The 72,089-nt window shown below is 38.3% G+C and overlaps 2 protein-coding genes and 1 pseudogene across 5 annotated transcripts; 2 read left to right on the top strand and 1 right to left on the bottom strand.

The window, feature by feature from the left end:
• Nucleotides 1-23,569: 23,569 nt before the first annotated feature.
• On the top strand, nt 23,570-26,406 carry LOC145109347 (amino acid transporter AVT6A-like). 2 transcript variants are annotated; one of them, XM_079046491.1, is made up of 6 exons: nt 23,570-23,950; nt 24,021-24,107; nt 24,214-24,692; nt 24,800-24,952; nt 25,048-25,717; nt 26,067-26,406. In XM_079046491.1, the coding sequence occupies exons 3-6, from the start codon at nt 24,260-24,262 to the stop codon at nt 26,206-26,208; spliced, it is 1,398 nt and encodes a 465-aa protein (XP_078902617.1). In that variant the 5' UTR covers nt 23,570-23,950; nt 24,021-24,107; nt 24,214-24,259; the 3' UTR covers nt 26,209-26,406. The 2 variants fall into 2 exon arrangements, with proteins under 2 accessions (XP_078902617.1, XP_078902616.1); XM_079046490.1 differs by lacking the exon at nt 24,021-24,107 and having other exon boundaries at nt 23,571-23,950.
• Nucleotides 26,407-26,800: 394 nt separating this feature from the next.
• LOC145106990 (beta-1,4-xylosyltransferase IRX14-like) lies at nt 26,801-31,201 on the top strand (annotated as a pseudogene).
• A 5,557-nt stretch (nt 31,202-36,758) lies between these two features.
• LOC145109346 (ARM repeat superfamily protein) lies at nt 36,759-47,661 on the bottom strand. Of its 3 annotated transcripts, none has more exons than XM_079046489.1 (16): nt 47,467-47,661; nt 47,195-47,362; nt 46,897-47,015; nt 46,647-46,823; nt 46,463-46,558; nt 46,271-46,388; nt 45,903-46,169; nt 45,724-45,825; nt 45,285-45,642; nt 45,103-45,216; nt 43,378-44,036; nt 43,111-43,307; nt 41,826-42,045; nt 41,614-41,733; nt 40,744-41,517; nt 36,759-39,993 (listed from the first exon to the last, which is right to left on the bottom strand). In XM_079046489.1, exons 2-16 carry the CDS (start codon nt 47,288-47,290, stop codon nt 36,958-36,960), a joined length of 6,453 nt encoding a protein of 2,150 aa, XP_078902615.1. In that variant the 5' UTR covers nt 47,291-47,362; nt 47,467-47,661; the 3' UTR covers nt 36,759-36,957. The 3 variants fall into 3 exon arrangements, with proteins under 3 accessions (XP_078902615.1, XP_078902614.1, XP_078902613.1); XM_079046488.1 differs by having other exon boundaries at nt 47,195-47,335; XM_079046487.1 differs by having other exon boundaries at nt 47,195-47,661.
• Between the last annotated feature and the right edge of the window lie 24,428 nt (nt 47,662-72,089).

The following is a 72,089-nucleotide window of genomic DNA, read 5'->3' as shown; positions in this document are numbered from 1 at the left end:
ACATCTCCCTGAACTGCTCCCACATCACTGCAGCTCTCTGCTCATCAGTATACGACCCTGTCATCAACCTCCACCGGTCCTTTGCCCCGGACCTCAGCAGGTTCAGGGCACGTCTGACCTTCTGGTCAGTAGGACATGAACATGTGAACAAACATCCATCCACGTCAGATAGACACCTCATGGCTATGATCAAGTCCTGAATCCCCTCAAAAGTCGGGGCTTCCTGTTATCGAAGTCCCGGTACTGGAAAGCCCGAATGGCCCCACTGTCTGCAGCTGCTACGGCTGCGGAAGCTGTAGCGGCAGCTGTCTTAGCGATGGCTGCATATCACTCATCAAAGTACTCCACCATGGCGGTCTTGATAGGCCCAAACATCTCCGACAACTGAGCCCGGAACAACGTAGCAACCTCATCATGCAGGATCTCCCCAATCCTGGCGTCCATATCATCTGGCCTCATCTGGCTGATAGTCTCGGGCACTGTTGGTGCACCCTGACTGCCCTGTCCTGATCTCGATCCGGATCCAGTCATGAATCGCCTCGTAACCACTATACTGAAAATATACCAGGAAGACATCAGATACTCCATATAACAATCGGGGAACCGAATCCCAACAAAGCCCTAGAGGTTGTGACTTCCTTGCTACGCGTATGGGTCTTGTGCTTTTAGTAGTACGGGCCCATGCTACCTTCCACACCTACCCATATTTGTCGCAAGTATCATTACAACACCCTAACAATACACATAAGCATAGGTGAGCGCTTAATCCTCACTTCCTAGAGGAAGGCTAAATATCTCATAACTGGCTGACTAACCTCACACAACTCATCCTACCACCAACTGCCACACGACCCTTCATTTGTGCTAGATAACTATTGCATGAATACAATCACATGCCTCACGGCTTAAACAATCTTAGACTAAAAGATTTAATCCTACAACGGTTGGAATCAGGCAAGAGTTGAGCAGCAGGACCAAATCCCTTACCCTAAGACCATTTAATCCATGTAGCATGTGACTTAGAGTATTCACTCAATAGTTAGTTCACACACGAAAGAGTCATACAACAATCAATGAGGTACTCTACACAAGATAGGGCATCAAAGATCAGGCAATTCTATCATATGATTCCTGAGGATCCCTATCTTGTCACTAGCATGTTGTACTAACATATCACAAAATCAAATAATTTGTAAGGTATTTTGGGGTCTACTTACTGGCTCCGGCTAATCGTACACTTGCATCCTCCTTTAGTATTTTGAAAACCATTTTAAAATCATTTTAAAAATCTTTTCCTTAGTTTGAGACTAGATTCACACGAGTGTTCCTCCATTTCGCTCAAACCAAGGCTCTAATACCAACTTGTAACATCCATAAAAATCATGCCAGTTTAAAACTTTTTAAAACATTCAAAACCAATAATTATTACAAATTGTTTTCAAAATAGTTCCATGTCAGAATATCCCAGAAATCAAATCATAAAAATATGAGGAGGTGCACAATCACGCCTTCGCCTTCCCGCGATCATCTGAAGTACCTGAAACAAAATCAACAACTGTAAGCCTGAAGCTTAGTGAGTTCCCCTAAAATACCAACATCATACAAACCATAACAATATCATACAAACAACATGTATAATGAGCCATCATCCTGACTGGACTGCCTTGCAGGGCCATCAGCCTATCTGGACCGCTCTTCGAGCCATTGGCACGTCTGGACCGCCTTGCAGGGCCTTCAGCCTATCTGGACCGCTCGTCGGGCCTTCGGCCTGACTAGTACGCCCTTACCGGGTCTACAGTCTATCCGGGTTGCCCTGGGTATGTTGGCACAAATCAGGACCGCCTCAACCCAACCTCCAATCAAACAATCATGTGCACATAAATATCATACGCTAGCTAGCATGTACAGATAGTCATACAGATCTAACAGATCACTATTCATAGCATCATCCTATATACCAGGATACCGATCTAACATATCACTAACATAGCATCATCCTATAACCAAGATACCGATCTAACATATCACTAACATATCATCATCCTATAACCAGGATACATATCTAACAGATCACTAACATAGCATAATCCTATAACCAGGATACAAATCCTAAAGGGTCGGCCTTGGTGTCGTAGACCCTGTTGATATAGTGAGAAGAACTCACCTCACAAGTAGTGTAGAATTGGACTGAAAGTCTCCGACCGCTGTCTCACCGAAAATCCCGAACTATCCAAAATAACGAATACTAAGTCAACAGTTGGTATATCAATCTTGACCAAGGGTCCCACATAGGGTAATTGTCCATTATTGCCATTTCTCTAATTTGGGCCAAGGCCCGATACCAAATCCATAATCTAAAAGTCCATATATCCAAAGCCCATTATTGGCCCAATTTTCCTAATTGGGACCAACTCCCTAATTGGGCCTTATTTTAAAATCCATTACCAAAACTGGCCCAAAACACAATTATTCAGAAAGTCCAGGAAGGCCCATGTCAAATCTGGCCCAAAAGTGGCCCAACCCCTAAGCCCAAATCGTCAAAAGCCCAACAGAGGGCGTACACGGGGCGTACTCCTCTGGTACGCTGGGCGTACTCCGCCTTGCGTAGACCACCATTAGGGTGGTTGACTCAGTACACTGGGCGTATAGAAATTACGCGGGGCGTACGCGATTTTTACCAAAACTCTAATAAGTGCTTAATGGCTTAAGCACTTAAGCCCAAACTCTAGATCCATCGACCAAATGTGCCTTAGAACCATAAAGTCTCGAACTTTAAGACTTTGGACGTCCAGAAAGCTCTTAGTACATGGTATTAACCCATTAATACCTTTCTACTACATGCATGGGACACTTTTAACCATTGGGACATCATTTTTATCACTTAGGACCCTTTCTAGGGTCTGAAAGGACAGCTTATTTTGTTCAAATCATAACATGCACCAACTTGGGACTTTTGGGACAAGAAATGGTTTCATAAAGCTAATATGGCAAGATCTACATCATACAAGCATAAAGGTGGGAGCTTTTTAGCTCCTGGAGCTTCTAGAGCACAAAGCAACCTCAGGTCTACAAGCTTGGCTTCCTTCTCCAACTTCTTGATGCAATACCTTCTTCTCCAACTACTCTAAACACACACTTTTAGCTCACACACTCAAGAAAGGGGTTAGGGTTTGGGGAAAACGGCTCAAAGCTATGGAGGCTGAGATGATGAAGGGTTTTGATCTCATAAGGACGTTTATATAGTACCCAAACCCTAAATATTAGGGTTTCCATCTGACGTGAGTACGCTCAGCGTACACAAGTGTATGCCCAACGTACTAGGGTGCGCCTAGTACGCTCATCATACCTTATGTACGCTTGGCGTACTCTTTTTGGCCTCAAAGTTGCAACTTTAGCCCTTAGGCTTCTCATGGCTTGACTCTTCCAACCCGAAGACTACAATGACAAAATTATAATAAAAGAGAGGATTCGGAAATACCTGCAAATCTCGGGATGTTACATTCCGAAGTCTCCATTTGATATTCGGAGCTTTCTTGTTTTGGCTGGTTATTATCAGATATTCATTCAGGATTTCTCCAAGATAGTTGTTCCCTTGACCCGACTGACCAAGAAGTTCGTGACTTTTCGTTGGGGGCCTGAGCAGCAGGCAACTTTTGAGACTCTTAGAGAGTGGTTGTGTGAGGCGCCGATTTTGACCCTGCCGGAGGGTGTTGATGACTTCCTGGTTTATTGTGATGCTTTGATCACATGTTTGGGGGCAGTTTTGATGCAGCGGGTTCGCGTGATCACTTACGCTTCGAGGCAGCTGAAGCCTCATGAGGCGAATTATCTGACGCATGATTTAGAGTTGGGGGCTGTGGTTTTTGCCCTCAAGATTTGGCGGCATTACCTCTATGGGGTCCGGTATACCATCTACACAAATCACAAGAGCTTGAGGTACTTGATGGATCAGCCGAATCTGAATATGAGGCAGAGTCAATGGATTGGATGTGGTGAAGGATTATGATTATGAGATCCTTTACTACCCGGGGAATGCCAATGTGGTGGCCGATGCTCTCAGCCGCAAGGCGGTCGTGGCTCCGATCAGAGACCTATGTTTGAGGATGACCGTGATTACTCCGTTGTTGGAGCGGATTTGTGAGGCACGGGTTGATGCTATGAAAGAAGAGCATCGAAAGAGCGAGTGTATTGTGTGTCAGGTGGCTTCCTTCGATTATGATAGACGTGGATTGTTGACTCTGCATCGGAGATTCTGGGTTCCGTATTGGGGTGGTGTGCGCCAAGTTCTAATGGAGGAGGCTCACAAGTCGAGATTCTCCGTTCATCCCGGGGAGACAAAGATGTATAGGGATCTTCGTCCTAATTATTGGTAGCCCTGCATGAACCGGGATGTGGCATGGTATGTGGAGCGGTGCTTGGCTTGTAGGAAAGTCACGGCCGAGCATCAGTGACCTCACGTCAAGATGCAGCCGTTGGAGATTCCCGTATGAAAATGGGAAGACATCACTATGGATTTTATCACGAAGCTTCCCAGGACTGCGCGCGGAGTGGATTCTATCTGGGTCATCGTGGATTATTTGACCAAGAGCACGCATTTCATTCCAATCCAAGAGAGTATTGTTGCAGAGAAGTTGGCCGAGATTTATGTTCGGGAGGTGGTGGCACGTCATGGGGTGCCGGTATCAGTGGTTTCGGACAGGGATGTTCGTTTTACTTCTAGATTTTGGAAGCAGTTTCATGATGAGATCGGCACTCGTCTCCATTTCAGTACAGCTTTTCATCCATAGACTGATGGTCAAAGTGAGCGGACTATTCAGACTCTTGAGGATATGTTGCATGCGTGCGTGTTGGATTTTAGTGAGAGTTGGGATACATATCTTCCGTTAGCGGAACTTTCATATAACAACAGTTATCACGCTAGCATTGATCGACCTCCTTTTGAGATGCTCTACGGGAGGAAATGCAGGACCCCGATTTGTTGGGGTGAGGTCGGTCAGCGAGTCATGGGAGGTACCAAGGTGGTACTCAAGACCACTAAGCTGATTCAGCAGGTTCGGAGCAGGCTTCAGACAGCTCAGAGTCGGCAGAAGAGTTATGTTGACAGACGCCGGTCAGACTTAGAGTTCCAGGTGGGAGATATGGTTCTCCTGAAGGTGTCACCTTGGAAAGGTGTCATCCGGTTCAGGAAGCGGGGAAAGTTGGGCCCCAAGTACATTGGTCCCTTCAGGGTTTTGGCTCGGGTGGGCCGGGTTGTATATCGTCTAGATCTTCCGATCGAGCTCAGTCAGATTCATATCACATTTCATGTCTCTCAGCTGCGAAAGTGTTTAGTGGATGATTCCGCAGTGGTACCATTGGAGGATATTCTGGTGGATGACCGCCTAAATTATATTAAGAGGCCGGTGGCGATTTTGGATCGAAGAACAAAGACCTTGAGGAACAAGGTAGTCGAGCTCGTGAAGGTGCAGTGGCAGAACCGCAAGGGATCATAGTGGACTTGGGACCCTGAGGAGGAGATGAGGGGCACTATCCAGAGTTGTTTGGGGCAGCGAACTTCAAGGACGAAGTCTGATCCAAGTGGGCGAGAATTGTAACACCCGATGGTTCCAAGGTACTATTTATTTAATTGTTTAATTCAGCTATGTTGCTTTGGGCTTAGTGATTTAGGCCTTCCATGTGTGGGCTTAGTCGAGGCCGTACACTGGGCGTAATCCTGGTGTACGCGGGGCGTAGTTAGTCTAAGTGGATCGCGGAGGCATGCACGCATACGTTGTGTACAAGGAGGTACGCACATCGTACGTGCTCAGACTCAAAACCCTAATTTTTAGGGTTCTAGCCCTATATAATGTCATTAAGTCTGAAGGGCGTACAAGCCTGTACACGCAGCATACAAGCCTTCGGGCCAGTACTCTTAGCGTACCAGCTGAGTACACCCAGCGTACTCAGTCTGATGGCATTTCGATGTTGGGCCTTAGGTATGAGCCTCGTTTTGGGCTTAGAAGGTTAGGGTTTAGTTGGTCCATCTGATGTTGGGAGTTTTTGGGCCAGGAACATTATTGTGTCTTGAGCTAAGGCCCATGTGAAGGGCTTTGGCCCAATTGGAAATTGGGCCATATTTTGGGCCTTGATAGATTGTTCGACTTCTGGGCCCATTAGACTATGGTTATGGGCTTCATTCTTAGACCAAGCTAGGGTAGGGGTAAAATGGTCTTTTACCCCAAGTAGGGATTTTTGGTTATGATGTAGATCTTAAATGTTAATTGGTTTTTATTTGGCAATTGATAGCTCGGGGAGTTGTAGGACCAGTAGTCAGGGATCATTCGTTTCATTCAGCTTTTCGAGGTGAGTTTTCATAACTTGGTTTAGCATGTCGAAGGCACCAATGCCGGCCCATGTTTATGCTATTTTAGTATGCTAGCTATCTGCGTAACTCTTGCATGTGTTATGAGTTTATTTTCTTACCGGGCCGGGGCCCGATGACCACTTGTATGCTATGTATCTTTGTGATTATTTCATGTGTATGAGATTATTTGATATATGTTATATGTATGTTGGGCGGGGCCCGATCTATTACCGAGTGGGGGTCGATGCCTGGCGGGGACCGATGCCGGACGAGGCCCGAAGACAGGGCGGGGACCATTATATGTTTATTGTATGTATGGTATGTGGTATTTTGGGGAACTCACTAAGCTTTGTGCTTACGGTTTTTAGTTTGTGTTTTAGGTACTTTCGGTTCCAAAGGGAAGGGCTCGGGATGACTGCATCGCATACACCATATGGAGTTTGTTTATGGGACATACTCTGAGTTTTATGATGTTTGGCATAATTATTCTATTGGGTTGTATGAACAATGTTTTGGAATACTGTTTTTACTTAAATTAAAAATTAAATTTTTGGTCATGTTTTTAAGGGTGTTTCATACAATGCATATTATCTAGGTTCCTTTAAAACATAAACAGACAATTTTTGTAGAAACAATTTTTGCAATTTTGTGTTCTTAACCTACTGTAATGATTTTGAAATTTTTGTTTTTAACCCAATCAAGAACACACACATTTAAGAATCCTACCTTTTTCCACACACGAACATCAAACACACACATACATGGATTTCCCCCAAAACTACTCAAAATCAAAAATGATGCATTGAACACACACAAACACATAATAACAACCATGAAATAGCTAAATCCAAATTTGCAACACCTTCAAGTGAATGTTTCTAAAAATCAAAAGTGTGCACGTATAGGAAACTTGAGTCACTACAATGGATTGGGAATTCAAAGATCAACCTACCAAGAAAATCTGAAAATTCGTTCTCACCTCATTCCTACACCAATGGCTAGTCTAGTATGAAAATCTTTGTGGAAGAGGAAGACAAACCTCACATATGTCATTGTAACGCCCGTAGATTCGGGCTATTTAATTTAGAGACGATAAACGTCAAAAATGACTTTTTAATAGAAGATTATTTAGAATGAATAATCTTAACCAAGTCATAGTATATGTTACAAGGGTTCCGTACATATAAAGTACACCGAAATCCGAGTTATAACGAAGAAGTTATGGCCCGTCGAAGTTTTACGGCAAAACCGGCACGGCACCGGGAGACGTAAATAGTGAATTTACGATAGAAGACTTTTTAGCCTTAGTGATCTAAACAAAAGTTGTAGTATACGTTAAACTGAGAACATACAAAAAAGAACGTCAAAATCCGACTTCGTATGAGGAAGTTATGATTTTTCTAAGATTTGGCATAGTAGTGCACAGCCCGAAATTCGAATTTTAGATCGATCGATTTTTGGCCAACGCAGCCTAAATGGGAATTGAAGATCTCATTAATAGTAGCGCAACGGTAAAAAGACAGACGAAAACGGACGTCGGATGAAGAAGTTATGAATTTTTAACGGACTTTTCCTGTCCTGACCTGTTAAAAATATAACTTTAAAAATAAAGTCAAAATTAGTTGACGGAGTCTAAACAAAAGTTGTATGGTATGGTCCCGCCTACACGTGGATATAAAGAACGTCAAAACGGAGTTCGTATGAACGAGTTATAAATTATAATAACATATTTACTTATTAAAATAAAGTATAAATCATATATACGTATACATATATATACAAATGTATATATCATTAGAAAGGTATCGACAATGCGGTCATTATAAGAATATTGTTGAGTACTTTCGACATTAGTTTAGTACAAATATCGTTAAATCTATTTAAAATAGTATTATGAAGGGGTGTTTAGTCGTTTATATAACTATAAGGTCATTAAGTAATTATGGATGGTAGTTTTTGTAAATTCAATTACTATAAATAAGAGCCTCTAGCTCTCATATTTCTTGTATCATTCTCTTGATTCAAGAGTCTTTCTCTTCTTATCCCCCGAGCATTTCGGTCCCTCGTGATTCGACTTTTCTTTCTGTAGTTTTAGTATAGTAAGCTGAGCGCTGAAGCGCTGCACGAATCTTTCCTAGAAAGATTCAGCGACGAAGTTCTGCCCCTGCAGAGCCCGACTCCTAGCTAAAACCGCCTTGTAAGTAAGTTATGCTTACCTTATTTTAAATATAACTTATATTTAAAATTAGTATTGTTATTATGAACTTATAATAAATATTTGGGCTATTATTATGACTTATATAAGTGTCGTTATAATATCTTTTTTAACTACTCGCGGTATGGGGAATCTGGTTTAAAGGGCCGCATAGGGTTGTTGGATTTCAGAAGTGCTATATGCCAAAATGGTCCTGCCCTCTAGTGTTTTATGTCTGGCCCCTGTCTGTACATAGTGGTTGGAAAATATTGTTTAAACGCTTATATAATAATAATAATAATAATGATGCTAAGACTAATAATTAGTCACGGTAAATATTAGACTAAAATCTAGTAGTAATAATACTAGGTTTCGTCGAAGGAAATTATATTGTTAAGAAGCGAAGCGCTGTCCGATTTTGGAATCATCACTTTAACAAGTGAGTGCATAGTTACTTTCATCTTACACATAGATATGAAGTATTTTATATAAATTACGTGCTATGTGTGCATATTATTTGAATACTTGCTTTCTATGCTGGATAAACGATTTTATACATGTTTTAAATAATTTAAACTGTATATGTTTTTTATATCTACGAATATGTTGGGTAAAACATGGGTAGATGAGTGATGAGAGATGAAAGATCATATGAGTGAACATTGGCAGCTATAAACTTAGTGCCTAACAAATAACATCGGCAGCTATGGACTTAGTGCCTATCGAATAAACATTGGTAGCTATGGACTTAGTACCTGTTAGATAAACGTTGGTGGCTATGGACTTAGTACCTATTAAATAAACGTTGGTAGCTATTGATTTAGTACCTATTAGCTGAACACTGGTAGCTATGGTTTTAGTACCCGATGAATAAACTTTAGCAGCTATGGAATTAGTGTTTTACGAACAAGCATTGGCAGCTATGGACTTAGTGTCTATCATATAAACCCTGGAAGCAATGGGCTTCGAAATGAACGAATGCAGAATAGATGATTTTTAGGGTAGATCCTTAAAAGTAAGGAAGATAATGGGGATGGGTAATTGGGTTGATTGTTTAATGTTTAAACATAATAATTAAATTATTGTGGGTTGAAAACCCTATGTACTCACCAGGTTTCCCAACCTGACCCACCCAAGCTTATTTGTATCACAGGTGTCGATATGAAGTTACATTACACTGAGAGATTAAAGAGATGTAGATCACTAATGTAAATGAATGTAAGTTATGTTTATGCTTATGTTTCTGTATTGATGTTGACATCCCAAATGTTTTAAAATGAACAAAAATACATTTCTTCGGAAATGCTTTGTTAACGTGTTTATCATGTTTTTCTGGGAACAAATTCCGCAACATTTTTTAGTAAAAGAGGTACTCTGATTTTTATAAAGCATAAACAAAATCGGTCTTTTCTGGCCGTGAAAATGGGGATGTCAGATTTGGTATCAGAGCATTAGTTTAAGCGAACTAGGAATAAGGATTTATTTCTAGACTTAAACTTAGAATGCTAAGCGATGATCGTGAGGAGTGTGTCTAATATATTTTAGGAAGTACGCCTGAATATACACAAGCACTAGCTTATTTAGGAAAATGCCTAACATGCTTTTATGTGCTAAATGATTTATGATATGCATTATATGATCGGATCTATGGTCTGTTGCCGACCGGATCTGGAAATTTTATGTGTTTAGATTTCTAAATGTTTAATTACGGTATTAGAACTGGCATGTAACTTTTCGGTGTAATAAGGAGGATTACACGTCTAAATCTTCTCTATCTATATTCTCGTCTCGATGCACTGAATGCATGCTTCCGTGAAAATAACTTCATGGTGAAGACTCATAGAGAATTAAGTAAATAGAGGAAATGAAAAGGCTTATGATAATGAATGACACCTATCGGAAGATATCGTAAGAGTGGTATCTTGCCATTAGAATATGTTAGGCAGAAAGTTTAGAGGAGTACGGTATGTCTGAAGTACACCTTCGATTGGCGGGATGATGGAACGATTGGTGTAATTTCTGAAGTTGTCCCATCGTATGGAGTTTCCACCACCAACCGAGTTAAAACAGAATTGATGGTTGAAGATACACATGGAGGAAGTCCTAGTAGAGTCTAAGGAAAATTTATGATTGTTTGGACACATTTTTATGTGTTAAAATTGTTTTTGTGGTAATAACTTGGAAAACTGCAAGACAATACTTGGGATGAGTATGAGTAGGTGTGAATGGTAGTAGAGGCCTATACTACCGGAAGCACAGGACTCGCACTTGGATCAGGGAAAGTCACAAGGTTACCAAGAAGCTAGTAATTGATTCCATTTTGTTCGTGTATGTCGTTACCATTGTTTCGGTAATGACTAAGACAGATGATTATTTCGACCCTAGTGGTCATATCAAATCGATTCCGACTAAAATGAGTATGTTACGTGGTTCAGAGAACCAAGATCAATGTAGCATCCAACTTAAGCCAAAAGATTGAAGTAAAAGATAAGCGAAGAAATCAATAGAAGTATTGCAATCGTTGTTGGAGTAAGAAGCTTGTAGCTAGAAATGTTACATACTAAAATGTGATCATATCACATTATAACATGAAGGTAGGTATATTCCATTCTGGAATTCGACTCTAAGAGACCTGAGTCTAAGCGTTGCATCATACGATGAGAGGTCATTACAACACGACCCATCAGTCTATCGTGGAAATCAAATAAACTTAACTTAAGTTTGTTAAGAAGAAGAAGGAGTCTCTGATAAAGAGCGAGGTTGTGACATGAAGGTCATGATTGAAAGTCTAACAAGACATAGAGAACGGGTGCAAGATCAAGCACCGCTTACAGTCAAGAAGATCACGAGTTAAATACGCATTTGAAGAAACATAGAAGTTACGAGTACTACCTAGGATGAAAAGATAACGTAGGGAGTCATTATACAACCCTGTTTCGTTGATGATTCCGGGACGTAATCATCCTAAGGGGGAGATAATTGTAACGCCCGTAGATTCGGCCTAGTTAATTTAGAGACGATAAACGTCAAAAATGACTTTTTAATAGAAGATTATTTAGAATGAATAATCTTAACCAAGTCATAGTATATGTTACAAGGGTTCCGTACATATAAAGTACGCCGAAATACGAGTTATAACGAAGAAGTTATGGCCCGTCGAAGTTTTACGGCAAAACCGGCACGGCACCCGGAGACGTAAATAGTGAATTTACGATAGAAGACTTTTTAGCCTTAGTGATCTAAACAAAAGTTGTATTATACGTTAAACTGAGAACATACAAAAAAAGAACGTCAAAATCCGACTTCGTATGAGGAAGTTATGATTTTTCTAAGATTTGGCATAGTAGTGCACAACCCAAAATTCGAATTTTAGATCGATCGATTTTTGGTCAACGCAATCTAAATGAGAATTGAAGATCTCATTAATAGTAGCGCAACGGTAAAAAGACAGACGAAAACGGATGTCGAATGAAGAAGTTATGAATTTTTAACGGACTTTTCCTGTCCCGGCCTATTAAAAATATAACTTTAAAAATAAAGTCAAAATTAGTTGACGGAGTCAAAACGAAAGTTGTAGTGTATGGTTCCGCCTACATGTGGATATAAAGAACGTCAAAAATGGAGTTCGTATGAACGAGTTATAAATTATAATAACATATTTACATATTAAAATAAGTATAAATCATATATACGTATACATATATATACAAATGTATATATCATTAGAAAGGTATCGACAATGCGGTCATTATAAGACTATTGTTGAGTACTTTCGACATTAGTTTAGTACAAATATCGTTAAATCTATTTAAAATAGTATTATGAAGGGGTGTTTAGTCGTTTATAAAACTATAAGGTCATTAAGTAATTATGGATGGTAGTTTTTGTAAATTCAATTACTATAAATAAGAGCCTCTAGCTCTCATATTTCTTGTATCATTCTCTTGATTCAATGTAACAACGTAAATTTCCAAAACAATTTTTCATTTTTAAAACATACTTTTATTCATAAGTTAATATCAAAACATAATGTATCCAATGTTATCATAACAAACATTTCCCAGAATCTCAAGATATAAACTCCATTAGTGTGTACGGATCATGCCGGCGCCTTCCCGCGATCCTTGCTAGTACCTGAAACACATAACACAACAACTGTAAGCATAAATGCTTAGTGAGTTCCCCAAAATACCACATACGCACATACGCCACTCAAGGCTATAAGACCTTCCGGTCACTGTGTCTCAGAGGACTTCCGTCCCACAACCCTGGTAGACCTTTCGGTCCTACCCGTAATGACCTTCCGGTCCATAACATCTTGACCTTCCGGTCCATATCATAATGACCTTCCGGTCCTTAGCATTCATAACATACATAACACATCCATATCATATAACAGCATACAACACATACATCTCATAGCATATAAGACCTTCCGGTCACACATAGGTACCACTCTAGGTACAGTATAGTGAGAAGACTCACCTCGTACGATGTCGGATAACCTCTCGTGCTCGATAACCCGACCTAGCCTCCTCCTATTAACATAATAACATTCCTGATCAATACCCTCTCATAGACTCATCTCTAAGGATTAGGTAGAAGGCCATTCTACCCCTCCCTGAACTCTCCTGAATCAGCTTGACCAAAACCCTAAGGTCAACTGAAGCCAACGGTCAAACTTTGACCCGACTCGTCCAGTGCACATGGGCGACTCGGCGAGTCCATGCGGGTCCTCTGAATCCTTCTAGCCTCACTTGGCACGTCGATTCATCCCTCCACTCGACGGGTTATACCTGTCAAGAATCGCGGGGCAACCCCGACTTGACTCGGCGAGTGCACTAATGGACTCGGCGAGTTCCTTCCATGGCAAAACTCAAATGACCTTCTGAGGTCAGATCTGCTTCTCTAAACTACAGATCTGACCTTCCCATGACCATTAACCACGTAAAGGTCGAATCTTGACTCACATGCAATGCACCCAAGGCTTCTTTTGGTGAAATAACTACTAAAATGGCCATCTAGGCTCATAACTTCAAAGGAATGGCATAAAGCAGAGTGATAGGGGCTCTCTGGACCTCTTAAGGTCCAGATCTAAGAATCATTTCACCTTGGGACCTCACACACTCCGTATTCAAGCTAAAATAAGGCATAAAGAAACCCTAGATTCAACTAAATCATCAAAATACGAGAATAAGCACAGATTGATACCTCCAACAGCTTCCTCTGATCAAATGGAAGTAGATTCAAGCTCCCCAACCCGCCTAGTTTGTCCTTCCTCCTTCCTTCTTGCTAAAACACACAAGAAATGGTGAACAATGGCCTCCTTTCTCACTCACAAGACTCACAGATGCTCTGGTACTCTCAAGGACGAAGGTAGCCACAATTAAAGGCCATAAGGTCCTTTAAATAGGGTGCAAGCCCGAGGATTTAGGGTTTCCACTTATAGCGCCTACTCAGCGAGTCTACTCTTGGACTCGTCGAGTAGTTCATTAAACTCACGTGGCCACCCCGCTCCTACTCGGCGAGTTATCGCACCAACTCGTCGAGTAGATCAAAGACTCTCAAATTAAATAATATACCTGGAAATCTGGGTGTTACAATTCTCCCCCACTAGAATCAGACTTCGCCCTCGAAGTCTTGCTCTGCAAATAACTCAGGATGCTGCTCCCGCATCTCCGCCTCCGGCTCCCGAGTCAACTCGGACCCTCCCCGATGTTGCCACTGGACTTGAACCAGGGGCACCTCCTTGCTTCGCAGGACCTTGATCTTCCGATCCAAGATAGTGATCGGTCTCTCCACACAATTCAGTCTCGCATCCAACTGAATATCCTCCAGCGGCACCACCGCCGACTCGTCGGCTATACACTTCCTCAACTGAGACACGTGGAAGGTATCATGAATCTGGCTCAACTCTGCAGGTAGCTCCAAACGGTACGCTACCCTGCCCACCCTTGCGGTCATCCTGAACGGACCAATGTACCGAGGCCCCAGCTTGCCCCTCTTCCTGAATCGGATCACTCCTTTCCAAGGAGACACCTTCAGGAGTACGAAGTCTCCGACCTGGAACTCAAGCTCGGATCGTCGCCTATCCGCATAACTCTTCTGGCGACTCTGAGTTGTCAACAACCTCTCCCTGACCTGCTGTATCTGCTCAGTCGTCTGAAGCACTATCTCGGTGCTACCCATCACGCGCTGCCCTACCTCTACCCAGCAGATGGGAGTCCGACATCTCCTCTCATACAACAACTCGAAGGGAGGCATACCAATACTCGAATGGTGGCTGTTGTTATAGGAAAACTCAGCCAATGGCAAGTACGTGTCCCAACTTCCTCCGAAGTCCAACACACATGCTCGAAGCATGTCCTCGAGCGTCTGAATCGTCCGCTCACTCTGCCCGTCAGTCTGTGGGTGGTAGGCGGTACTAAAATGCAACCTCGTACCCAACTCCTCATGGAACTTCTTCCAGAACCTGGAAGTGAAACGTACATCTCGATCTGACACAATCGATATCGGTACTCCATGACGCGATACCACCTCTCTCACATACAACTCGGCCAACCTCTCTGCGGAAGAGTTATCACTGATAGTAAGGAAGTGAGCGCTCTTCGTCATCTGGTCAACAATCACCCAAATTGCATCGGCACCCCTCGCGGTCCTTGGCAATTTGGTGATAAAATCCATGGAAATATGTTCCCACTTCCACTGGGGAACCTCAAGTGGCTGTAACTTTCCATGCGGACGCTGGTGCTCGGCCTTAACCCGGCGATAGGTCAAGCACCTATCAACGAACCACGTAACATCCCTCTTCATACAGGGCCACCAATAGTCTTTCTTCAAATCCAAATACATCTTAGTGGCTCCGGGATGGATCGAGAACCTAGATCTATGCGCCTCCTCCATCAGAATGGTACGTGCCCCGCCTGCTTACGGCACCCAAATCCGGCCTTGAAAGGTCATCAGCCCCCGGCTATCGGTAACGAACTCGGACACCTGCCCGATCACCCGCTCCCTCTTGCGATTCTCTGGTGTTACGGCCTCTGTCTGGGCCTCCCGAATGGTGTCTAACACCGGAGTCATCACCGTCAATCGCATACAAGTGTCTCGAATCGGGGCACTAACTGCCCTACGGCTCAGAGCATCAGCTACAACATTTGCTATGCCCGGGTGGTACAGGATCTCACAATCATAATCCTTCACCACATCCAACCATCTCCTCTGGCGCATATTCAGGTTAGGCTGATCCATCAAATACTTCAAACTCTTGTGGTCCGTGTATATGGTACACCGAACCCCATACAGATAGTGACGCTAGATCTTGAGGGCGAACACCACTTCCCCCAACTCCAAATCGTGGGTGGGATACCTCGTCTCATGAGGCTTCAGCTGCCTCGATGCATATGTTATCACATGCCCTCTCTGCATAAGCACCGCACCCAACCCCGATATCGATGCGTCGCAGAACACCACAAAATACTCCATTCCCTCCGGAAGGGATAACACCGGGGCTTCGCAAAACCTCTGGCGAAGAGTCTCAAACGAGGTCTGCTGCTCTGGACCCCACGAAAAAGCAACGCCCTTCCGAGTCAACTTGGTGAGAGGCACGGCAATCTTGGAGAAATCCTTGACAAATCTCCGATAGTAGCCGGCCAACCCCAGAAAACTCCTGATCTCGGTAGGGGATCTCGGCACCTCCCAACTCATCATATCCTCAATCTTGGCCGGATCGACCAATATCCCATTCTGGTTAACGAGATGCCCCAAGAACTGGACCTCTCGTAACCAGAAATCGCACTTGGAGAATTTGGCGTAAAGCCTCTCCGACCTCAATACTCCGAGGATCTCTCTCAAATGCTCCTCATGTTGCTCTCTGGATCTCGAATACACCAGTATATCGTCGATGAATACAATCACCGATCGATCCAACATCGGTCTGCACACCCTGTTCATGAGATCCATGAACGCTGCCGGTGCGTTGGTGAGCCCAAAAGGCATCACCACGAACTCGTAATACCTATAACGAGTCATGAACGCCGTCTTCTGGATATCCTCATCTCGCACCCTCATCTGGTGATATCCAGACCTCAAATCTATCTTGGAGAACCAAGATGCTCCCTGCAACTGATCGAACAGATCATCGATCCTCGGCAGTGGGTAACGGTTCTTGACCGTTAACTTGTTCAACTCCCGGTAATCTATGCACATCCGGTGTGAACCATCCTTTTTCTTGACAAAAAGGATCGGCGCTCCCCAAGGGGAGCTACTCGGCCTGATAAATCCTTTCCCCAACAGCTCCTGAAGCTGTGAGGATAACTCCTGCATCTCTGGTGGCGCAAGGCGATAAGGCGCCTTGGCGATAGGCGCCGCTCCCGGAACCAAATCAATGCGGAACTCCACCTGCCTCTCGGGAGGCATACCCGGCAACTCCTCGGGAAAAACATCTGGGAACTCACGCACTATTGGGACATCATCAACCGAACTCGGCCTCCCTGCGGCCACTCGTGTATCCATCACATAAGCTAGAAACCCGCTGCAGCCCTGTTGTAGACTCTGCCTCGCCCTAGCAGCCGAACAGAACGCTGACCCAGATCGGGTACCCTCGCCGTATACCATAAGTACTCCCCCACTAGGGTCTCGTATCGTCACCAAGTGTCGCTCACAGTCTATAACAGCCCCAAATCAGCTCAACCAATCCATGCCCACTATGACACACACGTCCCCCATCGCAATCGGGACTAGATCTATCGGGAACTCAACACCGAAGATCTCAAGTACACATCCTCGAATCACATCCGTGGCATACACCGCTCGCTCGTCAGCTATGGAAACTCGTAGAGGTCGACTCAACGCCTCCCGCTGGATACTGATGTGCTGACTAAACGCTAAAGACACAAATGACCGACTCGCACCCGAGTCAAATAACACCAAAGCAGGTACAGAACTCACAAGAAAAGTACCTACGCATATCATAATATAAGCACAATATCCCAAACTCAGCATAAATAAATGAAAGAATACATACCAGCCACAACATCGGGCGCTGCGCGGACCTCCTCCGTTGTCAACTGGAAGGCTCTCCCGCGAGCCTTCGGTGCCTCGGCCTTCATCGGCCGAACCTCAGTAGCTCACACGGCAGCAGGGGCAGATCCCTGCGGTGCTCCCTGTGCTGTCCCCCGCAGCTGCGGACACTTGGCCTTCCGGTGTCCAGTTTGGTTGCAATGAAAGCAAACCATGAACCCCTTGGGGAAATCCTTGGCTATGTGCCCCTCCTTGCCACATTTCTAGCAAGCACCTGATCGACAAACCCCATCATGTCCCTTGCCGCACTTCCCACAAGTGCGGCCCTTCTGGCCTCCAGATCTCGAATCGGCGGGCTTTGCCCGCTTGGCTGCCGGCTGAGACTGTGCCGGCCGTCGGTCCCTCCCCTGAGACTCGGCCTCCTCCCAGACCTGAGTTTCCAGCTCAATCTCCCTCTTCCGGGCATTTTCCTGGAGCTCAACAAATGTCCGGTATGATGAGTTCGCCATGAACTCCCTGATATCCCTCCTCAAAATGCTCAAGTACCGGCTCATACGTGCCTGCTCAGACGACATGTGCTCAGGGCAAAACAACGCCCTCTCATGAAACATTCTCGTAATCATCGTCACAGACTCAGTTCCCTGCTTGAGGGACAAGAACTCCTGGGCTAAACGTTCCCTCTCCACAGGGGGAACATACTCATCTCGAAACATCATGGTGAACCTCTCCCAGGTCATCGCAGTAAGCTCTGCCATAGTGAAGTCTGCCGTCACAAACTTCCACCAGTCCTTCGCTCCCACGCGAAGCTGGTTCAGTGCAAACCGAACCCTCAAATGCTCCGGACACGAGCAGGTGTAGAAGCATCCCTCGATATCAGAAATCCATCTCATCGCAGTAATCGGATCCTGCGTCCCATCAAACTCTGGTGGCTTCGTGTTGCTGAACTCCCGGAACAGCAACGAGTCACCCCCCTGAGGTCTAGCAGCAGCAACAGCTGCAGTAGCTGCAACAGCCGCAGCCTCGGTAATCGCTACGTACCGCTCATCAAAGGTCTCAATCAATGTGGTCTTGATAGACCCAAACATCTCCGGAATCTCGGCTCGGATCGCCGCAGCCACCTCATCGTGGATCATCTGACGAAGCTCCTCGTCACTCACACCGCTCGTCCCAGGTCTGTGGCGTGTCCCAACCATGATGTCTCTGAAATACAACATAAAAATATCAGAGACTTGCTCGAGCATACTCGTACTTGATAACTCAACCCTACTTGTTCCCTAGTACCCTAAGGATTCTTACTTGGACTGCACACTGATCTGGTGTCTTCAGTAGTACGGGCCCTATACTACCGTCCACACCGCATCAGTATTCACCCCAAGTCCTCCTCCTAGGATCCCAGATCACAAGTACTCTACATCTCGCTGGCATAGGCTACCCTTCGGTAGACCCCTCATAAGCTCCTCACTGTTACCTACTCACTCTCAAGCATCACATAGCAGCATAAATCTTCCTAGGCTAAGGCATCACAAATCAGGCCACTCTAGTCCTAATATGAATACCTAGCCTACTCTAGCATGCGTATCATATCATAACATAACTCATAACACATAATGTAAGGGTATTATGGGAAATCACCGTTCGGGCGTTGGCTGATCGTACACACTGCTCTGTTCTGTTCTTTTCAAAACCTTTTATTCCTTTAGGAAAATTTTGTTTTATTTCGAAAAATTTCTCTAATCCTTAGTTTGAGTTCAAATGCGCCCGAAGGTGCATCCGAATCCCTCAAACCAAGGCTCTGATACCAACTTGTAACAACGTAAATTTCCAAAACAATTTTTCATTTTTAAAACATACTTTTATTCATAAGGTAATATCAAAACATAATGTATCCAATGTTATCATAACAAACATTTCCCAGAATCTCAAGATATAAACTCCATGAGTGTGTACGGATCATGTCAGCGCCTTCCCGCGATCCTCGCTAGTACCTGAAACACATAACACAACAACTGTAAGCATAAATGCTTAGTGAGTTCCCCAAAATACCACATACGCACATTCGCCACTCAAGGCTATAAGACCTTCCGGTCACTGTGTCTCAGAGGACTTCCGTCCCACAACCCTGGTAGACCTTCCGGTCCTACCCGTAATGACCTTCCGGTCCATAACATCTTGACCTTCCGATCCATATCATAATGACCTTCCGGTCCTTAGCATTCATAACATACATAACACATCCATATCATATAACAGCATACAGCACATACATCTCATAGCATATAAGACCTTCCGGTCACACATAGGTACCACTCTAGGTACAGTATAGTGAGAAGACTCACCTCGTACGATGTCGGATAACCTCTCGTGCTCGATAACCCGACCTAGCCTCCTCCTATTAACATAATAACATTCCTGATCAATACCCTCTCATAGACTCATCTCTAAGGATTGGGTAGAAGGCCATTCTATCCCTCCCTGAACTCTCCTGAATCAGTTTGACCAAAACCCTAAGGTCAACTGAAGTCAACGGTCAAACTTTGACCCGACTCGTCGAGTGCATATGGGCGACTCGGCGAGTCCATGCGGGTCCTCTGAATCCTTCTAGCCCCACTTGGCACGTCGAGTCATCCCTCCACTCGACGGGTTACACCTGTCACGAATCGCGGGGCAACCCCGACTCGACTCGGCGAGTGCACTAATGGACTCGGCGAATTCCTTCCATGGCAACACTCAAATGACCTTCTGAGGTCAGATCTGCTTCTCTAAACTATAGATCTGACCTTCCCATGACCAATAACCACGTAAAGGTCGAATCTTGACTCACATGCAACGCACCCAAGGCTTCTTTTGGTGAAATAACTACTAAAATGGCCATCTAGGCTCATAACTTCAAAGGAATGGCATAAAGCAGAGTGATAGGGGCTCTCTGGACCTCTTAAGGTCCAGATCTAAGAATCATTTCACCTTGGGACCTCACACACTCCGGATTCAAGCTAAAATAAGGCATAAAGAAACCCTAGATTCAACTAAATCATCAAAATACGAGAATAAGCACAGATTGATACCTCCAACAGCTTCCTCTGATCAAATGGAAGTAGATTCAAGCTCCCCAACCCGCCTAGTTTGTCCTTCCTCCTTCCTTCTTGCTAAAACACACAAGAAATGGTGAACAATGGCCTCTTTTCTCACTTACAAGACTCACAGATGCTCTGGTACTCTCAAGGACGAAGGTAGCCGCAATTAAGGGCCATAAGGTCCTTTAAATAGGGTGCAGGCCCGGGGATTTAGGGTTTCCACTTACAGCGCCTACTCGGCGAGTCTACTCTTGGACTCGTCGAGTAGTTCATTAAACTCACGTGGCCACCCCGCTCCTACTCGGCGAGTTATCGCACCAACTCGTCGAGTAGATCAAAGACTCTCAAATTAAATAATAAACAAAATAATATACATGGAAATCCGGGTGTTACATTCAAGAGTCTTTCTCTTCTTATCCTCCGAGCATTTCGGTCCCTCGTAATTCGACTTCTCTTTCTGTAGTTTTAGTATAGTAAGTTGAGCGCTGAAGCGCTGCACGAATCTTTCCTAGAAAGATTCAGCGACGAAGTTATGCCCCTGCAGAGCCCGACTCGTAGCTAAAACCCTCTTGTAAGTAAGTTATGCTTACCCTATTTTAAATATAACTTATATTTAAAATTAGTATTGTTATTATGAACTTATAATAAATATTTGGGCTATTATTATGACTTATATAAATGTCGTTATAATATCTTTTTTAACTACTCGCGGTATGGGGAATCTGGTTTAAAGGGCCGAATAGGGTTGTTGGATTTCAGAAGTGTTATATGCCAAAATGGTCCTGCCCTCCAGTGTTTTATGTCTGGCCCCTGTCTGTACATAGTGGTTGGAAAATATTGTTTAAACGCTTATATAATAATAATAATGATGATGTTAAGACTAATAATTAGTCACGGTAAATATTAGACTAAAATCTAGTAGTAATAATACTAGGTTTCGTCGAAGGAAATTATATTGTTAAGAAGCGAAGCGTTGTCCGATTTTGGAATCATCACTTTAACAAGTGAGTGCATAGTTACTTTCATCTTACACATAGATATGAAGTATTTTATATAAATTACGTGCTATGAGTGCATATTATTTGAATACTTGCTTTCTATGCTGGATAAATGATTTTATACATGTTTTAAATAATTTAAATTGTATATGTTTTTTATATCTACGAATATGTTGGGTAAAACATGGGTAGATGAGTGATGAGAGATGAAAGATGATATGAGTAAACATTGGCAGCTATAAACTTAGTGCCTAACAAATAACATCGGCAGCTATGGACTTAGTGTCTATCGAATAAACATTGGTAGCTATGGACTTAGTACCTGTTAGATAAACGTTGGTGGCTATGGACTTAGTACCTGTTAAATAAACGTTGGTAGCTATTGATTTAGTACCTATTAGCTGAACACTGGTAGCTATGGATTTAGTACCCGATGAATAAACTTTAGCAGCTATGGAATTAGTGTTTTACGAACAAGCATTGGCAGCTATGGACTTAGTGCCTATCATATAAACCCTGGAAGCAATGGGCTTCGAAATGAACGAATGCAGAATAGATGATTCTTAGGGTAGATCCTTAAAAGTAAGGAAGATAATGGGGATGGGTAATTGGGTTGATTGTTTGATGTTTAAACATAATAATTAAATTATTGTGGGTTGAAAACCCTATGTACTCACCAGGTTTCCCAACCTGACCCACTCAAGCTTATTTGTATCACAGGTGTCGATATGAAGTTACATTACACTGAGAGATTAAAGAGATGTAGATCACTAGTGTAAATGAATTTTATGCTTATGTTTCTGTATTAATGATGACATCCCAAATGTTTTAAAATGAACAAAAATACATTTCTTCGGAAATGCTTTGATAACGTATTTATCATGTTTTTCTGGGAACAAATTTCGCAACATTTTTTATTAAAAGAGGTACTCTGATTTTTATAAAGCATAAACAAAATCGGTCTTTTCTGGCCGTGAAAATGGGGATGTCACAGTCATCAATGTCGTCGTTAGACGCCTCCACCTTCAAGAAATCGAGATCTGAAAATCCGTTCTCAACCCACCTCCAGTCCGTTCGATTCTGATGATGAAATTAACAGAAAATCAACCTAAAACCTATAAAAAAAACCTCTTTCAAACCAACAATGTTGCAGCAAACATCGAGCAAGATTTCGTTGCCAATTCTCCTCTGGTCAGATAGATCCATTTGTGTTCTTGATATGGTTTTCGTCGGATCCTCATTGTTTCAAATGGAGAAAGTGACGAAAGAGGGTGGAGAGATGAGAGACCTCGATTTTGGTGTTGTCTGAAATCCAGATGTACAGGGGGTCCGAAGAGGGAGGGCTGCCGGAGATAACTTGAGTTTAGATGAAGAAGATGAATATCAAACCTGAGTTTTGATGAACACGATCAGATGTGTGTGTGAGGGGGGAGGGAGGGAGGAGGAGGTGGACCCTTTTTTTTAATTATTAAAATAAATAAATATGTATTAATTTTTTAAAAAACTGAAAGAAAAATATAAAATAAATATACCAAGGGTATTATAGTCATTTTAGTTTTCGGATTGACCAAATACGCAACGAAACTAGTTTAAATTTAAAATGACCATAATACCAAAAAAAAAAAAAAAAAAAAAAAAAAAAATCAAGGTTTAGACCAAACCTAAGAAAAAAATGCATATAATTTTTACGGTTTGTTTTATTAACTTTGAATTGCTTTTATCTAACATAGTTAGTTTATCGAAATTACCAACTTTGATAAAAGAAAATGTCCTGATACTTCGTCACGTTTGAAAGAACAAGTATATTTTTTTCGAAAAACCAGGAGAAGATCGATGCTTTTCAGTTTTAACCCACTGTGAAAAACCATTTCATCTTTGTCCCTCCTCAAGAATCAAGATCACATAATAATGGGGTTTTGGGGATCTTCACCATCGTCAGCGTTCACGACAAAACCCATCGATAGCGACATCCGTGGGCGGCGTTCTCCCGATTACGTCAACCAAATTCATAATTCTCACAGTAATTCCAACTCAATTTCACTTTATACCCTTCATAACCCTCCTGTCAGTTCGTATATCCCCAAATCGCACTTATAATTCTACTGTTTTTGTGTAACCTTGCGTATACTACTGTAACTCCTTCCTCTCTATATAAACACACTCGATAATTTGATGGAAATAAATCCCCAGCCATCAATTTTTCTTTCATCGACTGCCGTAATCCGATATTGACCAAGCTAATTTTCTGGGGTTGAGAAATTCAGACCCGTATCCCTGCGTATCTGCATCTATCCAAATTGTTTGGTTGTTGTTAATCGATTTTAAGGTACGGTTTTGACTTCTAATTCTGATTTTTGGATTGGGGGTTTTGTAATCCAAATAATTGTATGATGTAGGGTTCTTTGGTTTCGAGTATTTAATCGATTCTGAAGCTTGTAATTTGGATTCATTTCCAGGAATGAATTGGGGGTTTTGTAATTCAAGTAATTTGTTTTGATTAAATGAGTACATAACGCGTTGGTTTCATTGCTTTCTAGTAATTAATCGATTCTGAAGCTTGTATTTTGAATTCAATGAATTCAATTTCAGGAATTCGACTGCAAAAACTTGGGGTTTCTCAAATACACATCGGAAGATGACGATTGTTAATGGAAAACCTCTGAAAGAAAAGAGATCGAGAAAGAACAACAAACAATCATTGGTCGATGAGAAATCACCATTGTTGCCAACCCAGAAAGGTGAAGAACAAGGTTTTGATGAATTCAATGGCGCTTCTTTTCCTGGTGCGGTGTTCAATCTATCAACCACAATCGTGGGTGCTGGAATCATGGCTTTACCTGCAACTATGAAGGTTTTAGGACTTATTCCTGGAATTGCTTTGATAATCTTCATGGCATTCTTGACCGATGCTTCCATCGATCTGTTGATTCGATTCACTAGGGCTGGAAAATCGGTTTCTTATGGAGGTGTTATGGAAGACGCCTTTGGTAGTATTGGTCGAATGTTGTTGCAAGTTTGTGTCATGGTTAATAACATCGGTGTTCTTGTTGTCTACATGATTATCATCGGTATGAATATGATTCAATTAAATATATCACAACTCACAAGATTTACGATATACGTAGACCTTGATCTTGATTTTGATTTTGATTCCGATTTGGATTATGTTCTTTAGGTGATGTGCTTTCGGGAACAACTTCCGATGGAATCCATCATTCCGGAGTTTTAGAAGGATGGTTTGGAGTTCAATGGTGGAATGGTCGTTTCTTTGTACTTACTGTCACCACCCTTGGAGTTTTTGCACCATTGGCAAGTCTAAAGCGCATCGGTTAGTCTTTTTATTCAAACATTTTATCAAACAGTTGGTTTGCAACAAATAACAAATAAAAAGCCCTGACATTTTATCGAACACTTGGTGTGCAGATTCATTGAGCTACACCTCCGCATTATCCGTAGCACTAGCAGTTGTATTCCTTGTAATCACAGCAGGAATTACATTCTTCAAATTGATAACCGGAAGCATCTCAATGCCCAAATTGTTTCCCGATATAGTTGATTTCACATCCGCCTTCAATCTCTTCACAGTTGTCCCTGTTCTTGTCACTGCTTACATCTGCCATTACAATGTTCACTCCATCGATAACGAACTTGAAGACAATACTCAAATAAAAGCAGTTGTTCGAACATCACTAATCCTATGTTCATCTGTATACGTGATGACGAGTCTCTTTGGGTTCTTATTATTTGGTGATGAAACCCTCGATGATGTTCTTGCAAACTTTGACACAAATCTTGGAATCCCGTATAGTTCGTTGCTTAATGATGCTGTTCGCGTTAGTTATGCACTCCATTTGATGCTTGTTTTCCCAATCGTGTTTTTTCCATTAAGATTGAATTTAGATGGATTGCTATTCCCACGTAGGGGCCCACTAGCTTCTGATAATTTAAGGTTTGTGTCAATCACGGTTGCCCTAATTGGAGTCATCTTTTTGGGGGCGAATTTTATTCCGAGCATTTGGGATGCTTTTCAATTCACCGGAGCAACGGCGGCTGTTTGCATTGGGTTTATTTTTCCTTCTGCAATCACTCTCGGGTAAGTTGAATTTTATTAAATTATTCATTAATATTTCAATTTACTCTAATTATATTTAAACTTAAAATATTTATTATCTTTTTGACTAATTTAAATTTATTTCATTTTAATATCTAATATCAAAATATTAAATGTATAATGGTTATATGATATTTTTATTGTTTTTTATTTTTATTTTTATAAACATAATAATTGTATCATCTTTTAAATATTCGAAAAAAAAAAAAGCAACATAGTTAGAGAAGTTATTGATAATAGGTTTTTATTGAATAAAACTAATGCAAATCCGATGTGTGTATTGTTATGATTGAAAGGTGGAATTTTGATTGAATTTTGTTTGGAATTTTAGGGATCGATATGGAATTGCGAGCAAGAGGGACAAGATTTTGTGTGTTTTCATGATTGTGCTTGCGGTTTTCTCAAATGTGGTGGCGGTTTATAGTGACGCATTGGCTTTGTTCAAGAAGAACGGTGGATCGACACGCGAATGATGGGTGTTGTTTGGAGATAGTTTTATTTTTGTGAAGATAGAACTCGAGTCATTCGTGTTTTGAGTTGTATAGATGTGTGCTTGTGTTTTCGATTGTTGTTTATCTTGTATGATGTGTCTCTATATCATGTTTTCCTTTCACTACATTTAAAATTCGACTCCGTGTTACATAATAATATGTGCAAATGCATTTTTATCACGAAGTGTTACATAATAATATGTGCAAATGCATTTTTATCACGAAGATAAAGGGTATTTATGTCTTTTGCATATACTTAGAAGTCAGCAAGTCTTCTCATATTCCTGTCTGCCAATAAGCCGAAACCCAACCATATAATCTCTAAGAATATCCTACCCATGACAACATCTTTTGTAAAATGATATAATTTTTAGTGGAGACTGTGTCTCTCAAACACGACACAATTTTTTACTCAAAGAAGAATGTTTACTTGTTTAGAGTAGTAGAGTGTATCCGTTTTTTTTCTAACGTTTAAAAACGTTTTTATATTTATTAGTTTTTTTTTAGTAAATTACACTTTTGGTCCCGTGGTTTTACCAAATTCACACATTTGGTTCTACTATTGGATTTTGACATGGCTTGTCCATGTGGTTTGCATTTGTTACGCCCGTAGTTCCTGAGGCGTTTAAACTAACAGTAAAGTTGTTATTTTTCATAATATGACTAATTTGCCCTAATCATTTCCTTATTTGCTTATTATCTACTAATTAGAACTGATCACTACCTGGAACGGACACAAGATTTCATAGTAGGGGTGTCACGGGAAAGTCAGAGGTTGCACGATAGTAGAAAAAATTTGCTCTGCATCCGAAAAAATCAGTGGTTGTACACTGTGTGCCCTATACTAAAATCGCCCCTGATCACTACACTAATTACAACTACCATCACCACCCATAACAATTCCAATGAGAACAAAATTCTTCCTTGGATATTGAAAACATACCAAGAATTTGTCCATATTATCTGCAAAATCCTACCCAACCCCCATCCATCCATGTGATTTTCATCTACGATATCTCCCTCAAAAAAGTCACCAACCAAAATTTCAGGAGGAATCAATCTAATTTGCTCCACTGCTCACAGAGCGGATCGTAATCATCGTCATTTAATTAGAAGGGCACGATATTGAACAATGAACTGATGATCGGTTAAATGGAGTAGGGACACGGTGGTGTCGAAAATGAAGACGAAGAAATGTACGGTTGTAAGTAGATGAAGTTAGCATCAGGAACCACCGACACAATAAATACAAATGACAAGGACCAGACATGTCAAAAATCCAATAATAGGACCAAATGTATGAAGTTGAATAAACCACATAGACCAAATGTTTAATTTATAAATTTGATATAAATCTTTTTTTTACCAAATATTTGGATTAGCGGCATGTATTGCAATATGTTTAAATTTATTGTTTGGCCTTAACCCTATATCATTGCCCCTGAGAAATTAATCTATATTTTTTATTCGAATTCCATCTTGAACTATTTACATTACAACCGGATAGAAAAAGGTTTCTAGTAGAATAGCACAAACGACGGCGGACCAAGAGCACCTTCATCGTATATAAATTAATAAAATGGTGGATTAAAATTCCACACCGAATCATATCCCTCAAGTCATACATTGTTTTCTATCAAATCACTTTAAATGAAGTTTTATCATAACATTTTTTTAATTTGGAACTAGTACACTCATTCAATTATGGAATCATTAGTTATTGTCCGGTCCGTAGAGAGACAAAATCATTTATATTTTTTCTTAGTTACATGGATAAAAAATACTTTTCTTAAGGAATCTTAGCAAGACGGGCTTTTTTTTAGCATGAACAAAACTTTTTTTTCTATAAATTTATCTCAAAAAATATATCTGACAGAATATCTAGAAATCTAAATATAAAACTAACATAATTAACAAAAATTACATGAATAAATAAATTTTATTTGACTTCCCTTTTCAAGTGACCCAATAATATAGACCCTTTTTAAAAAATCAACCCATAAGAAATCATTACAAATATTAATAATTGAAAAGGTTTTCTACATCAACATATCAATTTTAAGATAAAACCTACATTTAATTATCATAAGAAATATTCTAAATTAAATATTTAGCAATGGTATTTATTTTTATTTTTCGATCTATTCAGCTTATTTGTTTTAAATCATTAACATTTTCTATTTGGAAAATCTTATTCAAAAATGTATAAGCGTGTTCTTAAATTATCATGAAATAATAAAGTATTACGCTTTTAATTAAGTTTAAAACATAAAAAATAAATTTAATATTAGTTAAAATTAAAATCTCTAAATATTATTAAAATAGAACCTTAAATTCTCCATTTAAGAAATCAAGGTCATTCATTGTATTTCAATCCTATATTCTAGACCGTTAGATTATTTGCTGCCATCATTGTTATACCCAAAAACCAGTTGCCTAATGTTGCCTTCCGTTCGTCATTTACTCTCTCGCTTCTTCCGATCTAACCTAAAGAAACAGAGAATCCATTCGCTTCTTCTTCAATCGGCCAAGATGACACATCTTCTAATCTCCACCCCAACCCGAAGGAGGTAATGAAAGCTCACAGAATCATGGAAATTGTTCAGCTGGAACAGAAGGTTCAGTACGGGATTAAAAACCCTAGACCTTTGATTTTTGTCACTCCAACTTACGTTCGAACTTTTCAAGCTTTACATCTAACCGGATTGATGCACACATTGATGAATTTTCCCTACGAAGTCGTATGGATCGTGGTGGAAGCTGTTGGCACCACCAATGAAACGGCAGCGTTGCTGGCAAAATCGAAACTTCAAATCAAGCATATTGGGTTCAAGAAGAAGATGCCCATTTTCTGGAACGCTCGTCACAAGTTGGAATCCGAGATGCGATTGCAAGCTTTAAGGTAATCATAACATATCCTATTTGAATTCAGATCCAAGATCAAACTTTAATAGATGTAATTCTTAATGATCCAGAGTTGTGAGAGAAGAGAAACTTGATGGAATTGTTATGTTTGCCGATAATAGCAACATGCATAGTTTAGAACTCTTTGATGAGATCCAAAAAGTGGAATGGATTGGTACTGTTTCAGTAGGGATTCTTCTTCATTCCAGTCATTCTAACGAAGACCCTTTTGAGGTTCAAAAGAATTTAAACGAACCAAACAACAAGAAATCACCATTGGCAACTCAAGGTCCCGCTTGCAACTCATCTGATCATTCAATCGGGTGGCACACGTTTAATTTTTATGCATATGAACAAAAGAGTGCAAATTACATTGGTGATATGGCAATCGTATTGCCCCAAAAACTGGAATGGTCTGGATTTGTAATGAACTCAATATTAGTCTGGGAAGAATATGAGTTCAAACCTGAGTGGATCAAGGATTTGAACGAAGTTGATGAAATTGAAAATCCTCTTTCTTTGCTTAAAGACTCATAAATGGTGGAACGTAGTTGTGATTTTACAGGTGGAAACTCTATATCCATTGTTGCACCGTGCTATTGTTGCTGCCTCAGCTGTTCCAGATCTTCAAGGTAGAAATGTTTGTTTTAATGTTTTATATATCAGATGATATGATTGTTAGTCAAGTAGGGCTTATTGAGGAAAAGGGCAGGAGTTGGAACATATGAAGGTGTTGTCATCATTATTATTGTTATTCTTTCAAAAGCAATAGTTTTGAAATCTGCTTTCTTTTTATTATATACATTTTATCTACCTTTTACAAAAAAGATATAACATATCAACCAATAGGTGTTAACATCTAATAGTTTTTAAGTTTCATTTCCGGTTGTTTACTTGATTGCTAGAAGGGTACAACAATACAATGCTATTTTTTACTTGATTAGCTTACTAGCTTAGTTGAGTTTTGCAATTATCCATGATTTTGAGTTTGATGATTCAATTTTAAGCCCGATGCTACTGATTACTTGACTTAGAATTTATGTTTATATAAAACTGATATCCTACCATGATAACCGGTATATCAAATCTCGGCCCTTCACCGATATTTCATTTTTGACTGCGATAACTGCTTAGTGCCTGATAGAGTTGAATCAAATCTATTGCCATTTTCTTGTTCTGTAACCAGTGTATTCTATTTTATGTTTTTCATGCTTTTCGTGTTGTTAATGTTTTCTTTTATGCTATTCGTCAGATCGCTATGACTCGATGCCTGATAGCATAAAATCAAAGTTATTGCCATTTCAGCGAGACGGTGTCAGGTATGTAATATTATTGACTAATTTGTGTGTTATTTGGTCAGATACTCATCATCTAAATAATTCATGATCTTTTTATTGCGGGTTTATATTGCAGCATGGAGGGCGTGTTCTCCTGGCTGATAAAATGGGCCTTGGAAAAACTCTTCAGGTAATATGGATAAAAAAAACTCAGAATGGTCTGAAAAATCTTTAAGAAATCATGTAGATAAAATGGTCATTTAGATGCAACATTTTATTAAATGGGTAGTATTTAATTATTGATTATCTCTATATTATATGTAGATCTTGAAAAAACTTGAAGGTGTTCATATGATCAAAGGACCTAATCCAAATAATGACATTTGCTTCTCGGGTGTGGAAGGTAATGTTTATTATCTATTTAACATTAATCATTGTATAAAAGTAAATAATAATAATAATAATAATAATATGAAAATGATAAATCTTTTTATTTTCAGTGATGTTTCACAGCTATCGAAAACTTTCCCATCTGTTGATATGCTTTTTGGGAAGGGACAAAAGTTGTCATTATCCCCTGAAAACTACTTGTTCAGGGTAAGCATTTAATAATTATTTAATTATTATCAGTATCACCCCTTAATTATGCGTCATATTCCATATCCCAATGTATCCTTATCTAAAAAATCCAAAGTTTTTTTTTCAATTTAATTACCATCTGTTTGTATGCACTTTTTATGCAGGTTGAAGTTGAATATGGAACATATTTCTTTGGACGAAGGTTTTCGATCTAAAGTTGAGAGCTTTAATATTCTGATACATGTAAATACTGTCGGATATGGTCATTTGAAAACATGCAGTTGTCGATATAGAGGTTATATATAGACTGTGGTTGAAGCTGTTATGAATACTAACACAAGAAAGCAAGAAGGTTATAGACCATAGTACTTATACCACCAAAATATGTCTTGGTTGATTGTACTAACAATTCATTGCAATTGATAATTCAATTTACCAACTAATTTTTAAAATAGTAAAACTCTCTATTTCTGCTCATACTTCTTGGCGGAATTACAAAACATGATGCCAAAGATATTGTTATTAAAATACCTTCAACCTACAATTTTTTTTTTGCAAAACTTTCGGTATGCGGCAAAAGTCAAAATATCTATCCTTCATGTTATGGATTTCGGCTTATCTTAGTTGTGACTCACAACCGGTAAGCTACCTTTTTACAGAGAAAACGTTTTTGATATAAACATTTGGTTAATCGATTCAAATGTATAACATGTTAGTACTTCTTGTTATATGTTAGTACTTCTTGTTATCTGGAAGCCAACCATTCTTGGGTTAAACTGACGAGATGGTATCGTTGAATAAATAACCAAGAAAAGAATGATAGCATCACTAGCCATATGTTTTGTCAAAATAATGTTGAATAAATAACCAAGAAAAAGAATGATAGCATCACTAGCGTTGAGTAAGATAATTCATTTAATAAAATTTATGTTCTTTAAAAACGTGTCGTAACATACCTGTGATATATTAAATTTAATATGAATCTTATCTGTGGCTTGAGGAAAAAACAAACTTTATAATATCTTAAATTAGGTATGATTTTAGCTATATGTTCATCGTCATTGCAATCTATTTTTGTAATTATATTGCATATTTATTGAAAAATTATATATTTATTATATTTTTTTTCTTATTCTACAAACTTTTCAAATTTACAGTTTTTAATATGGTAATTATTATCTTAAATTAGGTATGATTTTATCTATTTTTGTAATTGTATTTGACATGTTATATTGATATTATTTTCGCTATCATACCATACATAATACATATTTTAAGTATGGAAATGATATTACATTCCAAAATCTTTATGTCATATCAGCATTAACCAAATTTATATTTTCCTATAAATATAGTGTCTACGATTTTTCATTCCAAATCAAATTTCTCTCTAACTAATTATCTCCTTCATTGCAGATAATAGTATTTCATGGCAACTAACAATGCAGATCAGGTCGTGTTTGATAAGGTTGCTGAAATCGATGCATCCAAAGAGTCTTTGAACATACGTGTTAAAATCGTCTTGCTTTGGAATCAGACCTACAAAAACAATCCTAATATGGTCGGGAGCCTAGACATGATTTTAATTGACCAGCAGATACTGTTTCTACAAACTTTATTTTTTAGATTGTCAAATTCTTATGTTATTCAAATTGCTTCAAATATGTGGCAGAAAAATATGGATTAAAATCGATTTATGTTCTTTTGTTTTATTTCTATTCAAATAATTTTAATAATCAACTTTAGTCTATGCAATGAAATCTCTTATTATTCCTCTTTTTTTTTATCAATCTGAGAAATTTACAATTATTAAAAATTTGGTGATTTTAGTTCCCGATCCCTTCACTCAATATTATTTTTATATAGCTTTATTAATTTTAATTATCAATTAAGTATGTCGATATCTTATTATTATTAATTATGTAATGTTTCTACAAACTTTATTATTTAGATTGTCAGATTTTTATGTTATTACTTCAAATTTTATGTATTATTGCATAAAAAGGGTTCTTGATTGTATGTTTTACACCCTTAGATCAAATTCCTCGTTGGTTCCAAAACTCTTTAAGCATCTTTGGTTTTCCTTTTCTCTACATTCGATTTGTTCCTTTTCTAAGCATATTTAAGATCAGGTACGTCGCCTTTATTTTCTTTTGAACATCCCGTCTTCAGCGACTTCACTTTATAGTCTGCATTCTTGAATCAGTAGCTTGTAAGTTTTAAGTGATAAAAAACAAAGATATGTGAAGGTTCCTAAAATATCTAGGGCTAATAGTGTATGCGTATGAAACACAAAATATTTTCATTTTTAATGTTAATTCATTAATATCATATTAAATATAAAGGTTTATATATGTTGTTTGTTTTTTAATTGATTTGTTTATCTTGATTAACGACTGAGTTTATGAAATAAATTTATATTTCATGTATAATGTTAAGTCTTTTTAATATATATATATATATATATATATATATATATATATATATATATATATATATATATATATAATATTTTAAATTATCTTTCTATGTTTAACTTATGATTTTATGTTTCCGTGTCGATATCTCTTTGTGTCGATTGTTATTACAATCTAAAATACAACTTTTGAAGTCTTTCAAATCAACCACGAATAGGGATGAACCTCTCATTGAATTTTCATCCAAATTACATGTTAATTCATTCAGAAGACTTCAAAATTGCAATATATTGATATAATGATTACTTTGACCCAAGTTGGTTGTTATTTTCTACCTAAATTAAAAATTGCAAATAGCTTTCTGTTTATGACTTAACTGTCGTCTGTGTGTTTGTAATTGTTGTTTCTGTATGAGTAGGGGTAGAATGGTCATTTTTTTACATTTTGACCATGTAGCATACTAAGATTATAAAATGTTAAATTATTAGCTAATAATCCACATGGTTTTTAAAAAGTTAAGTTTGAATCTATTTTTTTCCAATGCTATTTTAAAAAGTTAAGTTTGAATCTATTTTTTTCCAAATTTCAAAATTTCATTCACAAATCTGATAACCGTGATATCCCAAAAATTGCATATTTAGCTATGTTGTTATTAATGGTTTAAAAGTAAAAAGACATTGCTATTTCATACCAGTATGCCATAATTCATAATAAATATTTTTATCTTTTTTTTTTCTTTTTTTATTATGTAAATTTAGTATAAAACCTTCATAAATATTTTGTTCTTTTATAATAGTAAAAATACGACAAAATAAATATATATACCAACATTCCCAAATTGCCCATGCACTGTACATTTATTTTTACTACACATTTTATAACAAAAAATTTGCATTTTTTTGCTTTGTACCTTTAATCATAAACTCATGATTGCAGAAAGTTTGATATATTTTTTTTATAAAAGTCCCGTTTAAGCATTATACTTAATAAACATTTAACTTCAAACAATCATTATTTTGTCCACAAACAGATAAATTGTTCAAACCACAATTGCTAATTGTAGCAACCATTCGTCCTTGATCATCTACTCTGAAAATGAAGATTTCCTTCATAACTTTGATTTCCATAGTATTGCTGATCTTCAACAAGTACATCAGGTTTATATACATCACTTTCATTTACAATATATAAATTATGTGAAATTGGTTTTGTATTATTTATATCTTAATCCTTGATTATTATTATTTTATACTAAAATTTAAACTTCCGTTAACATTTTTTAGGAAAAAACTTTAATTGTTTTCGGTACGATTAAGCAAGTATGTGCTGAAGGGGAATGGTACTGTTTTACTTGTACTAGATGTCAACCGAAAGCCGTAAAACAAATTTTAATCCATGGTGATCAGTTTCAAGATAAAGAAGTTTTTTATTGTAACACTTCAAGCTGCATGAACAAAGTCATTTCTGTTGTTCCCAGGTTTTGAAACTTATTTTATAAATATTTTTATATTGTAATGTTAAATTATATAAATTTATATTACTAAATCTGTTTACATCAATACTTTCAGTTTGAAAATCACCATTATAGTTGAAGATATTACTGGTTCGGTACCACTTACTAAATCTTGACATTGATTGGCTACCACATACTTGTACGATTTTAGCATCATCCTTGTGCGGACTCCTTCTTGCTGAATCCTATGATCCAAATGAATACATTTCAAAGATTTTATTTGTTATCAAACCAACGACTACAAATGCCAAATGGATATCGTTTCCGAGCTCTGAATACACTGCGGTAAAGTTTGCTTTGGTAGTTATCAGTTCGAACTCATTACATTTCAAGGTCATTCGATTGTCATACACAATGCCATCGTATGAGTTTATACGTAGTATATTTTATGTTATTAATTTACTTTATTATTTACTTATATGTTATTTTATTTGTAGTGACCTCCTTAAGGAAAAAGTGGACTACAATTACTACAACATAGAATTGTTTTCATCTACTACATGGCAATGGAGGGAGTTTCAAATTATCCATTTATCATGAGCCAGTTACAAGTGGCGGTGTCGTTTAATTCTTATTATCTAATGATACCATATTGCGATTTGATATTTATTCAGAAGAACATATACTCATATTTGCACCATCTACTATTAATGACTTCAAACCGTATGCATCGAGACTGATCAAGTTTCACGGAAAATTGAGATATTTCTCTGTAAGTGGAGATCGTTTGTGGGCTATTTGGGTTTTCATTCACAATCGGTAGGTTAAAGTAGATCTTAGTACTTACAATGAAGGTGCACATGAATGGTGGGATTATAGAAACAATACCCTATATTTCTTTAAAGGAAATACGATTGAGTATGTGGTTCCGGCACATCCTTCTCAACAAGTTTTTTCAATTCGTTCTGATTTTGATACAGTGACTATGCCAAGTAGATATTAGTGATTATATATATATTTTAATTTGCATTCGAACATAGTTGTTTTTTATAATGAACTATTTAAATATTTTATATTACTCTATGATTTATTAGTTTTTTTTATTTATTCTTTTAATCATAAACTCATGTTTTATTTTCTATGTACAATACAAAATTATAATAATTCAGATAAAATTCAAATATTTGGTCATTGTTATGTGTTCAAGCATATTTTTCACACACAAAAACATAAACATAATAGTTTTAGATCTCTTATAATACAATGTTGACTTACAACCGATTATGGACTAAATTGACCAAGTCTATTATTGTCAAGTTGTTTTAAGTTTAAATAACAAACTATGTTGACCAAGCCTATTATTGTCAATTTGTTTTAAGCTTAAAGGTAATTTCCTTAATCTTTGCCTTATTATTTTATTTGCAATAAATGTTTTGATTTCAACCGATTTAACAAAGATAGTGTTTGAATCGAAGATGTTGGAAGCAGCTAACATCAGAGATATGCCAAGATGAATTTTTAATTTCGTCTGCGATATTTTGTGGAAGTTTATTTAAACTATAATGGGAAAATAATGTTTGTGTTTATTGATTATGGTAATGTACTTTTAATTGTTATGAGGTTAAAATAGTTATTGTAATGTTTGTTAATGAATTTAAAATAGCTATGGTAATGTACTTTTAATTGTCATGCTTCCTATGATGTAATATATGTATACAATTATGTGTTTTTTTATGCGCTCCCCGCGTTTAACGCGGGCCATAATCTAGTATAATACTAAAGGCAACAGATATTACAGTACGAAAAAACACAAAAATGATAAAATGATGCAGAGAGATTTAATACCAAATTTTATGTAAAAATTCAGCTTGGACGTGCATTAATTAAAACTATTATGGTAAATATCCGAATGAGATAATAATTGATCAAAGCTGACAATAATACATCATTTTACACAATGCTTATTACACAAAAATAGTAAAAAACAACTCGAATCAAAATGAGCATCAATCACTATTTTTCTAGTTTCAATTATATACAAAACCCATCCATCCATTCACCAATGTACAAATCATAAACAAGATACAACTTCCAAAAAAAATCAAGGGTTTCCAGTAGTAGTCACAAAAGGCACCAATCTTTTATAATCCCTTCTCCTCCCAAGTGCACAATTATCAAGCACTCTCCCAAGTATCAACTTCGTATTCTGCAACGCCAATTCCCTCGCCGGAATCCCCGATTCCGACACCCCAACCGCTACACCCGCCCCGAACCCCAACCCCAACCCCAAACCCATCGCCTGCTGCAACGGTCCACTCCTCGCCTTAAAAGACGATTGCGGAAACAACACCTTTTCATCAACCCCGGGCCCACCACCACCAAGCCCGTTTTCATAAACCCCGGAATCATGACTGTGGGACCCGGTCAACGAGCTGCAACTTTGTAACAAAGCTTCTAGAACACTCAACGCCTCCCAACAAAGCGTGCTTTCAACTAATTGGGACACAATCGCGTACATATGCGGGCTCTGTGCAGCATCCATTGGTGTATGTTGGAGTAAAGCTTTCATCATTAAAAGAATAACGCGTTGGTATTCAACGGGCCCACGTTCTAGAAGCTTTAGAAGATGCCCGAATGCGAGAGCGGAATATTTCGGTAGCCATTCGTTGCACAAAAGCGGGGAAACACACGCGAGTAAGTTATCGATTGTTTTGATTTCGCCGTGTGAATACGCGATAAAAACAGTCGCTAATCCGTCTAAAGATTTCGCGCGACACCAAATCGCTAAATTTGTCGATACGTTTCGGGATTTTTCGGTAAGCGTGTCGTGGGTGAGTTGTAAAGATAGCCATGGAAGTAATCCGATGATGTGCATTAGAAGACGTGTTTCGGGGTCACCGAAGATGGAATCACATGAGTGAACTGTTATCCGGGAAAGAACCTCGATTGAGACACCGTGGCTTACGGTTGACATGAGTCCTTTGAGTACGAGCGGTTGGACGCCTTCAAACGCCGGGACTTTGACTTTCGCGTTTCCGTTTCCGTTTCCGGATTGTGATTCCGTCCGGAAGTCGGAATCGGAAACGGTGTGATCGAGTTCGTCTCGCGGCATGCTTGAGAGAAGGACGTTTTCGGTAGTTCGGTCAAGGAACGATAACCGGTCGATTACACGCGCGAAAAGCTCGAGGACTTGGCAGTACACGTGGACGAAATCCGTGTGCATCATCGCGACACATCCCCAAAAAAGTTGCGGGTATAAAATGACCTTTTCGGGCTCCATATTCTCAACCATAACTTGTAAAGTCAAAAGAATTTCCATAACAAACCCTAAAACCGAAGGGACCGGGTTTGCGAGGCATCTATGGAGGCAACGAAGGAGTGAGACGCACGCGTCGTTTGTGACAGCTGGACGTAAAGCCCGGTAAATCTGGTGGGACCTACATGACAGGTGGCGCGACGTGCATTCCATGGCCCATTTTAGCGCTTCTGCCCCCCAAGTTTCTCGTAAATCGCCTTGGAAAAATATCGCGTCCACCATGCTTTGAACTAAAGCGGATAAAAGAGCGGCACTCGGGAGCTCGATTTTGACAAGTGTCGGGTCCTCATTCTCCCACATCATGCTTCCGCGTTTTGATTGGACATATTTTATTAAACTCACGACTTGTTGTTTGTTTTCACCATCGTTGTTTTCAACATCGTACAGCTCCAAATGACGGCCGGCTAATGAGTACAATAAATTCACGAGCAAATGCTGACAATGTTCCAACACGATGTCTTCCGAGCTATCCATCGAAACAAACGTGACATGAAAAAGTAACGGCAAATGCTCCCGAAAATCCTCGTCATTCTCGTACGCGATCTCTGCAAGCAAAATCAACGCGATGTCCGCATGAGTCAACGAATGTTGTTGATGTCCTTGTAACGCGGAATGAAGCTCTTTCGCGTTAACCCCGTGGGTCCCACCGGGAGGATGCAACCCGTCGATTTCGGAATTCGGAGTGTCGATCAAATAATCGCCACTATCGCGCGACACGTGGCGGCTTCTCATGCTTCCGGTTGAGCTTCGAACGCCCATTAACGGGCCGGACATGTTGACCAGCGCCGGAATGAGTTGCCCGGACCGCCCACCGGTCACGGGAACAATGTTCATTTCCGGCGCCATGGGAGTCAACGGGCCGGACTGTGTCCGGCCCGTTCTCCATGTCAAGTTTCCGCTTGTATTCCGTAGCGGGCCGTCCAGGGACCCGCGTACCAAGAGCGGTGACATATGCGGTTGGTTGTCCAAAACCGCCGCCATCTGTGCCACCGCTGACGTCTGAGAAAATTCCAAAACGTAACCGTTCGGTTCGTTTTTATTAGCAGTCGGTCTGACCGGTTCCATACTGTCTTCCAACATACGTTGCGCTAACTGATACACCAAATGATCGATCGTTCCTTGCGGACATATTCGCGCTAAATACAAACTCACGCGCTTCGCAACGGAAAAGTACGTCGCGAAGGCGCCGCTTATTTCCGCCGACGCGTTGGAATCGCAATCCTCGATTCCCTTCGTAATCAAGAAATCCAAAACCGGGCGGATATTCCGGGGTTTGGAGGCGATCGTACGCCAAAGCTTTTCGATTTCATCCGGAAACTGATCCCCGTGACGCCACGTCACATAATAAAGACTTTTTAATAACCGTTCGCTCCATCCGGAGTCTTTTAATTTCCAAAAATTTAAATTTTCGATCCATGGAGCCATGCAAGTGAGGACTTGGTGTTGTGCGATGATGTCAACTGCATCGAGTTGTCTTTGCATGATTTCTTCACAAAGGAGTTGGCTGAGTTCGGGGTGGTCTTTGGCGAGTTTGCAAGAGAGTTTGTATTGGAATTGTTGGTAGGAATCGGGGAGGTTGCCAACGACGGCTGCACGGTAGCTTCCGGAACCTTCTATTTTGTCTTCAGCCCATTCACGAACGGATAAGGTTTCGAGCATTTGGAGGGCGTCATCGCGGATTTGGCGGGAAGGGTCAACTACTTTGTAGAGGATTAGAGAGAGGAGTCTTTGGATTTCACATTTGGGGATTTCTTGGCGCATGTAGACTTCGGCTAGGACACTGAAGTAGCCATCTGCTATGGCAGCATCGGAATAGTAGCACTGAAGGAGAAAAAAAGACGTTTTTAGTCAAGACAAGTAACATATAAGATGTTTGGGTTGTGAATTCCGACAGAATTGGAATCCGAGATTCCATTCCGTGGCGTGTTTGGTTTCTGGATTCTGACAATTGGAATTAGGGACTCCATTGGATGGAATTCAATTATGTCGGAATCCTTTAAAGTTTAAACTCAATGTTCAATGGATTACTACTCCTAAAGGAGGGTGCAAGGAATTCAATTCCATTCTTTCTTTTATATTAAAAGACCAAAAATGCCCTCATGTTAAAGAAAAAATTAAAAATCAGGAAATGAAATAGAATTCAATAATTTAACTTGAATATTTTTATAATTTTTACTTTTATTTATATACAATGATGGGTGCTTTGGTCTTTTAAGAAGAAGGAAAGAATAAAATTGAATTCCTTCCACCAGAATGGTAAAATCCACCAAAAATGGAATTTAAATCCGACACAATTGAACTCCATCAATTTTAGCAACCAAACAAGCCACAAAACTGGAATCTCTGATTCCAATTCCGACATTCCACTGGAATCCATGAACAAAGTATGCCTAGAATAGTAGAATCTGAGGGAATTGGAATCTGTCATGCTTTTGGTTGGCAGGAAATGAAATGGGATTCAATGATACTGAATCGTCCATTTGGCAACCAATCACACAACGGAATGGAATCTCGAATTCCAATTCCGCCTGTTAACATATTTTACGATACAAGAAAAGACATCTATCTAACCTGATCAATGCAAGCAGGGAACAAATCCAAATTCGTAAGAAGAAGATTCTTCAACGCCATTTTCGCAAGTGAAACCCTAAGATGACCCCCTCGATTCCGATCCCGACCCGTACCCCCTCTCCCACCATCACCCCCATACTTATTATAAGACGGAGTTCTCGGGTCAACGGGTGAATACCCAAACGGGGCCCGCGGAGCAGGCTCAATAAACAAACTATTAATCCATGAAATAACCCTTCCACTCATCTTCCTTGCATTATCATCAAAACAAGGCCCATATAACAAAGAAGCCATGGCATTCATTGAAGCCCATTGAATCGCCTCAACTTGTTCAGTCACTTCTTTATCAAACGAAATCTTATCAATCGAATCTTTCGATCGAGAATGCTGACTCGATTTATACCTTTCCACTTCACGTCTATAATCACTTGCACTATCTTGACTCCATGTGGACCCCGATTCATCACACCAAGATAAAAGAAGATCGAATAATCTTTTTCGGGTTTTCGGGTCGAATTTTTCTGATTTTGATTCGACAAATTCGGGGGCTAAAGATCTTAGGACACACGCGAGTGAGTATCGAAGAGGTTGCATTTCTTGAAAGGATTCCAGAGGTGAAGTTGAGATTAATCTTGTGGTTTCATCGATGTATTTTAGATAGTGGAGTCGGAATACCGGTTTCCGGCTTAACATTCCGGGCCATATGTTTTCAGCTACGGTTCTGTATATGTTTGCTATCCGGATTCGGAGTTCTTCACGCCGAAGCTTTTGACTCTGTTTCAATTTAAATAAATAAATAAAATATTAAGTTTTTTTCGAATATTATAATTAAGTGGATTAGTGAATTAGTGAATTGGTGAATAGTGATACCTTCCATTTTGATTTTCCATCTGTTTCTAAGGAAATTTCGTCCATGAAAGATGCGAGTTCACTGAACATTATTTCACACACTTCCAAATGGGAATGCCCTAGAGCCATAGTTGCTGCATGCTGCAATCCAAGAAGAAAAAAAATAGTTAGTTTGAAGAGAATATACTGTATTTTTTATTATTGATAAAAAAAAATGGATTTGGTGCTCTTACAACATGAGCTTCAGAGCCAGATTTTAGTGAAGGGAAGATGAGATGGAAAAGATCGCGTGTCGTTGCAGCACCAGCTCCTTCCCTTCCAGGTGGACATGAACAGGCAAACATTGCATACATGAGCCATTGATCTAATTTGCTGTCTGCTTCTTGATATTGATGAGCCTTTCCACCCAATTCAACAGGTGTAATGTGTTCAAGGCGCTGAATTACTTCCAATCTGACAATACAAATATCATAAAAATAAGGGATTTTTTTACAAGAGTCACTCACTATGTTTTCAATATTTTATCTGAAAAACCAACTACTTTATGTTTTCTTTCGGAAAAGCCATTGACAATATCATAAATAAGAGATTTTTATGTTTCTAGTTTCTTTAACTTTTTTTTAAAAGGTTTGATTTTTTCAGTTACATTTTTCGTTTTTCTCTAAAAACAACTTGGTTTTTTAGTTTTTTTTTTATTATGTTTTTCTATGTATTTTAAACTGATTCGATTTTTCAGTTTTCTAAATTTTTTTGATTTTTGGTTGTTTTCTTTTTAAAAACAAGTGTTCGAATTTCTAAAACTATTTGATTTAATTTATTATTAATTGTGTGTGTGTGTTTTATTAACATCATGACAACGGTTCCATTAAAGCAAATAGGACACATCTTATGGTTACGGACTACCTATAGTAAATACGTAGTATGTTTATATATTATTATTACCTATTTGGATTAAATGATTTAATTAATTAAAATGATAAAATAGGTATGACATTTACTAATGTTTTGCATTAACCATGTGGTAATCTAATAAGTTATCAAACATATATCATTTGACTATAACAATGATTATATCTTTAAATATATGTAGCAACTTCAATGAAATAGTTAGCATGTTGTTGATAAAGAACAACAAAAATGGAAAAACCGAGAAAACTGAACAAACGAATCATTTTATAAAAAAAATAAATAACCAATGACCGAAACCGAAATAACTGAAAAACCGAGTTGTTTTTAAGAAACGAAAAATGTAACTGAAATAGTCGAACCATATCTATAAAAAAAAAAAAAAGCTTGAATACTACCAAAACTAGATATAAGGACAATTTTTATTAATTGTAATAATTAATAATAGTAGTAATAATAATTTTTTTATCACAATGGCTTTTCCAAAAGTAGATACAAAACGTAGTGGTTTTATTGAAAAAATAATGTCTGACCAAGTAAAAGGTTGAAAACTTTTATGACAATTTTCCATAAAACAATTTGATAAAAAAAAAGGTAGAAAATTTTGATTACTTTGCATCTTGAACAGACTGAGGACAGAGCACTGCACCATATTTGACAAGCTCACTAAGACAGCGGGCCCATCTGTTCTTATCAGGGCTTTCAAAAAGTATAGCCTGCAGTGTTGCATCAGGAGGCACCACATCAGATTCTCTTCTCAGATCAAAAGGTCGCCCTGAATCCCAATAGCAGCTTTGAACAATATCATCCTGTCATATCATATCAAACATTTTTACACAAAAACAGAAACCCTAAGTAGAACAAGAACATATTACATACCCCATTTTCTTCAAGAACATCGATTATAAAAATGGGTTCAGCTTCGTCTTTTAAAAAATCCGATCTTTCATACAACGATAAATTCCGTATATCATTCCTTAAAGCGCGCACACATCTCAACAACTCCAAAGCCGTATGCCTAATCTGACTATCAGCAGAGCTAAGAAAAATAAGGCCAACTGCATCAATCTCCGAAGCGCGATATTCAATCGGTTGTTCACCGGGATGAAAAGAAGATCTCTTAAACCCTTTTTGTTTTTTCGCATTATCCGAAACCACAACAACATTTTCATCGGCATTTTTGTTTTTTTCGATGATGTTGTTGTTGTTATCATCGGACAAACAAGCTCTCCAAAAACGAAGGAGTTCTAGAAGGCGTCCGAGGGATGTTTGGATCAAGAGAGGGAATTCGTCTGGGAGTTGGAGGATGAAGTTTGACATTCCACGCATGACTGCAAAGCGGCGGTGTGGGAGGTAGCGGACTATCCGGTTGAGGACTTGGACCGCTTCTTCGCGGACCCCCGGGTCGATGCTGATTCCGTGTTGCGGGATTATTTCGGTTATTTTATCGGTTCGACCCACTTCTTCGATTAGGTAGGGTATGCATTTTAGAACTGAGCGGAATAAATACCCTTGGGATTTTTCTTTGGTCACAGCATCTAAGGTAAAAAGTAAAAGATTTATTACATCTCAGAAGTGCATGTGTTGTTGGTGTATGATACTAAGGTAATGTTTGGTATGCAGTAATCAAAGAGGGAATGGAATGGAGGGGGGTTTGATTCATTCCTTGAGGGAATGGAATGGAGGGGGGTTTGATTCATTCCTTGAGGGAATGGAATGATATAGTTAGAATTACTCTTTATTTGTATAATCTTTAAGGGCTTTTGGCATGAAAGTACTTAAGTTTGTCAAATCTTTATAGGACGAAACCGACAAAATTTGAAAAACTTAAGGAGTTTCATGTCAAAATTGGAAAACATACTTAGGGTAAAAATATAAAACGTTTGTAAACTTATGGTTTCTTTTTTTTTTTTTTTTTTGCAAATTTGATTTCATACTTAAGTTTTTTTGCAAATTTGTAAACTTAAGGGTAAAAATGAAAGAAAAAAAAAAAACTTGGCAAACTTTAGGCATTAACAGTTTAACACGCCTAAAATCGTCGCAAGGACAAAACCGTTTTTATTTTTGATAATTTTTAGGACTTTTATGTCAAAAACCCAGTCTTCAATAACACCAATGTTTTTAAATTGTTCAAAACTTCTATGAAATTGCTTTTTTTTTTTGTTTTGATTCCAGTTATTATATTTCTATTTTACTATTTCATGGTAATTAACTTTTATTTTTGAAAAAAAAAAAAAGTTTTTTAAATGATAGATAAATCTTTATTAAGGTTTGAAATACATATAGTATGTGTTTTAAACGGTATGAGATATGTTTATGTGTGATTTATATATAGATGTATCGTTATTTGATTTAAATTTAGATTAATAATGTAACATTTATTTATTTATCAGTTTAGTGATATTTAGTTTTCTGATTATGCATAACAATATGTTCGAATGACTCATTCCATGAGCCAACAAAACATGACAATGGAATGTAATGATTGATTCCATTGAGTTGCACATTCCATTACGTTGTTCATTCCATTCCTTTGCAATTCCATTCCATCATACCAAACAGATCCTAAATGCCATAAAAATGGTAGAATGTGAACTGGATTACCTATTGTGGTCTTTGAAGAAGTGAGAAGAGCTTGACTATAAGCTCGATTACATGACCTCAAAATAGACTCGATTGCAGCCTTGACTTTTGGAACATAATGCCCTATATCATGAGCTGCAAAAGTAGCACAAGTCAACAAAAAAAGTCAAATGGAGGCTAAAAAGGTCAAATCGAATAATTACCATGAAGGATTTCCAAGCCGACATGTTGGCTTGTTGGTGACATGGCGATTGCAAGTAAGGCACGAAGGCCAATCACCTTTGCTTCACTTGGACTATCTTGTTTTAACAATTCCAATATCACATGATTCATGGAAAAATCAAGGTTATGTTCTGCTATAGTAACACAAAACTCAACAACTTTATCATGTTGGACATCCTGTGTAAGCATTCCTTTCCTTAAAATTGTCAAAAGCTGAGCTGTCACACTGTCCAGGTAATCCCATACGCGATTGGGTGGTTGAGAATTCCCATGAACACTCAAATAAAATCTTAAAACTCGGTGGAGACAATCCAGAGCCATGAAACGGTTGTTCTTGTCCTGTAAAATCAATTTTCTAAATAATCATTCATTCCTCTTATAAGTTATAATTATCTCTAAATGTTGAAATTACGATTTTACCCTTAGATGCTTGTAAAGTTGCTCCATATGAGGACCAAAGTTATTGAGGAAAACAATAGGATCACCAAGACAAAGAAGCAAAGTCACCAAAGGGTACGCGACCTAATAATAAATCAAGAAACTTATAAACTTATACTAAAGTAAGAAAAGGGTAATATGGGGAATTGACATTTACTTACGGCTATATGTTTGCTTTGTTTGTCTGTCCACTGCATGAGTTGACTTCTTATACGTGCAACAGCTTCATACCAAAGAGTAAGTGCGGGGTCCACGCCAGGTGGCGGCCAGTTACCTTTACCACCATCTGCAAGTGGTGCTAAAATGTTTGAAAGCATATTGCAAAGGGCATTGTGAAGTTCACTCTTTCTTTTATGTGGGACCCGATTAAGAGGGTTGGCTTTTGCCACAAAGGAAGCTGATGCGTTTAAACCACCCTCTGTCTTCACCTAATGTATCATTCACTGTATATTATTATATGCTTCTAGAAAGAAAATAATTTAAAAAAAGTAAAAAAAAAATGTTGTATTTAGCATATATAGTTATATACCCCGAGCTTTAAGTAACGCATTCCATTAATGATACTAAGTGTTTCACTTCGAGCCCCACTAGTGTCAATTCGACGAGTGTTGAGTTCCATGAAGAAACGCTCAGTTACAGAACTGAACCTATTGTGGAATAGGATAAAGATAAACATTGTTAAATTACCAAAAAGACCCTGTATTAGAAGTAGTAAGTTTACCTTATACGTGAAAGAGCACCTAAGAGTTGTGCAACAAGATCTAGAAGGAGTCCACGCAAATCAACCAAAGAAGGGTATTCAATCTGACTAACAACCCTGAAAAGAAACAAAGTTTCAGCTTATATATTGGGAAAAATGGAGGTTTTTAGAGACAACTTGGTGTTATTAGTTATTAACTTATTACCTGTCAGCATTTATGAGCCAATCAAATACAAAGTTTTCAAGGCCAATCCAGAGTTTTTCTGTAAGTCCTTCTTGTGGACAACATTCCACAAATCGAATACATGCTGAGCAGAAAATGCATTCCACTGCAAGCTTTCTTTGGAATGTAGATGCATCATTAGCACCTTTTGGGGATTCACTGAAAACAGACAAGAAATAACATGATCAAACTCCATACAAATGTAGAATAACAATAGAGTTTAGAGACTCACGTTTCTCTCCAACGAAGTAGAGCTTCTAGAAGAGGTACAGGTGTGTGTCGTGCCACCATTGCTAAAGAATCCAGTACTTGCTCGTATGCAGGGTCAGAGGGCCTAAGGTATTGTCCATCCTGTTTATACAACAACACAATCTAATCAACAACTGACACGACTTCAATAGAATACGTCAATTTGTGGATAGAACTAGCGTACATCAACTCTAATCGTCTTGTACAAATCCGAATTGTAAACTCGGAATCCGAAATTAAACATAGATGTAGATGATAAGTGAGTAAGTGAATATCTTTACCTGTGCTTGTGCTGTTTCAATTCGACGCCTCGCAAGTGGAAGGAACCGTTGCAGCAGTGCATCGACAATAAGCTTCGCCGCACTCCCCGCCTTCATCTTCCCCCAAAATTAGTTATCAATCTCTACTTCGTCTAACTCCAACTGAGCAGTTTTCACTTCATAATCAAACTTATGATCCAAAGTTGTTTAAAACCAGAATTGGAAGCATAAGTTATAGAAACGAAGTCGATACTATATCATACAAACCCCAATTCGTCATAAATCTGAAGTACCTGAAAAAGCCCTAAAAGCAAAAGGGTCACAAACTTTCGCCTACAATATATTCTTCTATGTTCCCAGGAGCTCTGCAACTTCTTCTTCCTCTCTGTCCATGTGATCTCGAAAGCTTGAAAAATAATTTTAATCAAAAATCAACTATAAATTTGTAGCCTTTTTCACCATTGATGACGACAGCAGAGCTCTACCATCTATCTCATTCTTTGCCGTTTACCGTCAAATTACCAAATGTACCCTTAATATCTCTAATGCTTTCCAACTATATCCCATCTATGCTCTCCAAGTTGGAAAAAAAAAGAAATAAAACACATCTCATTTTCATTTAAATATTTAAAAAAAAAATCAATAACAGATTGATAAATTCTCTCAATGAACGGAGGCCACCAACCAACCGGAGAATGGACGCAAGTCCGGCGAAGGAAGATCTGGAATACAGAACTTACGAACTACTATGTGACGGGGTTCCCCGATGGCACTAAGAAGGAAGAGCTACGTGAGCCATTCAGCAGGTTTAGAAAGGCAGTAGATGTGTATTTTGGATTGAAGAAAGATTACCAAAGAAGGAACTTTGCTTTTGTTAGATATGTCGGCATCAAAGACGCAAAGGTTATGGAATTGAAGCTACAGGGCATCAATTCCTACTCAAGGCGGGAACAAATACTTCATTACATTCATCGATGATAGCACGAAATATTGCTACATATATTTACTTAAGAGTAAAGATGAAGCAATAGACAAGTTTGTCTTGTACAAAAATGAAGTTGAGAATCAACTCAACAAGAGAATTAAAGTGGTTAGAAGTGATAAGGGTGGGGAATATGTTTCTCCCTATGCTGATTTTTGTGCTAAAAATGGAATTCGTCATGAATTCACATCACCCTATTCACCTCAATCCAATGGAATTGCTGAAAGAAAGAACCGTACCTTGAAAGAAATGGTCAATGTCATGATAATTAGTTCGGGTGTAAACCAGTCAATGTGGGGGGAAGCTATTTTGTCGACTAACTATCTTTTAAATAAGATACCTCGCAAAGAAAAGAATGAAACACCGTATGAACTTTGGATGGGAAGAAAGCCAACGTATAAGTACTTACGAGTGTGGGGGTGCCTAGCTAAAGTTGTAGTACCACCACCTAAGGTACAAAAGTTAGGGCCTAAAACAATGGATTGTGTATTCATTGGGTATGCACAAAGTAGTAGTGCTTATCGGTTCCTTGTGCATGATTCTAAGAATCCTGAAATATACAAGAATACCATAATGGAATCAAGGAATGCTTCATTCTTTGAAGATGTGTTTCCCTGTTTGAACAAGGAAGTTGAAAGCCCATCTTTACCAAATAACGAAGTTGTTCGAGAGGAAGAACAAGCTTAATCCGAGGAGGAAGAGATAGAACCCAGAAGAAGTAAGAGGGCTAGAGTTGAAAAATCATTTGGTGATGATTTTTTCACCTATGTGGTGGAAAGTGAACCTAAAACCTACCAAGAGGCGGTAACTTCTTCTGAGGGACCTCAATGGAAAGAAGCCATCAAAAATGAGGTAGAATCTATCTTACAAAATCATACATGGGAACTAGTGGATCTACCTCCAGGTAGCAAGCCACTAGGTTACCGTTGGATATTTAAGAGAAAGATGAAACCTGATTGCAGTATTGATAAATACAAGGCAAGACTAGTAATCAAAGGTTATAGACAAAAGGAAGGTCTAGACTACTTTGATACCTATTCCCCGGTAACGCGGATAACATCCATTAGATTAGTTCTTACCATTGCAGCTATCAGAAACTTGCAAGTTCATCAAATGGATGTGAAAACGGCTTTCCTAAATGGGGAGTTGGAAGAAGAAATTTATATAGAGCAACCTGAGGGATTCATTGCCTCAGGACAAGAGAACAAGGTTTGTAAACTTGTTAAGTCTCTATATGGATTAAAACAAGCTCCTAAACAATGGCATCAAAAGTTTGATCAAGTCATGATGTAAAGTGGCTTTAGAATCAATGAGTGTGATAAGTGTATCTATGTGAAAAACACCACTCATTGTTATGTCATCTTGTGTTTGTATGTTGATGATATGCTTATCATTGGTAGTGATGACAAGATAATAAGATCCACGAAGGATATGTTGAAATCCAGGTTCGACATGAAAGATATGGGTTTAGCAGATGTGATTTTTGGAGTGAAGATCACAAGAACCCAAAGTGGTTTGATTTTAAGTCAAACACACTATGTGGATAAAATTCTTGAAAAATTTGCTAAGGGAGACACTAGCATAGCTAGAACTCCAATTGACACTAGTCAACATCTACGTAAAAATAGAGGTGATAGTGTTAATCAAGTGGAATATTCAAGAATTATTGGCAGTCTGATGTATCTAATGAGTTGTACCAGACCTGACTTAGCATATGCTGTGAGCAGACTAAGTAGATACACTAGTAAACCCAGTTCTGAACACTGGAAGAGTATTACTAGGTTGCTGAGGTATGTGATATACACGCGAGAATATGGACTGCATTATGGCAGACATCCAGCAGTTATCGAAGGATACACAGATGCAAATTGGATATCTGACATAAAAGATTCCAGATCTACAAGTGGATATGTGTTTACACTTGGAGGTGCTGCCGTAGCATGGAAATCATCCAAGCAAACAGTTATATCTAGATCCACGATGGAATCTGAATTTATCGCCTTAGATATTTGTGCTGAAGAGACAGAGTGGCTATGTCAATTTGTAGAGGACATTCCCGAATGGCCTAAGCCGGTAACGGCCATATGTATACATTGTGATAACCAATCGTCAATTGGTAGAGCTCAAAGTACAATGTATAATGGGAAATCAAGGCACATTAGACGTAGACATAAAACGATACGACAACTAATCTCTACGGGGGTTATCACGGTTGACTGGGTGAAGTCAAAGGATAACATTGCGGATCCGCTTACAAAAGGCTTGAGTAGAGATGTAGTTTATAAGTCATCAAGAGGAATAGGACTAAATCCCATGAATGAATAAATTCATACGAAGGAAACCTTACCCAGAAGACTGGAGATCCCAAGATCTGGGTTCAAAAGGATAACCTAATTGTATGAGTGGGGCATGTCACTGTGGGGGGAGTTAACATTTCTTCCTAGTCCATTCCTTTATGTAGTGACAAAATTAGGCTAAACATATGGTTTTTAATGATTCTTGGAATCACCTATGTGAGAGAGAAGTGGGGTCGCTTCGAAGGGAATTATAGGGGCAAAAATTCCTAAAGCTCTTGCAGAACCAGGTTAGTGTTCATGACCAAAACGAACACGTCTATGAGGATATGACCTTGTCAGGGAGAGTCCTATGAGATTTACATTGTCGTCTACATAAATGGCAGCTTAGTTCAAAGACATCGAGATCTACTAACTATTAGGAGATTAAGTGTAACTTCTTAAGGGAGGGTTCAAAGGGTAATACATACCTATCCTATGCAGGATTCAATTGTTGAAAATTTCGTCTGGAAATTGGATGTGCAGAGATCGATCTCCATTCATGTGGGGGATTGTTGGAAATTTAGTATAAATATTTATATTTTTACTAACTTTGGACATATATAAATATATACATATGTTGTATACATAACGAACTCTAAGTGGGTTTGTGTTCTCCTCCATGAGGACTTCGAAACGATATATTATATGTACAAAATAGAGTTTAAGTGAATGGGATATCGATACTCAAAGATGTGTATTTAAGAATAAGTTTAGCAAAAGAGAGGAATGTGGGAATGAGTCCCACATTGGTAGAGAGACCAAACTCAACAAGGTTTATAAGCTTCATTGCATGGAAGGCTTACAAGCTTGTGTCTATGGTTATGCTATAATTCCTACCCGCGCGCAGGGGGGATGCAAATCTTGGTTCCGTAGACCAAAAACACCGAACTCGTGCATGGGCGCGACCTGCGGACACGAATGCAGCTCCGAAAACTCGGGCACGCGCTACCCTCATTTTTGCTAAACTTGACAGTTTTGGTCCCTATTTTTGAATTCTGTAATGGATGCATTAATTGCGTAATTAATGACATTTATTGCCATTAAACGCTCAATCAATTAGTGATTTGTTTCCGTTCACGATTCAACTATAAAAGAAGACCTTGTCGTCTCATTCAAAGACACGAATGAAATTACTCTTCTTCTTCTTCCTTCTCTGCACTCCTGCTTCCGGCGATTCTTTCAGGCAAGTGGTGATATCCGGCAGTACACAATACTGTTTAGGTTGTTGTACCCTGGGAACAGACGGCGAATCTGTTTAAGGGAATCGAGTCCAACTCGAGCCTCAGCCACATCGTTTGCATCTAATTTTTTCTTTACAGGAAGCTTTCAAGGACGAAAACGAAGACATTATACTAACATATACAAACTAATAACAACCACTATGCTCAACAATACTATCCGGACGTTAGCGGTAACAGAACTTATGCTCAAGTAATCAGTGAAAAGAACGAGAAAAAATCCCAACAACCTGTCTCGATTACTCTAAATCCCAACACGTTCATGAGAGACTAGTTAAAAAAAAGGTGTACTAATTGGTGAAACGCATAGCCTCGGTCACATGGCTAACCTTCATGCACTTGGTATTATAAATGAAGAAACGAAGTACCTGGGAGGCCTAAAACTGGCCATACACTTTCGGTGGTCAACTGAAGCAAAGAAGTACCTAGAAGACAAAAAACGGTGGCAAGATTGGTTCAAGTGGTTAGTGATGGCAGACCAATACGACATGGATTACGAAAGAGTTGCATGGCTTAAAATTACTGGAGTCCCGCTACAATTATGGGAAGAAAACAATTTCACGATTATTGCTAGTAGATATGGTAGAGTTATCAATCCATTCGACTGCATAGCGAACAGAAGAGACTATTCCATGGGAAAAGTCGGCGTACTCACTTCTGTATGGAGATGGATCAACGATGAAATCACAATCACTTCAAATGGACGGGAATGCAAGGTTGGTGTTGTTGAATATACGGACGACTAGTCTCCATTCAAAACTGCTCCTTGCGAAAAGGTTGAGGAATCGGATGAAGATGATGTCAATACAGAAGGAATTTCTGAAACTTGGATGGAGGAACCAGAAGAAGGTGAAATCTGACAGGAGGACGTGACGACAAATGACGTCCAACTGGACTCTCAAATTCCGGCAACCGTAATATCATCCACGACGAAGTCACCGGCTGTCGAAGGAAACGAAAAGTCCCCAAACAATTTACCGTTGAAACCAATCACGAGGCGGCGCGTATCAATGCATTAACTGATATTAATTCTGGTATGTCGCATGAAGTTCCCAAAGTGTTTTCTAGGTTAACTAATCATCGTGATCTCTCCGTTACCTACAATACAGACCGCACCCCCATAAATGGGCCATCAGATATATTCACTCTTGTGCCATTGGAGAAGTTAGTTCCACTTGGTTGTTTTGGGCCATTCCCCAACAATAACATGTCATTCTCATTTACATCCCCTCCGGCCCAAAAAAAATGATTCACACTCCAATCCAAATAGTGGCGGTGGACCCAAATACAAAAAAGGAAAAGAGATAAAGCAATGCTGCATTCCTCACGATTAAATCCCCAATCACAAGACTTCAACGCAATTCCTCCTCCTACCTCCAAATCAGAATTGGTGATTTCTAATTCCTCAATAGCAAAGATGGTACCAGACGTGAACCTCTCGAACGAAGTGGGAGCTAAAGGGGTGACAAATGAAACTCATCACTCAACAGAAACTAGAGATATCGTTGCGATTGGAATTTCAGTCGGATTCCAAATTGATGCTAACGATCCAGTGTTAGTCGAAACAGAGGCAGATTCTGGAGAGAAAATTGTTATCCCATGAATTGCATGACACTTAACATCAGAGGTATAGGCGATATAGGCAAAAATCAAGTGGGTTAGGAAACTGAAGCAGGTACATAAAGCTAATTTTGTTGGGATACAAGAAACACAAATAACAAATTTTGAAAGAATTGATGTGAAGGGGTGTTGGGGATCCCATGATTTTGATTTTGAAGGCGTAGATTCTAGTGGTAGATCAAGCGGTCTCCTATCTATTTGGAACATGAATTGCTTATCCAAAAATGAGATTATTAAATCTCGATATTATTTAATAATAATTGGCAAGTGGATTGGAATTGAAGGTGACACAATACTTGCAAATATCTATGGGCCTCACAGCCTTGGGGATCAAAAAAGACTATGGCACGAACTATCAGCCATTAAAAAAGCAAAACCTGGTAATTAGACCATTTTTGGTGATTTCAATGCAGTACGAAGAGCTGAAGAAATATTTAATTCGAACTTTTGCCCAGCGAGTGCAAAATATTTTAACAAGTTCATTCATGAGGCAAAACTTCAAGACTTTAGTATAGGAGGCGAAATCTACACATACATGTCCAGAGTCAGTGCAAAATTGAGTAAAATTGATAGGTTCCTAGCATGCCCGAACTTCCTAGCAGCCTTCCGTTCATTAGCCATTACAGTGCATCCCCGGGAGTTATCTGATCATTCTCCGGTCACCCTAATCAGCACATCCTCAGACTATGGCCCTCCCCCTTTCAAATTATTCAACTCATGGCTACTACAAGAAGGATTCGACTATACAGTTAAGAAAGCTTGGGCGGAATTCCATGGGTGTGGTAATCTGGACGCATATCTCGCTGCAAAACTCAGATTTCTAAAAAATGAAATCAAAGTCTGGAAGAAAAAATCGGTTGAAAAGGCAAACCAGGAGATTTCGAAAGTCAAATCAGAAGTGACGAAAATTGAAAAGGCTGCTGAGTCAGGATCACTTTCTGATCAAGAATTAGAAGTCAGGAACCATGGTCTACAAAAAATTCTTGAAATGGAGAAACTAGCAGTGATGGATCTGAAACAAAAGGCTTGGGTGAAATGGAATGTTGAAGGAGATGAAAATACTAAATTTTTTCATGGTTTTATTAACAGTAAGAACAAGTTTAAAAGAATTAATGGCCTAATGGTAAATGGAAAATGGACCTTAGATGCCAATGAAGTTAAAGACGCAGCCTTCCAGTTCTTCAAAAACAAATTCATGAAGACCAGGACATCGAGACCCAAACTCATTAGCCCCCATTTCAAATCTACTTCCATGATGCAGGCAATCAAACTTGAAGCTCCATTTAGCTATAAAGAAGTAAAAGATGCAGTTTGGGACTGTGGAAGCGATAAGGCGCCAGGTCCTGATGGTTTAACATTCAAATCTATAAAGACCTATTGGGAGATCATTAAAGATGATGTAATGAAATTCGTTTTACACTTTGACAAATTTGGGACCTTTGCTAGAGGTTGTAATTCGACTTTCATATCACTGGTCCCTAAGGTCAAAGACCCCATCTCTCTCACAGATTACCGACCCATCAGCCTTATGGGATGCATGTCTAAAATCATTTCAAAAATCCTTGCCATCCGAATTAAATATGTTATCGGTGATCTTATTGGAGACATACAGTTAGCGTATGTGGAAGGCAGGAGTATCTTAGACGGTCCACTAATGATAAATGAGCTACTATCTTGGTCAAAAGTGGCCAAAAAGAAGATTTTGATGTTCAAAGTTGATTTCGACAAAGCCTTTGATTCCATTAACTAGGAGTATCTTGACTCGGTACTCTCACAAATGGGTTTTGGTAGCAAATGGAGACAATGGATTCGTGGCTGCCTTCATTCATCCTGGGCCTTGGTGTTAATCAACGGTTCACCAACATGTGATTTTGGAATATCTAAAGGTGTTCGACAAGGAGACCTTTTATCTCCTTTCCTCTTCACCATATCCATGGAAGGCCTAATTGTAGCACTCGAAGCTGCAAAGGTAAACGGTACCTTCAAGGGCATCCAAATCCTAAATCACGGACCCACCCCTATCACACCTATTTTACGCGGATGATACCTTATTCGTGGGAGAATGGTCCAAATCCAACCTAAAAAACTTATCCAGCAATCTGAAATGTTTTAACACATCCTCGGGCCTCAAAGTCAACTTTCATAAATTAAAGGTTTTTGGAGTTGGAACTTCAATTAGAGAGACTAGGAATTGGGTTAGCATTCTTGGGTGTGAAGCGGGTTCATTTCCTTTCAACTATCTTGGAATTCCGGTTGGAGAAAATCTGAATTTGTGCAAAAACTGGAAACCAATCATCGATAAATTCCAATCCAAGCTATCTACATGGAAATCAAAGACGCTCTCATTCGGGGGTAGATTGACACTAATCACCTTGGTCCTGTGGAATCTTCCCACATACTTCTTCTCTATGTTCAAATCCCCGAGGGCTGTCACGGATAAACTTGATCAAATTAGACATAGATTCTTATGGGGAGGAGACGACAGTAAAAGAAAAATCCATTGGGTGTCTTGGGACAAAGTTGTTGCTCCCAAATCTGAAGGCGGACTGGGAGTGGGAACTATTCGTACCTTGAATACTAGCTTGCTAGTAAAATGGTGGTGGCGACTAAAAACTGAGAAGAACTCACTTTGGGTTAAAGTTGTAAAAGGTATTCATAATCTTCACAACAAACCTCATGATTATCTTTCAAATCTGAAAATAATAGGCGTATGGAATAACATTGCAGCATGCAAGAATGAGCTCAAAAAAGTTGGTTTACTATGGATGTTTTTCAATTAAACATCAAATCCGATGATAATTCACTTTTTTGGTATGACAAATGGTTAGGTCTGGTTACACTTGGAGAAAAATACCCATCTCTTTTTGAGCTGGAATCCAGGAAGAAATGTTTGGTGTCTGATACATTTATAGACAATCAGTTTGAAGCTCATTGGAAATCCAACGTGATTGAAAACACTGAAATAATGTGTATGAATAATCTCAAAAACAAGTTATCAAGGGTGCATTTGGAACCGGGTGAAGATCAATGGGGTTGTGCATTAGATAATGGTAGCCAATTCACAGTAAGTTTACTAAGGAAAAAACTTGAACATTTACAATACCCTAATCGTGTTTTACCAACTTTTAAATGGAGTAAGATATCTCCGATCAAAGTTAACTGTTTTATATGGAAGGCAGTGCAAAGTAAGATCCCATCCGTAGTGGCACTGAGATGCAAAGGGGCTGATATAGAAAATGACAATTGTTGTACTTGTGTTAACGGATTGGAATGCTCTGATCATATCCTGGTACAATGTCCATTCGCATGTGAAGTCAGGAAGATTATTTTCAATTGGTGTGGCTTACAACATGAAGATTTCTCATCAGTTGGAGAATTAATTACTTTTGCAGAAAATTGGGGAAGCAACCCAAGGAAGGTGATAAGATTCCTCAACATATGTCACGGCCTAATCTGGATCCTGTGGAAACTTAGGAATGACCGGGTGTTCACTGGAGTATTTCATACTCCCACTTATGGTGCAGGAGCAATTAAGTTAATGGTGTACTTCTGGATAAAGTGCAGGGGTAAATAAGGAATCGGTGATTAGGAAAACTGGAACGTTTCTCCATTTATATTATAGGTTCATAATTTTGTATCTCATTCCATGGATGTTTCTGTTTCGTCTTTGTACTTCCGTTCCCCTGCTAATTACTTGCTAGTAGTGGTTCGTTTTTATTAATAATATTCGTCGTTTTAAAAAAAAAAAAAGAGAAAATAACAAATATGTCATTTATCTACCATTTTTGTTGAAAAATATAACCAAAACGTTTAGTGTGCGTTTGGTTGTGGAAAACTGTTTTTATTTTCTAAGAAAATGTTTTCAGAAAATAGAGTTGAGTTTTATTTTTAGTTTTCAATAAAAATTGTAGAAAACGCGTTTGGTTGGAACCGGTGAAATTTTCATTTTTCATCTTAAAAATTTGGAAAACTGTAAAAATCACTTTTCTAATTTACATACAATTTGGAAAACTGAAAATTTTCATTTTCTTAGAAAACTTCGGAAAACTGAACGAACCAAACGCGTTTTTAAAATTTTCGTTTTGTTAGAAAATTTTCCTAAAAAACTGGAAAATTTTCTACAACCAAACGTAACCTTAGTATTTCCGAAAATGACCATTAAGTGCGTGTAGCAACCAGTTATTTCAAGTCAATGAAAATCAAAAGAAAGTCAATAAAAGTCAATGTAAGTCAAACCAAAAGTCAAATGTTGCAAACAAAAGTCTAATAGTTTAAATTAAATTATGAAAAATTCATTTTATAATGGAGATTTCGGTTTTAGGAATCAAATGCAAAAAGCTAACCGAAAACACATTTTGACCGAAAACCCTTGCGAGACCGAGAACCTAGACCGAAATCCTTCCTAGGTGATACTCTAGCCTAGGTGATAAATTACACATTCTAACGTAAACATTCCATCACCTTTTCCTCATTTACACTTCAAGATTTCTCTCAAATTTGCTCTCAAAACTCATATGAAAACCTTCGTATATTCATAGTTTTGCCCGGTTAACCTTCAAAGCTTCATAATCATACCCAAGAACACATTCAACAAAATTTCCCAGGAAGAACAAACACTTAAATTAATTCTTAGGAATTAATTGGTAAGTTTTCCTATTATCACCTAGTGTTTATATAACACTTTATTTCTAGTTATCTAATTTACATATATATGTTATGTGTTAAAACAAATTAGGATACAACTATATATATACGTGTTCTAAACCGAAGAACATCGTCACTCACATCGTTACCTAGCCACAAACACACCCAATGTGAGATCATACCCCTACGTTTTCATGATTTTTCCATGTTTTAGGGGGGGGGGGAATACAAGTAAAACACAAGAAATCTTGTGTTAATATCTAAACTATTTCAAATTATTTCAACTGTTGTTTACCAATATATATATATATATATATATATATATATATATAATTAAGATTTTATGGGCTTAGGACTAGTGATTCCGCCTTAACTCATGTTCCTTGTTTGGTTGTGGGCTTAGGGTAGAATCACTTGTTCGACTGTCTTTTTAATCTTAATTATATATATATATATATATATATATATATATATATATAGAGAGAGAGAGAGAGAGAGAGAAAGAGAGAGAGAGAGAGTTAGGTTCAAATGTTTCTTACAAGTATTGTATGCATGTATGAACCAATGAGAATTTAGCAATAATTTAATAATTAAATTTAAGAATAAGAGTAGCTTGGTCATTTTACATTTATACACCAAAAATAAATCTTGTATCTTTGGAAAATCATTAAATGAAATCTGCAGTATTTTTATAAACCCTAACAACAGCCACAACATCGTCTTTCTCAGTAAACCTACAATCGCACCACCGATTCTCAAAAACCATATTCCGCCTATTCACGTCTACAATGATTTCTTCTCCCTCCCGTTTTTCCAGCATTGGTCCTTGCTATTCAGGTTTGTCACTAATAATGTCATGGTGGTGAGGCGATGCAAGGAGACAACGATGACCACGGTGGACAAAATTTTGTGAAGGTCAGCCCCACGGTGGACGAAATTTAGGTTTATGATGAGACGTGGACAAGCCTATATTGGTTACCTGAATTGCAACATGACAATTTCGTGAATGTTTGATTTTGCGATGGCTATAGCAAGAATTTAATTTTCAGATTTCATTTTTTTCGTTTTTGATCAGGTATCACCGCAACTCCGAATTGCTTTTGCACACGATTGAGTTCTTTATTTTTTTTTTTATAGATTATCAACGAACCAATAACATAAAACTTTTAATGTATTAGAATTTTAGTGGTTGTATGACATTATCGCTTAGTAGAAGAAGAGGATCTCAATGGGGATTATTGGTTCGTTTTATCCGAGGTATAGGTAATTATCATTCTTTAATATTACCCTTTTTACAAATTTGTGAAAAGTTTCAAGATTAAAAAATATTGTATTTAATTATGTTCCTGAATATTAGAATTGATGGCATCCATACATTCTCAAATAATCACAGTGAAATTATCCATGATCCTGTTACTTGTATTTTCACGTGAAGGATTTTTTTTTCTTGTCTTTTTCTTCCCTTTATATATCTTTTCAAATGAAGCAAAATCATAAAATTATGGATTTACTTTTAATTGGTAAACTTTTTGTATAAACCAGAAAACAAGAAAAAGCTTCACTAATCAATAGAATTTATGTATAAATGTGTTACTTGATCATTTTGTTAGAATGATTATAAAATACTTAAAAAAAGAGTTTTTTCTGATTTTGTTTGCAGGTTTTCGAATTACATTTGTTTGAGTTGTTTGACAAGATGAATGGGGCTGCATTAGTTGCTATCATTGCCACAATTGGCAATCTTTTACAGGGTTGGGATAATGCTACAATTGCAGGTACTCAATTTGTTTCTCTTGGTTTTGAATCACTTGTCTTATCAAACTTATTGGGGTTCAAAAAAATGGAATCCAAGATTTGAATTGTAGTTAATATAATTCTATTTGAACAATTCTTGTTACATAAGTTAGTGATATACTTTGAATTGTAGTTAATTCATCTTTTAAGGTGATATTAAGAACACATGTTTTATGTAATATTCATATTCTTACATAATGAGCAAGTTAATTCTTATGAAATTTGTTTCTCATTCTCAATTATTCTTAATGTTTCTCACTCAATCGTTTTCATTCCTTTAGAATATATTTATTATTTTGCTTATTCTAATTGTTTTAGATGAATTTTGGCTTGTTTGATAATAATGCCTAACAAGTGTTTGTTGAAATGCCTGAAAAAGAATCTAAAGAATTTAACATTGTGGTATGCATTCTGTCAGAATTACTAGCAACACATGTTTTATGTAATTGTTTAAAAAGGTAATTAATTTTTATGTGTATTATTTTGGTTCAATTTGAGATTTTGAATTCCAATTTCTATTGTCCCTCGTTATTGTATATTCGGAATCTAAAATTATATTACCAGTAAATACGATACTTTTGAATGTATTCTATGTATTCTGTCAGAATGTATTCTGCCAGAATAAAATCTATGTATTCTGCCAAAATATATTATGTCATATTATATGTATTCTACCAGAATATATAAAGTGATAGTTAATTGCAAGTAACATGTTTTTTAACCATTATTAGTTTTTGTTGTATTTGTGATAGGAATGACTGGAAGAATGCGTTGAAGACCTAATAGGAATAACTTGAAGAATGAATAACGTTTTATCATACTCAAAATTTTAGAATGTTGTGATTTTTTTAGAATTTTATTCATTTTTGTTGATATTCTTTTAGAATATGTACAATTATATTAAACTGTATAAGGCTTTTAATCTTTAAGAATATGTATGAATTTGTATTTAAGTTCGGATGTATAAGAATATATTAGAATGTTGTTATTTTTCAACCTCGGATTCAAGAATGTTGTTATTCTTCAATAATATTCTAATAGATTAAAATTCTGAAAGAACATCATTCTAACAAAAAAATATTCTGACAGAATAAAATCGGTTATGTATACAAATTACGTTAGAATTAAAATCGAATTAATTAAAAAAATTCAGATTTTTAAAATTAGGAGAATTAATTATCCATAAATATCCGAAAATTTCCTTTTATAAATGTAGTTAATTGTCCAAAATACCCTTTTACTAAAATTTGTGTGATTATATGGTAAATGTTATCCCATTGTAATATCATACACCCTCAAATCATATCCATTGATTAATTCCATCCGTTGGTCCAGATCTGTGCATTCTGGCACACAATAGTTAGTAAAAACAAAATAACCTAAGCATATATATATATATATATATATATATATATATATATATATATATGGGTATAAAAATTTATTTCATTAAAACTTTAACCCTTTTGTAACACGTTGAGCAAAGAGGATATTTTCGCACTTATTTTATTACCGTTTGTACAAATATGTTAAATTTCATGAAATATCTTTATCTCAGATTTACAATATAATACTTTATAGTAGTTTGATACAAGAATAAAACTACAATATAATATAATACTTTATAGCACAACTGGTAGATCTGGGCACATATATTCAAAGGGTTTCATACAAGTACAATTACTAGTATACTATTTTTCAGCACAGAGAAACTTACATTTCTAGAAACATTCATTTTATGGTTTTATGTGAATTAAAATTACATTATACTATTGCAGAGTACAACAACACTTACACATTTTGGTCTTAAGGTATTAAAACTACAATTAATTTACAACAAAAAATATTGGATTTTCTGGAAGAACACACTAACATTTTCAATGAACAATTGACAGACTTCTAATACGAAAATGTTTATGAACTCACCAACTTAACTGTTGACACTCTTTCCAAAACCACTTGTATTCTCAGGGAATCAGTATACATGTATCCACACGGGTTTTGAGAAGACGGAGCATCATAGTGCCACGTATTTTAGTTTTTGCTATATACTTTTGGTGTCAAGTATACAATGATTTGAACACAAATGTAAAAACTATACATTATCAATATGATGGTTGTTGTGCTTTGATTACTATTATTCAATTATTATGATACTGTACATGACGTCATCCGCCCCCGAACGTTTCCGCCGTTCTGGTTTGGGGTGTGACAGTGCGTAGAAGGTCTTCTGTAGACTCAACATCTCCTCTGTGAATTTAGCATATGTTTAAAGAGTCGGATTTCATATTTTTGTTTTTCAGCTCGCAAAAACTTCTATACAAACTCACTCTCTAAAGATCCAATTCACAATACGGATTTGAATAAAAGTATTTTTTATTATTTTTTAGTGGCATGATAAAATTCTCATTCATTCCCAAGTAACTTCCAAATTTTAGATGGTTACTTAAGTTTATATAAATATTTTTATATTTTTCTTAAACATAAAAATTAACTAATCAAGAGAAGATGGTTACTTAAGTTTATATAAATATTTTTATATTTTTCTTAAACATGAAAATAACTAATCAAGAGAAGCTACTTTGTCCATATGACAATCAAGACGTAGTTGTAGACCAATGACTCGCAAAAATATGTTCCTAAAAATCATTATCGCGAATTGTCAACTCAAAAATAATTAAAGATTCTTCAGCATTAGTGATATTTAGTGTAACATCCAACATTTTTATATAAAGTACAAAAAAAATCATTTTTAAAATCATAAATGAATATGGTGTACACTTCTATTAATCAATCAGTATAATAAGTTATCAAAAGGATCCAAATATAAATAACAATTAGATGATATAAGTCGGATGTCATTGTCTCAACTACTAATCTTCATATTTTTTTTATTGTGTCTATGTGAACCTGAAAGACACATAACAAAGAAAGATAAACTATAAGAGCTTAGTAAGTAATCTTAACAGTAAGATATATAATAGTTACACAAGTATTTATATCAACAATTCAATATCTCAATACAATACATAAGTGCCTTTCAACCACTCAACACATACTCATATTAAGTATTATCATATAGATATGTTTAAAGCTACTAAAGCAATTATTTCAACTATTAACTCACACTAATAGTTTCAACCGAGACGATCCAAGCAATGTATCGACAATCAACCCACAACAATCGTTCAATCTCGCCACTACATATCCAAGGGGAGTTTGTTTCTATTTTCTCTTTTTTATTTTATTCTTAATTGATTTATACGATGACGACATTATATAACCTAGATATGAGGTACGATGAATAATTAGGATAATGCATACGTGATGAAAATTTAGGTCCAATTTAAAATTATTGCTAAGTTTTTTAGCATTAGTTTATTTATGTTTCTTGAAGTATAAAAAAGTTAGTTATAAAAAAAATATATATAAATAGTTGTCGAAAAGTCAAAAAATAATCGATAAGTCAAAATTGCCAATAGTAAATAAAAAGTCAAGTATTGGATCAGTAAGAGTTTGCAAAGTATCAAAAAATCACAAAAGAAGCCAAAGTGTGCAAGTAAAAAAAAAGATGTCAAAGTTTGCCATAACTTGGGAAATCAAGTCTTAAGCTTTTATTTTTTTGTTCTTTTTCTTTTTAAATCGAGTTTAGGATCTTGGAAACCATATTAGGATCTAGATTGATTCCAAGTTTGTTCGAGGACAAACAAAGCTAAGTGTAGGGTATTTTGATATTGTCTTATTTAGTTATATATTTTTGGGTAATTATCTTAATACTTAGAGTTTAAATGATATAATTAAAGATAAAAGATACTTAAAAATGCTTTGAATTGGATAAATATAGGAAAATTTGTGGCTTGGGGCAAAATGAACAAACTGGAACTAATTTGGAGCTGATAAGGAATGGAAAACGAGGAAGGCCATAAAAGGACAAAAAGTGTAGTGTGCCCTATGGAAAAGCATGAAGCCCCCCACAGGAACCGAATCGAAAATAGATAACAAGATCAAAAAGATCGAGACCAACTCAAATGTGGATTCCTACTTCGCGACACGATATTAAAAGGGTCGTGTCGCTACGTTTCTGAATATATAAATATACAATTTTACATCCGTAATTCGGTGTGCAATCCTTGGGGACCTTCCCAAGAGGTTAGATGTAACACCGTAAATTTTCAAACAAAATTTTCATTTAAATCACATAATTCTCATAACACATTTCACAAAAATCTCATTTATTTAATTCACAAATCACAACTCCATAAATGTTTGATTAAGACTCCAGGATCCTCAAAACATAACTCTTTCTCTGGTGTGTACAATCAAGTCGACACCTTCCCGCGATCCTAAGAAAAACCTGAAACACATATCACATAACACGGTAAGCACGAAGCTTAGTGAGTTTTCCAAAATATCACATACAACACATTAGCCACTCGAGGCTATAACTCTGTAAGACCCTCCGGTCTATGTGTCTCAGTGGGACCCTCCAGTCCCATGGCTCGTTGGACCCTCTGGTCCGGTCTCAGTGAGGACCCTCCGGTCTCACAGCTCGTTGGACCCTCTGGTCCGGTCTCAGTAACACATAATATAACATATATATCACACAGACAAATGCATAACTCAAGTAAGCACATACGACCCTCTGGTCACACATAAATACCACTCTAGGTAAAGTATAGTGAGAAGACTCACCTCGGATGATGAACAACCCCTATAAACGTTGCTGCTATGCACCGGGCACTAACTCTGTGCCAAACCCATAATTATCCCAATTAGGAACTAAGTCCAAACTCTCACTCATTAGGTCTAAAGGTAGTCCACTAACCAACCCATAAATGACCTAAAACCCATTGGGCCCACCAAGGCCCAATAATAAATGGGCTCTCCCGAGGCTTAACTCTCAAATCTAAATGGCAAGCCCAACTCAAGGGCCCAAAGCACATATATAATCCTCTAGTCCAAAACTCTATTGCAACAAGCCCAAACTCCAGGCCCAACACTCAAGGCCCAACATAAGACTTAGCCCAAAAGTCCACAGTGAGGTTACGCGGGGCGTACCTCCCTTGGTACGCTCAGCGTACTCACGAATCCATATTGGCCATTGGGGACACTAGGGCAGTACGCGGGGCGTATAGGAATTACGCTCAGCGTTCTCCCCAGATTTACTCCTTCTACTCATTTGGTCTTAACCCGTTAATACATTAACTCAAATCCCAGATCTGTACTCCATAATGGCTCTTACTCCATAAAGTTAGCGACTTTAAGCCTTTGCATGGATGATAAGGTCACAAACACTCAAAACTTTTACTCTCTTAACTCAAAATGCTCATATCTCATGCATGGGTTGATTCTCACGTTCAAGACCTCATTTTTATGGATCCTCTCCACTAGAAACACTTAAAAGGACAGATATTAAGCTCTGGAGTGCAACAACTCATAAAGCCTCAAGATTTGGGACCAAAAACCCTAAAATGCACCATATCATGCACAAAACAAAAGGATGGGAAAGCTTTGAGCTTTATACCTTCAAATGATGCTCCAACCACAGAAAAGCTTAGATCCAAAGCCTGAACTCCAACTCTATTCTCTTCCATGCTCCTTATTCACTCCAAAAATCCCACAAGAACACTTATAAGCTCACAATGGTCACACACAAGCTCAAGAACGAGGATTAGGGTTTGAGAGGGTTTATTGACTGAGGATGGTGGCCAGGAATGAGACCATATCATTCTTTATATAGAGACACTCCTCACAATTAGGGTTTTCCTTCTGTTCCTAGTACGCTCAGCGTACTCTCTGGTACGCCCAGCGTATTAGGTGGCTCCGCTTAAAAGTCACGCACATGAGTACGCTAAGCGTACACACACGTACTCCCAGCATACTCCGCTGCCACCTTTTTCAATTAAAGGACTTATCCTGCCATAACCTCAAACTTCCATTGCTTCCTCAATATAACTCCGTTTCTTAATGAATCTCATATCCTCGGAAAGGTGTCAAGATGCTCTACGCTTCCAGCAACTCGTCGCAACCCCGAGACTTCCTCATGCCCGGGTTGCAGCCCACAAACCCTAATCTCGGACGATCCGAAACAAGATGTTACATTAGAAGGTGGTCTTAACGTCTATAAACCCTTTTGAGTTGATTTCAAAGTTGGAGAAGCAATTTGGAGAGAAGATTTGAAGAGTCGAAGCTATAAGCGTTAGAACAAGAAACCGGTTTGCTCAATAATCGTGTTTAGTAAATCGTTTCTTATGTTTTTCTGATTTTGTCTATTGATTATGGGTTAAAACTCTAATGTTTTCACTAGATTAGATGTAACCTAGCAATTTGGTGTGATTCTATTGTTCAAATATTAGTTTTATTTAATATATTATGTTTGTTTGATCAAATTCCTTATGCATTAAATTTTTGATTGTTATTACTTATCGTTGATCTATATATGACTTGAAGACTAATCTGACTGTATTAGCTTGAATCTTAAGTACTTTATGAAATAAATTGTTAGGACTAATGTTTGACCAAAACCTAGGGCCAGGTGATAAAATCATAAACTTAAATGTGTAAGAGAGCGTTTATGAACCACTTATGCTAATAATTGACTTTCATGACTCATGACATTAATTTTTATATAAAATTTCTCATAATACGAGCTTAATTATTATTGTTTAGATAGATAATTGCATAAACACTATGTTAATCGTCTTTATAATTACACAATTTAGTTAATCAGAACAATATAACTAATACATTAGAAAACAGTAAAGAATAATTAATATTCATTGCACTCAATTGGAATCCACCATACGTGAAGGCGAAGTCGAAATCTATGTGAAAACATATTTATCTGTTTTATTTCTAAATTTATTTTCTAGTATTTTGGTTGTTTTATTGAGTTTAATGATAAAAAAACCCTATTTTAGTTTATTGTTTAATTAGAATTAGAATTTATCTAAACTAAATTTTCGTTCAGCATGTGATCGACACGTGGTCTGATCAAAATTATACTGCTACACGATCAGGTCCACTGTCTGTAATGTGTATTAGTTAGTTGCAATAAATTAGGATTTTATAAATTTAAAACCTTATACATATATATATATATATATATACACACACACACACATACACACATAACATATATTATACAGCGTATGTAACAAGTTTTTTTATCACATATGTAACGACCCAAAAATCAAGGGTAAAATTTTCGTTTTTAATATAGCTAAAATATTTATACCATTTATTCCAAACATTTCGATTCATCATTAAGTAAAACATTTATCAGAGTTTATCCCAAAATCATTCATTGCGGAAATCATAGGTGTGTGCAATGCGATCAATCTGAGCTCTTCTTTTCCAAATCAATGATACCTGAAACAATAAACTGTAAACCGTAAGCACGAAGCTTAGTGAGTCCCCCAGAGCATACCCCACACACAATCCACATAACATATATTATATTAGCTGTAAAAGCTATCTCTACCACATAAGCCATGCATACAAACATATAAGGATGTCGTGGGCTCGTGCCCAGGGTCTTACTCCAGGATGCCATGGGCTCTCCACATGGTCTTACACCTAAGTGCCATGGGCTCTCCCATGGTCTTTAATAGGAAAGCCGTGGGCTCTCCACATGGTCTTACATCCAGGTGCCATAGGCTCCCCCATGGTCTTCCATGAAAGTATCACAAAGACAACTAGCATACCACATAATCACTAGCATACCACCTATACATGCATACCAGACATATCAGTAGCGAATCTACAATAAATACTACTATATAATAGGAAAGCCATGGGCTCTCTACATGGTCTTACATCTAAGTGTCATGGGCTCTCCCATGGTCTTTCATACATACATACCATATATACCACTAGCATACTTCCTAGCTCATACCAACTAACAAGTCACATAATACAATCTTAGCTAGGATACTACATATCATAAAATGGGCCGGCCTTGGTGCCTTAGACCCATTGGTATGGTGAGAAGACTCACCTCGAATGCAGAAGTTTCCTGAACAAAATCCTTAGCTGCTACCCTATCCACTTCCCGAGCTGACAACACTAATCAATTAATATACCCAATTAGCAAGTGGGCCCCAATACCATAATCCTTAATCCATGCACGGGGTAAAATGACCATTCTACCCCTGGTCCAGTATGATCCAAACTATGGCCCAATCCCAAAACAAAAGCCCAACACCAGGTAGGCTTTCCAAGCCCATTAATGGCCCAATTTGCTAAATTTGGCCCAATCCCTCTAATGGGTCTTACCTTAAGCCCAGACATATTCTTGGCCCAAAACATCTGACTTCTGATGGTCCACTAGGGTCCAAAGGCCCAACGTCCACTGTTTGGCCCAACCCGAGGCTCAAAACAGTCCAAGCCCACAACTGATGAGTACGCAGGGCGTACTCCCTTGTACGCTAAGCGTACTACCTGAAGGTGGTGTACGTTGCGCGTACCTGCATTTACGCCCAACGTACTCCTCTGCTGGCATGGAGTATTAAGCACTTAATGAAAAAGTAGCTTAACATAGGTGTACGCTGCGCGTACCTGCATTTACGCCCAACGTACTCCTCTGTTAAGCTACTTTTTCATTAAGTGCTTAATACTTCATTCCAGCAGCTACAATTACAGATCCAAGTCCTCTTCGACATCTTAATCCATAAAGTCGAATGCTTTAAGCCTTTGCATGGCTTAATGAACCCCAAACACCAAAGATGAATTCCTAAAGGTCAAAATCACTCCCAAAATGTCTCAAAACTTATTAATACCTTAAGACCTCAGTCCAAACTCCCATATCTGATCTCAAGGGACCTCTTAAGTCATAAAGTTTCCAACTTTATGACTTAGCATAACTCAATGGGGTCCAAATCAAAACCCTAAGTCCCAAACTTCATCAAATGACCACTAAATCATGCATGGAAGGTTTATACCCATCAAGATCCAAACTTTGTGACTCCATAACCTCAATAAGGACCAAATATAGAGCTTCAAAGGTTCTGGAGTAACTTCTACTCACAAGAACCACCACAAAGGGACCAAAACCATAACCAAAAACCACCTAGCTAGATCTACATGAAAGAGTTGTCAAGGTTGAGACTTTATACCTCCAAAAGCTTGCAAAGTTGATGAAGGTTCTGGATCTAGAAGCTTGACTCCAACCATAGCTTGATCACCAAGTTCCTTCTTCTTCAAGGTCCAAACATAACAAGTCATAACCCAACTAGATCCACATAAGAAAGCCACCAAGATCCAAACTTTATACTTTCTAGAGTTAGATCAATATGATTAGGGCTTAGATCCACAAGCTTCAAGCCAAGAAATGCTTCCTCAAGGAACTCCTTCTTCCACAATAAGCACCAAAAACCCACTAAATCACCAAAAAGCTCAAGAATCACTCAAATAGATGATAAGGGTCGATTTCTAGGGTTTAGAGGGATGGAGGCTGAAGATATTAGGGTTAGGTTATGAGATAAGGAGCTTAAATTGGGTCCAAGACCCTAAAATAGGGTTTTGATCTGACTGGAGTACGCCCAGCGTACTCCTGGGAACTTTCGCGACCATCCTGGTCAGTACGCCCAACGTACTCCAAGGTACGCCCAACGTACTGCCTTCTTCACTAGTATGCCCCGCGTACGCTTTGTGTACGCCCTGCGTACTCGGCTAAGCCTGAAAACCACAAAACTTCCGAAGGCCATAACTTCTTCGTTATAAACCAGATTTCGACGATCTTTATATCCACGGAAAGGTGACGAGAAGCCCTACACTTCTAACAACTGAAACCTTTCTTAAGACCTTCCGAACAAAAATCCATTTTCCACAAAAGCTCGAACTGACACTTTACCGAAATACTCATAGGCTCCCAAAATACGAACCGAACACCCGGATCACTTCTAATACATCACCCGCACCCAAATGGGCCTAGACCTTACCTTCCCAAGAGCCATAATCCTAATAATGACCGACCTTCGAGCCACAGCCTCAGACTAGGAGTCAATTCGAAACAGAGCGTTACAACTCTCCCCCACTTAAGTTATTTTTCGTCCTCGAAATCATGCATCACCACCCCAGACATACCAGACAACCTGAACAGCACCGCCAAAAACCTGATAATACCACAACCTTCCCTAGGCAACTGAAACCAACCCTCGTAGGGTTCTAGAACCCGAAGATGAATGAATTCCTTGCAACCTGATCACATCTGCTCCATATGAAATCTGAAGTTTCGAGATGGTCTGTCTCCCTGACAGACTACCCACATCGAATCATTATCGATCTGATTCTATAAGAAAACCAGCCTAAATAAAATACTTTCCACCCGAAATACCTTGAGGCTTCCAAAAGGATAAAATCACTGGTCAACTGCAGCTACCAAATAACAAGCAATTCCACACACGGACCCCAAATCACTGAAGTCGCCCCAACTCCTCTTGCTGCCATATAACTACTTTCCTGAAGAACAACCGGGACCTCCCTGGTCCCAACTTGTCTGCCAACTGTCCAGAATACCGGACATCTACCCGGCTGCTGAGCCAGAAACACAAGCACAATAGTCCCACATGATCTCCAAAGGATACCTCGTCTGACAATAACCGACCTACTTATACAACCACTCATGGCTCCTTCCATCCATTTGATCCATCCGATCATGATCGGCTGACAACCTGTCGCCACCGAATCCAACGCCAGAGGTGAATGCTACCAGGATAACTGTAGTCTTACATCATACCTAGTCTCCTTCGACTTACCTTTCCCTGATCCCAATTATGTTGTGACCTACTCATAACCTTGCGAACTGGTCTGCCCTGGCCTAAGTCTTCTGAACGAATATGTGGATGCTACGGCTACACCCGCAGACTTACAGCACTTCCCACAATATCTGACCACTTGTGAATGCTACGGCTACCCCCGTAGTCTTAGAACACTTCCGCCCTAAAACCAACACAACCCAATCACTTGCCCCTAACTTATCAATTCGAATCGCATACAGAGTCGAGCACACACTCTACTGAACACCCAAACTGAACTCAATCCATGACCGGAATCCCCAACTTGTTTCCCCCAAATTCTGCTATCAATCACCAATGAGACGCGATTCATATGCTGGGTAATTTTACCGAGCCCCAACTCGGACAACCCTCAAACCAAACAATCACTTTGAGACACCATATTCCTTGTTGGGGATGAGAAACTCATCTCGATCTCATACCTGCTCCTGACTTGAATACCTATGTGATTCTCCCCTACTTAGATTCGACTAAGTCTGCTTGGCACATGAAAATTAAAGGATTCTCAATCCTTCTTACGTCCCAATGATCAATTTGCTGACGAACGGGGCTTACCAAACTAGTGTACCATAAGTAATCCTTCCCAGAATGACTCATCTTCTGAAAACCAGTTAGCATCTTCTGGATCCCAACCACATCAATGACTTCAAATGCTTAAAATGATATCACCCTCAGATCTTGCTGTCCAAAGGACGGATGGTCTAACCGAAACCTCAGCAACAATTCTCTCTTCCCTCTGCAATCCCGGTTATTCTTCCAAACACAAATACTCGGCTACTGAAAACTAGTCATAACTTCCTTGTACAAACCCCTAAACCAATCCTGACCATACTCAAAATGACACTCAAATACTGGAAAATCCGCGATATGTCAGGAGATGACCCTGTACTACTCCACCCAAAATCTGATGGCATAAAACTCTTCTTGAAGGTGCGTATAACTCAACCACAACAAGAGACAACGACCAACGTTACGCCTATTTATGTTGATGAAAAATAACCGCTACTGAATACAGGTAACGTTGGTGGGGAGGAAAAATGGTACATACCTCACACCCTTGCCTACAGGAGTTCTGATCTCCCTTGTATGACCCTGCAAAGTAGGGTCCCTCCCTGCTGGGCTCCGGCTCTACTCTCTCGTCCATTGGTGATCCTTAAAATAGCCGGAGCGGATGCGCTCACCGCTCCTCTCTGATCATCAAACGATCGACCTTCTTGTCACCCTTATGATCGCAACAATATAATGGGCTTGCCTCCTGTAGACAATCCTGCTGTCGTGACCAATCATGCTACACCAGTAGCAACCTAACCCCTGGAGCGACAAACCCCATCGTATGGTTCCCCGCACGTACTGCATTGACTCCGGCCCTAGTGGTCTCTCAAATGTTGTCCCACATCTTGGGTCTCTTCCCAAGACCTTCCACTAAATGCACATGCCCCAAACCTTCCCGCTCAAGGTACTCCAAAACGATCTGTTGCCTTCGGGCTCTGGGACCCATATCATTCA

The sequence above is a fragment of the Lactuca virosa genome, chromosome 4, assembly GCF_052849685.1.
Source record: "Lactuca virosa cultivar CGN04683 chromosome 4, Lactuca_virosa_CGN04683_v6, whole genome shotgun sequence".
Lineage (NCBI taxonomy): Eukaryota > Viridiplantae > Streptophyta > Magnoliopsida > Asterales > Asteraceae > Lactuca > Lactuca virosa.
The sequence above is the reverse complement of the archived record's forward strand: the minus strand, read 5'-3'. Positions and strand labels throughout refer to the sequence as shown.

Bases quoted from the DNA above. Each gene is read 5' to 3' on its own strand.
- LOC145109346 (XM_079046487.1), bottom strand. From the start codon at position 47,290: ATGAAGGCGGGGAGTGCGGCGAAGCTTATTGTCGATGCACTGCTGCAA. The intron at 42,046-43,110 runs GTAATCAAAATT...TTGTATTGTCAG, and splicing joins CAGTCTGTTCAAGATGCAAA to ATTGGAAGTAATTCAGCGCC. The intron at 39,994-40,743 runs GTTAGATAGATG...TTTCTCCTTCAG, and splicing joins TCCCTGCTTGCATTGATCAG to TGCTACTATTCCGATGCTGC.
- LOC145109347 (XM_079046491.1), top strand. From the start codon at position 24,260: ATGACGATTGTTAATGGAAAACCTCTGAAAGAAAAGAGATCGAGAAAG. The intron at 24,693-24,799 runs GTATGAATATGA...TATGTTCTTTAG, and splicing joins TGTCTACATGATTATCATCG to GTGATGTGCTTTCGGGAACA. The intron at 24,953-25,047 runs GTTAGTCTTTTT...CTTGGTGTGCAG, and splicing joins GGCAAGTCTAAAGCGCATCG to ATTCATTGAGCTACACCTCC.